Source organism: Cornus florida, unplaced genomic scaffold (assembly GCF_030987335.1).
Source record: "Cornus florida cultivar Cherokee Brave unplaced genomic scaffold, ASM3098733v1 CherokeeBrave_3.0.0_Hap2_Chr05, whole genome shotgun sequence".
NCBI lineage: Eukaryota > Viridiplantae > Streptophyta > Magnoliopsida > Cornales > Cornaceae > Cornus > Cornus florida.
In genome coordinates, this window is record NW_026775575.1 from 74199450 (window position 1) to 74271538 (window position 72089).

The 72089-nt window shown below is 34.3% G+C and overlaps 3 protein-coding genes and 1 long non-coding RNA gene across 11 annotated transcripts; 1 reads left to right on the forward strand and 3 right to left on the reverse strand.

The window, feature by feature from the left end:
- Positions 1 to 11501: 11501 nt before the first annotated feature.
- Positions 11502 to 14865, reverse strand: LOC132306865 (cinnamoyl-CoA reductase 1-like). The gene is made up of 3 exons (XM_059804440.1): positions 14310 to 14865; positions 12963 to 13125; positions 11502 to 12032 (listed from the first exon to the last, which is right to left on the reverse strand). Exons 1-3 carry the CDS (start codon positions 14787 to 14789, stop codon positions 11701 to 11703), a joined length of 975 nt encoding a protein of 324 aa, XP_059660423.1. The 5' UTR covers positions 14790 to 14865; the 3' UTR covers positions 11502 to 11700.
- An 8811-nt stretch (positions 14866 to 23676) lies between these two features.
- On the reverse strand, positions 23677 to 24350 carry LOC132309477 (F-box protein At3g07870-like). Its single transcript, XM_059807782.1, has 2 exons — positions 23955 to 24350; positions 23677 to 23841 (listed from the first exon to the last, which is right to left on the reverse strand). The coding sequence occupies exons 1-2, from the start codon at positions 24348 to 24350 to the stop codon at positions 23677 to 23679; spliced, it is 561 nt and encodes a 186-aa protein (XP_059663765.1).
- Positions 24351 to 30846: 6496 nt separating this feature from the next.
- LOC132306866 (F-box protein CPR1-like) lies at positions 30847 to 32410 on the reverse strand. Its single transcript, XM_059804441.1, has one exon. The coding sequence runs from the start codon at positions 32339 to 32341 to the stop codon at positions 30965 to 30967; it is 1377 nt and encodes a 458-aa protein (XP_059660424.1). The 5' UTR covers positions 32342 to 32410; the 3' UTR covers positions 30847 to 30964.
- Positions 32411 to 32750: 340 nt separating this feature from the next.
- LOC132306868 (uncharacterized) lies at positions 32751 to 52154 on the forward strand. Of its 8 annotated transcripts, none has more exons than XR_009482122.1 (10): positions 32751 to 33066; positions 33597 to 33730; positions 33902 to 33974; positions 34088 to 34200; positions 35478 to 35631; positions 36282 to 36396; positions 36729 to 36789; positions 38338 to 38397; positions 38578 to 38681; positions 40821 to 41070. It is a non-coding gene; the product is annotated as an uncharacterized LOC132306868 (long non-coding RNA). The 8 variants fall into 8 exon arrangements; XR_009482124.1 differs by having other exon boundaries at positions 32752 to 33066; positions 38604 to 38681; XR_009482125.1 differs by lacking the exon at positions 38578 to 38681 and adding an exon at positions 33367 to 33410 and having other exon boundaries at positions 32754 to 33066.
- Positions 52155 to 72089: the final 19935 nt, after the last annotated feature.

A 72089-nucleotide genomic window follows, 5' to 3' on the forward strand; every position in this document is an offset into this window, starting at 1 on the left:
ATCTTAATTGTAGCTTAATAAACTAAACTACCTACCTTTGATCACTCGACCTACTAACCCTAAGCATTGTTCCATTACTCCCTTCAATCCCTTGGGACGATCCCTACTCACCCTTGCTATATTTTTAGTTAATGGTAGTAGTGGCATTTATAAATGTAAAACTTGGCTACATTACACATCCACTATCTTTTGCACATCTTTAGGCTTCGGTGCTTGACAAGCACCAAGCAAGTTTTTGGCACTGTTGCCGGGGATTTAATTAGCAACGCCGTGTTTTGGAAACAATTAGGGATTAGTACTCTTTTGATCGTGTCTTTACTTTATTTTTATTTTTGGTTACTTATTGTGTTTGTTCTTATTTGGCTAGGTGAAATTGAGCAAAGATGTTAAGCAAAGGAGAATTCAAAGCAAGGAGCTAAGCTAAGCACAAAAAGGACTAAAAATTAAAAAAAAAAATGCAAAGCATAGCAAAGTTTGAAAGTTGAAAATGAATTGAAATTGCTTAAGGACCCTTTGTGAGATTTTTCTAACTCAAGCTCTAGTTAAATCGTCGACCCGCGTGGAGGCTTGTTTTTATATTCTTAGATAAATCGTGAGCCCGCGTGGAGGCTTGTTTTTCAATTCTTTGCATGTTGTTTAAGCATGGGAGAATGGGATCATTGTATGCGGAAATTTGTTGATTAATTTATTGCGGGGGCGAAGTGCTTGCTTAGATGATGTCATTGTTGTGTTTCTTTAATTTTGTGCGGGCTTAACCAACCCATCATCATAATCAATGGAAAATCTAGAGGGTCATCTTGGTTATTTAGCCTAAACTTCATGGAGCATCCTCCTTTCAACCAATTTCCCCCCGGAGTTCAAACTCCAATTCCTCCAATGAACCTTTATGATCATTATAATCTTCATGAATATCATGCACCAACTTGCATTATGCTTCCTAATTTTGAGGCCAATCAATATGAAATTAAGCCCATGACTATTCAAATATGTCCACTCTTTTATGGCTAAGAAAGTGTCCACATCATAGTATTCCAAAATGGCAAGTTGTCTAATATTTCTATGAAAGCCTATCCGGCACTCACAAGGACATAGTTGATACCTTATGTGGAGGATCATATTTTGGGAAGCCTAAAGATGATGTTTGGCACCTTTTTGAGAAAATGAGTGAAAATTCGTTGCATAAATGTCACACTTCTCGGTTGAGTTATGATTCTAATAACAAAAAGAAAAATTTGAAAGTAAGTCAAATTGAAAGTCCAATGGAGATTGTTGCCGAGGTCAAAACTCTAACTAAAAAACTTGATCAATTTTTATTGAATCAAAAACCGGCAAAACAATCATCTCCTCTTCTTAATCATCATCTTCATCATTTTTGTGAGCCATGCATGACTTGTTCAAGTGTATTGCATACTACTTCCAATTGTCCCCATGGACATGTGCTCGATGAACATTATGAACAAGTCAATGCCACATTTGCTCACCCTATTTCAAATGCTTATGTTCCGGTGTGGAGTGAGCATTCAAATCCTTTTCAAGTTAAAAATTTGCAAAACCGATATGTTCCTCCTCACCAAAGAAATAGAGGCTCAAAAAGATTCGTCTCATCTTCTTCTTTTCGTCAAAGAATGGACCATTTCTCTCATCCTCAAGCTTATAATCCTCAAAGTAATTCTAATCACCCTCATGCACTCTCTAGCAGCCTCACATTTGAAGATAAAGTCTTAGTAGCCTTGGGTAGCTTGGAAATGAACACCAATTTGTTGCATTCTCATTCTCAATCGATATCAAAACTTGAATCCGAAATCGGGATGACAGCTAATGCATTGAATGCGAGAGATATTGGTAAATTGCCTAGCCAACCCGAAAGGAACCCAAAAGCTCAACATTTTGTGGAAGCAAACTCCACATTGGGGTGTCTTTCCCAAGAGCAAGTGCAAGCAATTACTACTTTGAGAAGTGGTAGACAAGTTGACAATAGGGTTGAACAACTAAGTGAAGATAGTGAACCGGTGAAACCAAAAGTTGACACCCGTCCCGTTTCCAATCCTATTCCTACTTCCTTGGATGAGTGTGGCCCTAGAGGAAATCCTAAACCTTCTTTATCATCCCCTCGAGTTGCAAAGTCTTATGAGCCAAAAGCTCTATTTCCTTATGCTTTGAAAGAAACTTCACCTTTTGGAAGGCAAGAGGGAAAAATCCATGACATGATTGAAGTCTTCAAACAAGTTAATATAAATCTTACTCTTTTAGATGCGATTAGGCAAATTCCGCCTTATACAAAAATTTTGAAAGATCTTTGCACACAAAAGAGGAAGAGTAAGGGACAAAAAAGTGTTCCTAACAGAGCAAGTGAGCTCCATTATCCAACATAACACTCCACCTAAGTTCAAAGATCCCGGTACTCCGACCATCTCATGTGTAATTGGAACCCATGAAGTTCGTAGAGCCCTTCTTGACTTAGGGGCAAGTGTTAATTTGATTTCTTACTCCGTATATGTCCAACTAGGTTTGAATGAATTGAAGCCAACCTCGGTAGTGCTTCAATTGGCCGATAGATCCGTTAAAACACCTAGGGGCATGATTGAGGACATACTCATGAAGGTTGACAAGTTTTACTTCCCTGTTGATTTCATAGTTCTTGATACCAAACCAGTTCCAAATCCCACTAATCACATCCCCATCATCTTAGGGAGGCCATTTCTTGCTACCGCAAATGCTACCATCAATTGTAAATCCGGTGTCATAGACCTTTCTTTTGGTAATATGATGGTTAAGCTTAATGTTTTCAATGCAAGTCGACATCCTATAGATGAAGACGAGTGTTGTCTCATAGATGTCTTCGATGAAGTTGTTGAGGAATCTATTCCCACAATGGTCATGAAACAACCAACCGAGGATGATCTTTCATCTCTTCTTTCTGAGGACCCTCTTGCATGTTGTCTTCTTGAAATATATGGTAATTGTGGGTTTGATAGTGAAGGGTCAATGAATGAAGTTAATAATCTAATGGAATCCATTGCAAGTTTGGATTTTCCACCTTGGAAAGATCCAAAAGAACCTCTTCCTCCACTCTCTAGCACTCCACCGGTTCCATCTCTAGTCTCTCCACCCACTCTTGAGCTTAAAACTCTCCCTCCTAATCTTAAATATGCCTTCATAGGCCCGAAAGAGACTCTTACGGTCATCATCTCTTCAAATCTTGAAAAAGATCAAGAAAATTCTCTTTTGAATGTGCTTAAAGAAAATAAGGAAGCCATAGGATGGAGTGTGGCGGACCTAAAAGGAATTGACCCTTCCATTTGTATGCATTGCATTCTTATGGAAGAAGATGCAAAACCTTTTAAAGATGCCCAAAGAAGATTAAATCCAAACATGAAAGAAGTGGTTAAGAAAAAAGTAGTTAAGCTCTTAGATGCCGGTGTCATTTGTCCAATCTCTGATAGCAAATGGGTGAGTCCAACTCAAGTAGTTCCTAAGAAATCGGGGATTACGGTGGTTGAAAATGCAAAAGGTGAGGCAATTTCTAAGCGTACCGCCAATTCATGGCGAGTATGCATTGATTACCGAAAATTGAATGCCGCCACTAGGAAAGATCACTTCCCTTTGCCATTTATTGATCAAATCCTAGAAAGATTGGCCGGGCAACAATACTATTGCTTTCTTGATGGCTATTCGGGTTACAATCAAGTAGCCCTTGACCCCTTAGACCAAGAGAAAACCACATTTACTTATCCTTTCGACACATTTGCTTATAGACGGATACCATTTGGTTTATGCAACGCCCCTGCCACTTTTCAAAGGTGTATGATGTCAATTTTTTCAGACATGGTGGAAGAGTATCTAGAGGTTTTTATGGATGATTTTTCTGTCTTTGGGTCATCATTCGATGCATGCCTCAAAAACTTGAATTTAGTGCTTAAAAGATGTCGTGAAACAAATCTTATTCTTAGTTGGGAAAAGAGCCATTGCATGGTTCAAGAAGGTATTGTTTTGGGTCACGTCATCTCAAAAAGGGGAATTGAGGTGCATAAAGCAAAAGTTGAGCTCATTTCTGAATTACCCCCACTTCTACAGTGAGACAAGTTCGCTCATTTTTAGGTCATGCCGGCTTCTACAACCGTTTCATTAAAGATTTTAGCAAAATTGCTAGACCCTTGTGCAATCTTCTCGCCAAGGAAACTCCTTTTGTCTTTGATCAAGCATGCCTTGATGCTTTCCATAAATTGCGTAACATATTATCATCTGCTCCGATTATGCAACCTCCCAATTGGTCATTACCATTTGAAATCATATGTGATGCTTCTGATTATGCCATGGGAGCAGTTTTGGTGCAAAGGGTAGGAAAACTTCTTTGCGCTGTATACTATGCAAGCAGGACCCTCTCGGGAGCTTAATTAAATTACTCCACTTCCGAGAAGGAATTATTTGCCGTAGTATATGCTTTTGACAAATTTTGGTCCTACCTCTTGGGGTCAAAAGTCATTGTCTATTCTGATCATGTTGTTTTGAAGCACCTCTTGACTAAGAAGGAAACAAAGCCTTGTTAAATAAGATGGATTTTACTCCTTCAGGAATTTGACTTTGAAATCAAAGATAAAAAAGGTACCGAAAATGTGGTTGCCGATCATCTCTCAAGGTTGGTAGTTGAATCTTCCCCTAGCTCACCAATTCGTGATTCATTTTTGGATGAACAACTTTTTCAAGTTTCTAATAGACAAATGCCTTGGTTTGCCGACATTGTAAACTATTTGGCAATTAGCAAGCTTTCAACTACTTGGTCAAAGAACGAAAAGAACCATTTCTTTGCCAACATCCAGCATTATTATTGGGAAGATCCTATCTTATACTGATATTTTCCGGATCAAATTGTGAGAAGATGCATTCCGGAGAGTGAAATTCCAAGCGTTCTTGTGTTTTGTCATACTCTTGTATGTGGTGGGCATTTTAGTGTAAAGAAGACCGCCTTGAAGGTTCTTCAAAGTGGGCTCTTTTGGCCCACAATCCATAAAGATGCTTACAATTTTTGCAAGTCATGTGAAAGATACTTAATGTCACGAAGAGACATGATGCCTTTGACAAATATTCTTGTTGTAGAGATTTTTGATATTTGGGGCATTGATTCCATGGGTCTTTTTCCTATGTCTTATGGATATCAATACATTTTGCTTGCCGTTGATTATGTTTCTAAATGAGTAGAGACTTGTGCTACCAAAACCAATGACCACTCCGTGGTTATTCAATTCATTAAATCCAATATATTTGCTCATTTTGGTATGCCAAGGGCTATGATAAGTGACGGGGAAAAGCATTTTTGCAATCAATTCTTAAAAAAACTCTTTCTTAAGTACTTCGTTACACATAAAGTCGCCACTCCTTATCATCCTTAAACAAGTGGACAAGTAGAAATGTCAAACCAGGAAATTAAGCATATTCTTGAGAAAACGGTTAACACAACCCGAAAGGATTGGTCGCGCAAATTGAATGATGCTTTGTGGGCTTACCGAATGGCATACAAGACTCCCATTGGCATGTCTCCTTATAGACTTGTTTATGGAAAGCCTTGCCATTTTCCGGTTGAGCTAGAACACAAAGCTTTGTGGGCAGTTAAGAAGCTCAATTTTGACCTTGACAAAGCTGGAGAGAATCGCTTACTCCAATTAAATGAGTTGGAAGAATTGAGGCACAATGCTTATGACAATGCCAAACTCTATAAAGAGAGGACCAAAGCTTTTCATGACAAACACATTAGGAAGAAATCTTTTGAGCCGGGTCAAAAAGCTTGGCTTTTCAACTTTAGGTTAAAACTCTTTCCTGGGAAGTTGCGAACCAAATGGGAAGGTCCATATGAGATCATATCTGTTGCACCGCATGGGGCGGTTGAAATTCAAAGTTTAAAAAATGGCAACACTTTCAAGGTGAATGGGCAAAGGTTGAAACCCTATATTTAAGGAAAAGTTTTTCAAAGACATATAAAAGCTGCCCTTTTAGTAGATCCAGTCTATGAAGAGATATAATGATGCATTCATTGGTCTCAAGAGAAAGCTCAATTTTCTGCATATTCTTGCATGTTCGATCGATCGAACACTCATCCCTGCATCCAATTATTGCTCTGTTCCATCGATCTGAAATTTTCTGCATAAATCAGCTCTCTGTGTATCGATTGAACTTCATCCTATATCGATTTGAGTCATTCAAGATCGATCGAACTTTCTCTTCGATCGATCTCAGTTCCATACTTAGAAAATTTTTGAATCCCTACATATTTCACCTCTCTGTGCATCGTGCGAACTTCTCTGCAGGATTTCATCATTTCGATCGATCGAACATTAGATCGATCTAAGTTCGATCGATCTGAAGCTTTCTAATATATATATATATATATATATATATATATATATAGATATATATATATATTCAAATCTTTTAAAATAGTATTCCGTCTAGCTAGAGACGTTAAACTTAGCAATCATTATTCATGTTTTCTTACATATTATTTAATCTTGTTTATATATATATATAAATAAAAAATAAATAAATAAATACTATAATATTTCACCATTTTGCCCTTATGGTAGTCATGCTACTTTCATATTTTCTATTGGGCTTAATCTAATATCTTTCTTTCATCTTATGTTATATTGCTTTAGAATGCATGATTTGATTATTCTTCTCCCATTTGATATTTGATGTGAGTTTGCTAGTGTGGTTATTCAAGTAGGTTGTTGATTCCAAGTTTGGGGGAGACGTCTTTCGAATTGGATCATTGCCGGGTTTCATGTCTTTGCCACCATGGTATACTCTTTCCATCTTTTCCATTGTTCTCATTGCACATTGAGGATAATGTGCGGTTTAAGTTTGGGGGTAAGGTGTCTTTGTTGCAATCTACTTAAGTTGAACTTTAAATGCATAATTGAGATTGGAGATCCATTTTAGCGATGATTTTGATCTTTTGAGGACTATATTGTTTAAAATTTAAAAATTGCTTGACTTGAGAGTCAAATACTCCTTATATGCCGTGTGGATGTCATTTAGGAGTAAATTTTTCGAAAGATTGATATCTTGCTTACACTTGTGGTCCACATCATCCTAATTTTGTGATTATTTTGAGATTTACTCTAGGATTCTACACTAGCATAGGTGCACACTAGCAATCATTTGTGGGGAACATGCTTTGTTGATTATTGAATTGGTTATATCCCAATTGGGCTAGTAGTGCATTGAAAGCTTTCATTTTGATAAAAGTGGATAACAAATCCTTTTCATTGAGTAACTAGGATTCTAGCCTCATCAAGCACTGAACTTCTCGCGCCGAAAGGTGGAGGGCCAAAACTCTAGGTTAATAATTGAAAAAAAAAAAAAAAAGGATAGAAAGTTACAAAAGCAATAAAAAGTGAGGACTTCTCCCAAAAGGTAAGAAGTTGGAAATGATTAGATGGATGTTGTTTTGATTTTTAGCCTAGTTGATTTGAGCTTGTAAGTCCTTAGGGGTGTTTCAACGCCTAATGCCCTAAAGCCATCTAGTTTAGGAGTCATTGACCTAACGCTCGACCTCATGGATTGCTAGAAAGCTTAATAGATCACTACATTGCACTATGCTTCCATCTTTGATCCTTATGATTAAAAATAATAATAATAATAACAACAACAACAATAATAATAATAATAATAATAATAATAATAATAATAATATATGTTGAGTGAAAAGAATAAGCGTACCTAGAACAATAAAACTTTAATAAAAGGTCTACTCTTTGTCTTGATGATCGGTACTAAATTTGTGTGCTAGTTTAAGGGTAAGGATGTGATCATTTCTTTAGTTGGCTTAAACAGCAACACACTTGATGCCGGTCCACTCAAAAAGGATTCTAGAGTTGTTTTGATTTGCATGATCATTTTCTTGATGTGTGGAGGACCATATTTGCTTGTTTGATGTTGAAATTTTCAGAGATTGCTTGGAAAGGGTTGAAAAATTGCATACTTGAGGTAGTTTTCTCCCAATGCTTGTTTGCAATATTGGTACCTCTTTTGTGAGAATGAGCTTAATGTTTGTGGGTATCATTTCTGGAAACTCTCACGAGACTTCACTCGTCCACTAGGGGTAACCTAGGGGTTTAAAAGGCTTGTTACATATGCTAAATGCAATCGTGTTCCCTACGAAAGTGGCGTTATCCATTTATTGCTTTCTAGTTCATACTTGTATAGTTGTTCATTTCATTCCTTTACTTTGTAGTTCATTGCTAGGGACTAGCAATATTTAAGTTTGGGAGTGTGATGAGCGCTGAAAAGTGCGTATTTAAATCCCTTAAGCTCGAGTATTCTAGGACATTTATCTATCTTATTTTTCCGTTTTAGACTAATTTTGTGCTATTACCCTTTTTAGGTGCTTATCTCCAAAATAAGCTAATTCAGCCAAATAAAAGCTTAAAAGAAGCTAGCTCAAGCTAGATGGAAGAAAGGAGCAAAGTGGAAGCAGATTGAAGCAAAGTGTGAAAATTTAACAGGTTCGATCGATCTCAAGAATACTTCGATCGATCGAAAATTCATCGATCTAGACTCTCCAAGATGGATCCAAGCTCTTTTGTCCCTATCCAAAAATGCCACAAAGTTCGATCGATCCAACAATTCTCAGATCGATCGAAAAGATTCCATCTTATCCTGTTGTACCACCCTACCTACCACTTTTGTCTCATTCCCCAAAATATCTCAGATCTGTCCTTATCCAAAAAGGCGCCGCCATTGGAAGATCGATCCAGCCAAAGTTTGATAGAGCTCAGCCATATTCGATCAATCATAGCACAGGTTCGATCGATCGAACCCTCTCAAATCCGAAAAAATATATCTCCAGCTCTTTAAAAGTTGTCTCATTGTGCAATCATTGGAGGAGCCCTTGTGTAAGAGCCTAGACCATTGGGTGTGACATTTGAGCTACCTATATAAGGAATATGAGCCACTTTTACACATATGCTTTGGTAGATAGTTTTTGATAGTCTTAGATACAATTCTTAGAGAGGAAGAAAAGAAAAGAGGAGGCTAGAGACATTCTTGAGAGGTTTTCCATTTTCCTCAAGAAGAAGAGCACTTCTACCATGGAGATAGCCCTTGAGGGTTGGAGGACACCATTCATGAGTGGCTAGACATCTTTTTGGGGCTAGAGTTAGTCCTAAGCATGCTTTCTTTACCTTGATTTATGTATTTTTGAGGGGATTTGTGTTGTAATACATGTTTTGACATATTTATATACATAGATCTTGTTTATTCAATGATTTATGCGGTTTAATTCTTCCAATTGATCATTTCATTCTATCCATATGTCTATGTATGCTAGGATAGATGTTCATGTGTTTATCTCTATCTCTTGTGTTGTCGATGCATGTCTATGCGTGTTGATACTATAGATATAGATATTGTCAAGACATAGTGCTTAATAGAATGCTCTTGTAGTTTATTTGATGGTTCATACTCATTTCTTGATGGATTGTGCCTCTCCCTTAGTCTAATTAGTTTAATTTCCATGTCATTAGCTTAGATGTAGTGTAGCTACCTTAGTTGTTAAATGGGAGGATAATCTATGCTTATGAATGCAAGTAGTATATTTCTCTAATTTTGTGATGTGTTTGGATTGTGAACTTAAAGGAAGGATTAATGGCTTAGTTTGGTATATTGTGTCATTGTATTGTTTAGACAATATACACTTAATTGGTTATCTATACTTATTAAAACAATCACACACATTCACTATTGTTGTAACATATGCTTTCCCCTCATTAATTGTGAATTGAGTGTATAGAAAGGTGATGCTTAGTGGTGATCTCTAAGTCCCAAGACCTCTCTCTCTTGTTTTCTCCATCCTTCAATTACTCGTTTTATATTGATCTTGTTTAATCTTAATTATAGCTTAATAAACCAAACAACCTACCTTTGATCATTCGACCTACTAACCCTAAGCATTGTTCCATTACTAATAGCCCTTCAATCCCTTGGGACGATCCCTACTCACCCTTGCTATATTTTTAGTTAATGGTAGTAGTGGCATTTATAAATGTAAAACTTGGCTACATTGCACATCTACTATCTTTTGCACATCTTTAGGCTTCGGTGCTTAACAAGCACCAGCACCAGATGAAGATGCAAGAAAGGGTTGTTCTATATTAGGAAAAGATTTTCTCACACTCCAAACAATCTGCCTTTCTTTCTCTATCTCTAGCTTCTATTAGAAGCTTACACTGGCCCTAATTTCTTACATTTTGCCCCTAGGTTATAGGTTGATGGGCCTTCTTCATTTATGGGGTGGTCCGTTTACACCAAACAGGCCCTAATTTTAGGCTGTCATCATTATCTTTAACTAAACACAACTTGGGCCTGAACTATGGACTTCTCAGACGATGAGTGGCCTAGTCGGTTGAGTCTATTGAGCTGCACCTGGACCGGCCTAGGCTCGTTCGCAATTCCCAACTCTTCATCAGCCTCTTTAATTTCGCTATAATAATTAGGGCGAGATTAATGCGTAATGACGGCAACGAAGGCTGTGATGATGGCTTATAAATTGGAGGCAGCTTTTTTCATTTCTTTATCATTTTTCTTTCTTCGACCTTTCTCATATTACCATGGACATTACTGACATAGAAGCCCTTCACCTTCGTTATAACATCCCTGACGACATGACCACCCGTTTTTATTTGGACGACGAGGGTGGTAGCGTTGGGAGGGGTGATGAAATCTTGTTCACCCCATCTTAACTCAGTGTGGTTAGGTTCCCACTTCATCCTCTATTCCACTAGGTCCTTAGTCTCTTAGGGTTGGCCGTTCTTCAGGTCAACCCTAATTTCTATAAGATCATACCTTCTATGATTCTCCTAAACCTAGACCGGGGTCTTCAATTCCATCATATTGTTTTTAAATATATGGGCTTGGTCCTTTTTAAACGGTCTTGGTCCCTTCTTGGGCCAATCCATCACTCAGAACAGGCCCTGAGTGAAAACACATGGGTTGGGGAGTCGCTAGATTTCTTTCTCAGATCACGGGCCAGGCCGACTTTGGCCCAGTGAGATTTTATACCCCTTCAAATATATAATAAATATAAGCTTGGAAACAAAATATAAGTAAACATAAGTTTAAAGCTCGAGCTTTTGACACCTCATTTGGATGGTAATATTTGGGTTTTTTTTTTTTTTTTTTTCCTCGGCAAGAAAACACATGCAAACCACGAGACTTGAATCTTCTCTTCATTTGGTCATTTAATCCTCTCCGGACCAAGTTGATGTCTAAACACGACACCATCTTAAACACTTTCACACCATTGCTCCGAGAATGGTTAATGATTACCCTTTCCAACACAGGTTAATGATTACCTTTCAACCATCAGGTGCTGGCCAAAGGCATATTAACCCCCAAACAACCCGAGAGAATATGTAATAAAGTGGGAGAGAGTCAACTAGCTTACAACTTTTCCATTAGAATATCTCTAAAAGCTGCTCAACACAACCTCTACTCGAAAAGAAAAATCAACACAAAACCAATAATAAACTTAATAAAACATAACAAAATACACAATTTCGAACTCAGGTTAGTTCAGTTATAACCCCAGCCCAAAATTACAAGGGTATCTCATTGATCAATAAGTACCCAATATCTTTATTGTTATACTACAAAGTTCTTGGCCTTTACCAGTTCCAGGTGTGCAGAGGCTTGAAGGTTTTTCATTCAAGAAATATACCCTTTGCTCTTTAAACTCTCGACAGAGTCCTTGATTATTTGCTCCATGGGGATGAATTGTAGACCCAAGTCCATTAGCTTCTTAGATCCATCCTTGGTCCTCAGCAGTCCAGGTTGGGTATCCTTTGGCAACCTGGGCACTTTATATTCAGGGCAAAGTTCTGCAACCTTTGCAGCAAAGTCGCCATAATGAGATATAGCTTCCACGCACAAGTGCCTTCCAGTTGCTGACGTGTTTTCATACACTAATATGTGTGCTAGGGCCACATCTTTAACATGGACAAACCCCATAATAATATCCTGATATATCTCTGTGCAGCCTGGCCAAAATTCTAAAAATTATAAGTTTGGAATTCCAAAATGTCTGAGTAATGTTTTTGGTGGAGATTGAAAACTGTCAGCATCTAACAATGAATGTGAAGCACTGTACAAGCTTCAGGACTACTACGCTAGATGATCACGAGTTGAGAGGAAACTGGCAAGACACAGAGGCAAAAATTTATTCTAAGGCAACTACACAATTCATTAATAAGTTTGAGCCAGGAGAAAAGGAAAATAAATCCTCAAAATGCAATCTTATGCCACTAATTACAAAAAATAAGGAACACGAGAATTTATGGAAGTGACATGCACACATGCTATCATGCCAGCTGTCAACTTAAGTAACTCTTTTCAAATTTCCAGGCTTAGGACTAATAGTGTGTAAAACCTTAAGCACAACCCGGAAAGAGTTTAATGAAATAGTTCAATGGAATGGAAATACTCAATATACCACCACTCAAATGCATCCAGAATAGTATACAGGGTAACTTTAATGTCTGCTTGAAGTTCAATTACAAAGTGAACAATGACAGATTTAATATATTAGCTTGAAACAAACAAGATTTTCACTTTATTTCCCTTGTGAGGAAAAATAAAATATAAAAGCAATTTCCAGGGGGAGTGGCGAGGGGTGCAATTTGCAACAGCCTTGTTACTTTAAATGCCAAATACTCCTTTAAGATCCCCAGTTCAACATGAAGAAACATATATTGGTCTAAAGCTGAAAATTCACAAACATCCATTGAACAGATAATAATCTGTTGTAATGCACGAGTTCTGGTTAGATGGTTTCTTCCAGATGAGTTTATAATGGACTCAAGCAAAAGAATACTACAAAGATATATTTACGCACATCTTAGACGCTAACATTTTAAAGTACAGCATGCTTCAATATAAACTACAATAGCTTATTCAAATTTGTGCAATACCCTGAAGAAGGCGAAGAATCAGTAACATGCTTGCATTAAGTACTGGAGGCAGGATAGGTCCCATAACAGCTCCAGGATTCACCACTACCACATCTAAACCTTTTTCCTTGGCAAATTCCCAAGCCGCTTTCTCAGCTAGTGTTTTAGAAAGTGAATACCACAGCTAGCCCACAGAAAGCAAAAATAAATAAATAAACATTATAAAATGCAATTTAAGAACATATTTGGATACCAGTATATCATATTAACCTATAAGCATGAACAATAACTGAGAAATTTACTGAAGCCAATTTTATCTACAGACATGTATGTGCTTTTGAAGAAAGCAGACATCAAAAACACACCTAAAGTACTTCAATCTTCTTCAAGCACAACATGGAGCAACAGATAACACATTAGAAACAAATGAAAAAACATTAGACTCAGAGAATTCCTTAGAGCAAGTATATGCATGTAAAATTATATGCATTTTTTTCTGTACATAAGAAACGCCACCAAAAAATAAAAATAAACCTGAATAATGTGTGTTTAGTTGTGAAAACATAGAGTAAACCCCACGGACAACTATTTTGTTATGAGACATTATTTCCCTCAAAGCCATTCATACTTCTATAACATTTTTTTGATAAGTTATTTATGCTTCCGTAACATGACAATTCTTGATGGAAAAACTTGAGTCTTTGTTTTCTGGTGAACTTTAAAAATAAACCAAGCAGCTGCAGAAAGAGAAAGATATGTTGTTTTTACTTTCTCAGTACATTTTGCTTCCTTTACACAAAGGGTATAAGTCTAGCATCAACTCAACACAACAAAGCTATTTCCCAAAAGGTATTTTGAGCATACATGACGAGAAATCTTTACATGTTCAAGACTACATGGTCCCAGCTAATCACAACTCGACACACAAGCAAATGTGTCAGTTTTTAATCAGACTTTTGCTTAAGTGCCGAGTTGTGATTGGCCGGGACCATGTAGTCCCAGACCATGTAATAATTTCTCCTAGCTTAAAAGGAAAATTATAGACGTTATGGTAATCTATTACTCCGTACAAAATTTTATCAGTAACTATTGGAAATTATTGCTTCTCTGAATTTGGGTGATTGCCATGAGAAGCACTGTAAATGATTTTGATGGCAAACCAAAAAATATTGTTAGTGTTAAGTACAATAACTTGTGGTGAAATTTGATCATTTAATTACTTCTCATAATAGGTTGGTTATGGGTTATGAATAATCCTCCCTATGGGCGAAGATCGAAGTCATTAATACCAAATAAGCAAATACTCAGACAAATTTGGGAGAAGGAAAAGAAGAAAGGCGAACATGTAAGAAAACGCAAGAGACTCACTCCTTTTGTCTTGCAGTAATCAATATCTGTCCAGCAATTTTCATCCTTAACTACATCGGCTGGCCAGTACCAGCTCGGAGTGATCGCAGATGTGGATGAGGTCACCACCACTCGCCGGACCCCCAGCTCTTTTGCCGCAGTGAGTACATTGTTGGTCCCCTTAATCGCCGGGTCCAATAGCTCCTTCTCAGGATCATGAACTTGATCGATAATATTGGGAGACGCGAGGTGGAAGACGCCGTTGGCGCCAGCGACGGCGGCGACAATGGAGTCGTAGTGGAGGAGATCGATCTGGAAGAGATGGAGACGCGATTGTGCACCTTCTAGGGCTTCGAGATGCTTAGTTTCTTTTTCATCCTTGAGATCTTTGACGGTGGCGTGAACGGTGTAGCCGCGTTCGAGGAGGAGACGGACCAGCCACGAACCGATATACCCACTGCCTCCCGTTACGCACACCACCTCCCCTTCTGTACCCGACATTTCCTCCTCTCTCTCTAAACTCTCTCTCCCCTCAGTTTCTCACTCTAGTCTCCACCACCACTCTCCACTCGTTTTTCTTGCTAGTGATGGATAAAGCAAGATTAATTTAATAATTTTATCACAAAAATTATGATTTGTTATTATTTGCACAAATTAATAATAGTAAAAAATGTTTTGAACAATAATTTGCATATTATGAAGGTGTTTTTTTTTTTTTTTTTTTTTTTTTGTACTTAATCCGTGTAATAATGTTGATGTTAGATCTACGAATATTACAGAAAATTCAACGGGTGAAATTGTATTGAGGGTAAAAGGAAAGGTCTTACATGCTATTGGGTGCTTATTTACAAATATGTCACACTTTTGTTGTCCAGAAATTGGTGTGAATTGGGATCCCTCATCTGTCATAATGGATGATAACTGATAAGTAAGAGAATTTCCACTATAATCATTATTTTCTACCTTGGCTGTTAGATGCGGCCAGGAAGCATATGTTTACTGGGCTTGTCTAATTTAGTTCGGTATTATATATATATATATTTAGGGTATAGTGTATTAAGCCCCTCAACTAACCAACCCTGTACCACAAATAACCCCCTTCAACTGTAATTTTGGTTTAGTTGTGGGACACTGTTATTCCGTTTCCCTTTCTTCACCGAAAATTTATAAAGTCCATTTTACCCTTTAAGCGAAGGTGTGGCGTTATAAGCTGAGATATAAGTTTTAAATTAGTGAAATTATGTGGGACCCTTTATCACAACGTCCACTAAAATGTCAACTACTAGCCAACCTTATCAACATAACTAATAGCCAACCTTATCTCTCCCCTCATCGTACTGGCCAACCTTATCAACATAACTAATAGCCAACCTTATCTCTCCCCTCATCGTACCCATACATATACATATATGTATATATTGATAAGGTTGTATATATTGTAATACTGTTCATCTTCTTCACAAGAAGTGACCCACGATAAATAAATAAATAAAAACTTGCCCCAAATGAACCCTTTTTTCTTCCTCACTGGCTATTGTTGACACCCATTTTAATAAATTTTGAATTGATGACGTGGCAATAGAGAAGGGTGATATTCCTTTGAATAAGTTGTGGATAAAGATCATTGTTTTAAGACTTATCTTTTAGTTAGTTTTAGTTGCATAATTATGTTATCTATATGATTAGTTTATTTTGAATTAATAGTTGATTAAGTAATAGAGTTGTAATGCAAGTAAAATACTTGCATATAGGAGTTTGTTTTATGTAATTTTTTTATAAATAATGCTATAGGCATGCTTTGTAAGATGTCCAACACCCTCATAATCATTATATTTATTTGTTTGATTTCTCAAACACTTTCCTCAAATAGCATCATTGCTATATCTATCTCTCTCCCTCTCTATTTCAGTCTCGTTCTATTTCTCTCCCTATATCTCTTTCTCCCTATCACTTTCTATATCTATATTTTCTCCCCTTTCTATTCTCTCAATATTTACTATAAGTTATTTATTGAAAAGTTCTTTTAACTAAGGCAATTTTGAACCCAAAGAGGAGTTTTTCTGTTCCCTTTTTTCCTCGCAATCGCCTGAAAGTCAACTTGCTCAAAGGGACTAAAGTTGACAATTTACACTTGAACCATATATTTGGTTCTGGCACGCCCGGTTTACATCAAATTAGGATCGAATCTTAGGAATCGATTTTTGCGTCAACAGCTATATATATATATATATATATCACTCGTTAGCTTGTATAATTATTTGACAATTGAAGAATTTTCAGAGTTTGCATAACATGATAGATGACCGCATCAGATTCAGCAGCAGTTATGGTATTTATTATGGATTGAGATTGAGATTGAGCTTCAAGATTGGGCAACTGTATTTTTTTTTTTTTTTTTAAGAGACCCACTCTTACTCTACGTTTCTCTCTTTCTCTCTCTGAAATCATTAGGTGAGGGCTAACCTGAAACTTGCAAGAGAAGAGAATGTTGGTAAAGGTTAAGCTTCAGAATGTTGTTTCGATGAAGAGACCCATCGACGTGGCTGTTGTAGCGGCGGAGGTGTCAATTAAATTTCTGTTTTATTGGTTTGGTGATGGGTGGAGAATTTTGCGATGGGTTTGCTTGATGATCGGTGATAAAATATTCATAGGGTTTTCTAATTGAGTTGATTGTGATTGTGTTTGCTTTCGATTTGGTTTTGCAAAGAGTTTGGCGATAGGTTTAGAATTTTACGATTGTGTTTGGTGATCGGTACCCCGAAGCGACAGATTATGTTGTTCCATATAAAATGTCTCACTTGTGTGTGGGTGACATTGGGATAGGTTTCTGCCTCTACCCATTTGGTAAAATAGTCGGTTGCAAGTAGTGGACCAACCACATCCATCCTTCAATGTGCGAAAGACCAAGGATTGGCCATTACGTGCAAATCCCTCGATGGTTGGTGTATCAATGATCCGTATCTCAGGCATTTGTCACATCTTCTGGAATATTCTTCTGCATCGCGAGATATGTGTGGCCAAAAATATCCATAGGTTATTGCCTTGTGTGCCAAAGATCTTCCCGTAGTGTGGTTTCCACATACACCCTTATAAATAGTGCACAAGACTTTTCTAGCCTCTGACAGGGTGATACATTTAAGGTAGAGGCCCGAGAATGATCTATGGTAAAGCTAGTTATGGAGGATTGCATACGTCGCGCTATTCATTTAGACTATTCTTGCCTTTGCCATTAACTAAGGAAACATGCCATTCATGATGTACATGTAACGACCCAGTCATTTGCCTTCCTTTCCTTTTTCCTAAAATTTTACAAATGAATTTTTTTCGTTTAATTTTCTTTTCTGAGCTCTGTTTCGTATCGCTTAGTGTCATCTCAAATGCTCGGAATTGGTTCCTAAGACTCTTTTCCGTGGATTGACAACTTCCTTTGAGGACCGAGTCATTTTCACATTTTTCGTTTTTCAACACTATGCGCTATTTCGTCCTTTTCCCTATTCTGTCTAATCTCCGTTTGTCAGTTTTTGGCACAACCTCACTTCTCATGCTCAGAGTTGGTTTTTGACTTCACATGCCTTCATCTTGAGTGGTTTCCTCGAAATACGTATTTTTACTTTTGCAAGAAAGTACTCTGATTGCTCCTGGTGCCCACAGGGGCATGGATGCACAATTCTTTATAATCTTTTTCATTTCTTGGGGTGTTTTTTGTAAATATCTTTTAAAGATATTTTATTTCAGGGGTATCTAAGAAAATATCTTTTGGAAGATATTTTCATTGTGGGGCAGTTTCACAGTTAACCCTTTTTGTAGGGTCATTGTGCAATTAACGAAAGTTATTACAAAATGTCTCGTCTAGAGCCTGGATCCTCGTACGGGATTCATTTTCACATTTCGTCGAGTCGTGGACTCTTAGAATTCCGTTCTGGTCGTTTTTCTCCAGTTTCAGAATTTCTGGACCCGGTTGCTGCCAAACTTGTTTGGGGCATAACTTTCTGCTCGGGACTCAATTTTTGATGCCATTTCTTCCGCTATTCATATTTTATCATTTTGAATCTTTTTCGTTCACAAAGTTTTGCCATTTGAGCGCGTTTGCTCAAATTTTACTTTTTAAGATTTCTATAGAAGGGGGGTGAGATATTTCATTTTTCATCTTCTCCCCTCTTCATGCACGACCTGGAGCTCCCATGGTAGCCCAAGGGGTGCTGCCATCTTCTCTCTCCTCTTTTGGTTCACTTTTCCTTAATGGAAAGTCTTCAACCTTAACGTTTGTTGTTCCCCTCGCCGTGCTCTACCTTTCCCCCTTATTAGAATTCAGTTTTGACCATTTCTTGAGTTTGGTTTTGAGGTCAAGTTGTGATTTGGATGGGGCTTTGATGGGGGTTATGTTCACGGCGTTGTCCCCAACAAAACCTAGTAGTTTCGTTAGATTCGGAGCCGTTCCATTTTGATGGCTTTTGAGATTTTCATCTCAAATTGAGGTAGGAGATGTTCTAGGTTTAAATTCTTGTTATATAGCATGCTTGTGATGCTTATACTACTTGTTTGCATGATTAAATATAAAATCTAGAGATTTTATTATTTATTTTTCTTGTACGGGATCTAATTTTCCCGGTTGCTCATGACTTGGTTTAAATATGTAGCATGATTTTATATTGCCCCTTGATATGCTCATTGTCGTGTATTAAAATTGGAACATTTGAATAAGTATTAAAGATTTTATTTAATATTTATCTTAGGTGAAAGATTAATTCACGTGACCTTAACTAACTTGAAATTAATATGTGTTAGTATATTATATTAGGCCTTAGCATGCTCTTCAACATAGTTGAATTTGAAAGTAATTGGAGGTGTTTTGAAAATTAGTAATTATTAATTAATTTGATTAATTAATTTGCCCCGAGTGCACTATTCACTCCATTTGAATTCTGACTTGATATTCTTGATCTACATGCCATATAACTTCACATATATTTGATTTAGAATATTCGGTGAGGTTTTGAAACATTTCATTTAATTAATTTCCTTGTTTAAGATTTAATCCTCATGGTGATATACAACTTGGAATTGAATTGTGACATGCTAGAAAATTAAGCTTTGATGTGGTTGTTTACATATATTAAATTGGGATTAATTGCATGAGAATTGCAACCTTTATTTTATATTTAACTTTAGTGAAAGTTTAATTTACATAGGTGTAACTTGCATGAAATAAGCTTGTAATGTGATATTACATTAGTCCTTGGCATGTTCTCTAAAATATGTTAAATTGAGAGCATTTGGTTAAGTTTGAAAATCTAGAGATTTTAATTAAAAGAATTAATTAAAATCTATTTTGTGGTCTCATTAGCTTAATTAAGGTTTTAACTTGATGTTTGTATTGGCCATGACTTGTTTACTAGTATATATTAATTTGGGACTATTTGAAATTATTTTAGAACCTTGAGATTTAAATTAGCATGATTTAATTAAAGTTCTACTTTGTTGTTCTAACAATCTAATTGAGTTTTAGAATGGATATAGGTGATGACCTTGCCATGTCCTTTAACATGTGTTAAATTGAGGTTAATTGGAATTGAATCAGAATCTATAGAATTTAATTGTGTTTATCTATTTAAATTCTATCAATTTGCTCCATGATCTAGTTGTGTTTTAAAAGTGGTTTCTATATTCAAATCATGGACTTAGACTTGTTGTATATTCATTTGGTTATGTTTTGAACATTGAATAACATAGTTGCTATGTTTGTGTTCATGAGAATATATTTTCCTTATTGAATATATAGTTGCCTTGTGTAATGATTTGCACACTTCGTGTTTAACATCTTTAATGCATAGCGTGTAACGAATCGCACACTGAAGATTCGACATTCATCATATCATATTAGTTGTGGATTTAGAGCATGTATTGTATAGGTTTCCAAATTTGGTTGTGCTTAGTAGATAGTTGATTATCTTGCATATTCCTGTTGATATATGCATTGTTGCACAACTTGTTGATTTTGGAAATTTGGGGATGTCGTTGTTTAACTATGGCTAGGACATGGTTCTAGTACGGGGGATAGTCCCTCTATATATAGTCTAGTGCGCACATAGGGAGGTTACCCATAGGCTAGTAACCCTAAAGTAACTATGTTGTCGATCTGATTTGGCGTGACGTCCGAGTATCCACTTTGTTGATTTTGCATTTCATTTTTAAGTTGATAACTAAATGATGTTGTAACTTGTTGTTTCTTATTTGTCGTTCCATTTTAAGTTACATGATGTTAACTTTGCGAAATTGTGCTTTATGCGTTGTATTGAAAGTTCCAATGTTGGTTAAATTGCATCGATATTGAAAATCGTGTTTTGACGTTTTAATAAAGCTTAGGATTGATCCTATTGATTCATTTATAACATAGACGTTAGGTGGCATAAACCACTACTGTTATTTTGTGCTTTAGATTCTAAGTTGATGGCTTTGAGAACTTAAACCTTGTTGCATTGTATAACATGTTTTTTTGTTGTTGAATTGCATGGATAATGTGATTCTTGTTAACTTGTATTCAAATATGCTTTTGTCATGTTGTATGGATTACTCTAAACCTAGTTCAATTGTATTGAAAATGTAATTCATGTTAATCTATGCTCAAGCATTCTTCTTGTCGTGTTCTTTGGATTATCCCAACCATGATTCGTTTCATACACGTATGTATATCATGATTCTTGTTGCTTAGACTCTAAGGTAGCTTAAGATGTTCCCCGAGTCTTACTTGGACAATGACGCTAGGTGGCATGAGCCCCTTTAACATGTTTCACCTTAAGGTGATAAATTTGTAAAATACTAGGTTGATGCATGCTCTTCTCCTACGAGTAGCTTTATGTTACTCACCCTTACGATACTGGGGCATATTTCAGGTACGAAGACTTGGTTCGTGACGCCTAGCATTCCTTAGATGTCGTGTAGCTTTCAAGTTTCCATTTCATGCAAATGTTGGCATGAAATGTCATTTTGTAGACTTATATGTCAAAATATGTATATTTGATTCCATGTATGTAATGTGTACTTAAGTACACTCAGTTCAATGTATTTGATATATATGAGATGAGGCCGGAGGCCAATGACATGTATATTATATTCTATGTACTTTTTAACTTCATGAAATATTATGAAAATCTTGATCGCAAGTCATTGCTTCACCATGGTTGCATCGGGTGTGGGAATTCCGTTTTCATTCTTTCATAGGGTCTTATAAATCATGTTTGAAGTGTGGCCAAGGGCCAAACGGTCATTTGATCCCGTTTTGTATTTTTGGATTCCGAGTTTTCATTCCAAGTTCCATTTTTGCCTTTTTGCCCGTTGGGGGGTCGGATTTTGTATCGGTGGTATTTTTAAGTCGTGGACCATTGTAGCTCGTCCAAATAGGTAAGTTACGTTTGTGTGCATGGTCGTTTCTGGGCAAAACCTTATCGTTTGTGTTTTGAGCCTCTTGTGAATTCATTTCGCACTTTTTTGCATATTCTGATCTAAGAGCATTGTAGACTTTTCACTGTAGTTTTATTTTCTTATTTTAACATGGTTGAATAGAAAACATGATTTTAGGGGGGGTTTCTTTTCCGTGTTTTTTCAGAAAATGTCGTCTTGGCATCGGAAATTGCTTACAAAGTTCAGCTTTCAGTTTTCTATTTAGCAGCTTTTTCGACCCTCTGGACCAGATTTCTTGGGAGGGCATTTTGGGCATTTTACATTGAGTTTTTTTTTAATTCTCTTGTAAGTCACGTAGAAAACTCAATTTTAAGGGGGGTTTCTTCTTTGTGTTTTTGCAAAAAAAATTTATCTAGGCCTCCAAATTCAGCCTCTGTTCTGGATTTTTCTGAAAAATAACCCCACAGCAGCTTTATAGCTACTGCTGCCAGCCATGGTGCACCCAGCGCGCGCGCGGCGTGCATGGGCATGCGCATGGGGCTGTCATGGCCCTTCGTCAGGCCGCCGCGACGTCAATTATTCTTTTGGGCTTTTCTCCTTCGTCTGGACTCCGATTCAAGTGAATTATTTTTTTGAACTTGATTAATGTTTCATCGTCTATCCAACGGTGTGCTCGGTTACACCCGGATATTTCTGGATAATTACCAGTTTGCCCTTAAAGCTTTAAGTGTCTGTTTTTCGTCGTCAAGCCGTTTCTCCTTCGTCTGGACTCCGAATCATGCGATTCTTGAGTCCATCTTAATTAGGTTTTCGTTGTCCTTCCAGCGGTGTGCTCGGTGGCACCCGAATCTACAGTTTTCAAAAATGACTATTTTGCCCCTGGGGGCTTGTTTGTCATATTTTCGATCTTTTGCTTCCGCATCAGTTCTAGTTGAGTTCCACGACCTCATGGAAGGTCACTTTGACTTCTTAGAGTCTTGTTTTCTGTTTTCGCTTCCGCATATCGGATCCGTTATCGGGTCAATCTTCGGTTCATCACAGGATACGCTGGCCTAAAAACCAGGGTCGTCACAGTACAGTATGATAGGGTCGATCCAACTTGGCTCATATGGTATCCCGCAGACCTGCAAATGGTCAAAATGGGATGGAGTGATGGATGAGAGGTAGAGGATGTCAACTGGTACGACCATGGTTAGTATATCAGCCGAACCGGATGCACTGCATGCCATCCGATCTGCCTCAAAGTTCCCATTTCTAGGTATCTGTGTGAACTTGAAATCAATGTAGACTCTCCACTTTCTATTCTTTTTCTGGACAACCACCACATCGAACGCACAGTGCTTGGTTTGATCTCTTTGTTCGATCGGCTGTCTAATCGGTTGAGGTGTTTGGAACATCCCTTTGACCTCCTGATACGGCCTTGCCAAAGTGACCTTGAGTGGTGTGACTATCTCATCCTTTCGTTGCCTTTTTCTGCCTTCCAAGGCGTCACTCAGGACTGTGATACTAAGGGTCTCTGAGCAGTTATCTTTGCTCTTGATTTGTTTTCCACTATAACCATTGTGGTCCTCCTTAAATTGACTGCCTCATCCTCTTCGAGACCCACGTGGCCTTGTGCTCTTGAATTGAGTTCATCTATGGTTTTTTGTGTGTCCACCACCATGGATGTGTGGAACTGAGTCCTTCTCGTCATGGCGAGCTTAAATGCCTGTACTGTTGAGGATGGGTGGTAATCAATTACCGTGTTCATCTCCATATTGAATCTGGTGACAAAGGCTCGGAGGCATTCTCCCTCCTGCTGCCTCATAGTGAATAAACACGAAATTTCCCTCTCAAAGCGCCGATTACTAAAGTACTTCCAACCAAACCCTTTGGAACATATATTATAGTCTATTTTTCTTCCTAAATCAACAGTAAATAATTTCGTCCAAGACTCCACAAAACCATACTCCTTCATCACACATGGAACATATATTGTAATAACTTCTATCTAACAAAACACCATCGTCATAATAGAGACAGGTTCCCCAAAAGGTGAAATTGACATATTTAACTCGCGGCCATTAGAAACAATAGCTAGAAGCATCATCTCCCAGAAAACCTCAGAATCCATATCAAACGACAAAATCAAATAGCGATTTTGTTCCTTCTCATGCTGAAATGCTACCCAATGCGAAGCCCCTTTAACAAAAACATGTGAACAATGGCGGGGATTAATAATCTCATACGGAGGAACAACAGTCCTACTACTTCTCCACAATCATAAACCTTAACCTCAGGATCAACTCTGTATACATTCATGTCCGAATCCCAAAAATACACAATTCTCACAACCTTGAAGTCATTAGTACAAGAATTGAATCCAAACCTAACAACACACTTATGAATACGACCTGATAATGAACTAGGGGGAAACGGAACATGCAAGGTCTTTCTATTGGCTGGGTTCCAAATAATAACAACGCTACTATTAATAAAAAAATCGTCTGACAAACAAATCAGACCATTAATTGAACCTACAATCTTGTAATAACGGTGTGAACAGATACCAAAACAACTATCAAAACTCATGAATTCATCAAATGTTTCGTTATCGTAACGCATCGAGAAGTGCTCTTCCTCATCATGCTGAAAGTGGTACCTGAGGAGTCGCAATTGAGTCATGTTGTCTGCAATAGTTCGATTGATGTGTTCTGTGATGAATTTAGGGTTCTTGATTACTGTATTCCATGATTTGCGAATGCATCTGATGAGCACGATGGTCTTGATCGGTAATTTTGCGCAGATATAAATGAAGAGTTCTTGAGGTAAATTTAAAAAACATGATAGGTAGTTTTAAAATATCATTTTAGAGAATATTGTTATGTCACTATTACAGTATCTTTGTGGTTCGAAAACATATCAAAACATCAAATTGATGTTTCAATTTTTGACAACTATTTTCGAAACATTTCGGTACTGTACAAAATAAAACAGTTTTTATCAAATATATTTTCCCACGGTTCATTACTACAGTACCCTACAAAAACAGAAACAACAAAAACAAAATGCGTACTAGACAAATCTTAATTGTCACACACAATTTTGATGAAGTTCTTAAATATTATTCAATATTAAAAATCATTTAATCAAACTTCAAATCAAATAACACGATTTTGATGAAGTTCTTAAATGTTATTCAATATTAAAAATCATTTAATCAAACTTCAAATCAAATAGCAAATTTGTAAGTAATTTTAAAAGAAGTTTGCGGCAACAATCTGGAGAGGTTTCTTTAAAATATATATATATATATATATATATATATATATACACTTCCTCCATCCCAAAATAAGTGTCATGCTTTCCTTTTTTTGTCTGTTCCAAAATAAGTGTCAACTTTCCTTTTTCAAAACAATATATTTTATATTATTCCAAAAATATTCTTTGAGTTTAAATTTCAAACTTAAATATTCAAAACTTAAAAGGATAAATTAGTAATTTTTCAGGCAAACAATGCATGTTCACATGTTCCCTTAAAAATTACTACTCTCCGTAAGTGACACTTATATTAAACGGAGGGAGTATATATCAACATGACTCAACAATTCCATACAACCAAACATAACCAATGGACCAGTGGCTTAGCAGTATCAGTCTCTTACTTCCCAAAGGGAGGTTAGGGGGTTCAAGTCTCAGAATAGACATGTGTGTGTGAGTACCAACTAAGAAAAAAAAAATACAACCCAACATATTCTAACTCTAAATGCAATACTCTGGAGCCTTAGTCCACTCTCTAGAGTTTGTTAAATCTAAAATCATTTTTGATCTCTCCAAACAACACATGATAAAGATTTCAAAAAAAGTTCAATACCCTAATTGAGAGAATATATTGGGTGAGTGGCATGCCATGTCATTGATGTGTCTGACTAATAAAAATTCATCATACAATAAAATTGGTCCTAGTATTTAAAATATAAAAAATCAAAACTGCTAAAAATTAAATCCATCAAACTGATTTGTTAGATTTTTATTGATTAAGCATACACTAACGGCAAATGCCTCAATAGCCCAGTGGGTTAGTGCCTCTAATGGACTTTGAAGTGTCGGGCTTTGACTATCTACACCTATTAATCTAACTTTTAATCCTTCTTACCTTGTAAAAAAAAGAAAGCATACACTAACAGTTATCTAGCCAAATAGGGTGGAGTTTCAACCAGATATGAACAAAAAAGTGTGCTTCAGTGGAGTGAGTGTGTTTCTTGCAATTTGTCATAATACTTACAAATAAGCACATCTATGATGAATAATGAGGGACAAGGCCTTGCCTTCTAAAAATATCTCAAATTTTATTTTTATTTTTTTTAATAGCTAATTTTCCTCTTCAAATTCCTTTGATTCCTTCTTCAAATCCTTTTTTTTCTCTCATTTTTCTTTTCTTCTGCTTTTTCTTCCTTTTTTTATTTCCTTTTGAAAAAATAAAATAAAAAATTTGGCAAGAAAATGGCGCAACAATTTGCCCCAACGGGACTTAAACCCTCCCCTCTCACTTTGAAAAGTAGAGGAGATATCACTTCGGTTACAACACCCTTGATATTTTTTTCCCCCTCTTCCTAAGATTATTCTTTTTGCATTGTGTATAATGTATGTGTTATTACCTTCTTCTTTTTGTGTGATACCCCCAGATTTTCGAATGCAGGTTGGCCAGGCTCATGCCCGAATACCCGAAGATATCAAAAACAAATCAGTAATAAACGAATACAGAATACAAAAGGATAAATAAGAATAGGTAAAATGCTGAAAAGAAAACTAAAATGATTATCTAATATTATTAAATCCTCAGAATATATTTGTATTAAATAATAAATGTTATGATACATCTAATTCTCCAAAATACAATTCGGGAATCTATACAGTGTGGACCCCTAAAAAATCCCAAACTGATAAACAACAGTTACAACTGACTACATCTAAATACTGAAATATAAAGTAATATCCTATGTAGAAGATCCGGAAGAATGATAATAACTGATTTTTGCTCCGCATGATCTACATAAACTTGGAAAATATCCCACATACAAGTTCTTTCTACTACATCTAACAGAGACCTAAGGAACGAATACATCCTAATAAACTCATGCAATAGCTAAGTAGTCCGTATAAATATAGATACACACTAAAGGAACCTCACTGGACTATAGGGTTGCTTCAACCTGAATAGTAGGCAACATGCAAAACGCACATATAGTGGGCATGAATACCTAGACCTACTAAGGCATACAACTATCCACTATATTCAACTACACATCCTAAGCAATATACGTTCTCTAACCACCAATCTTGAGACTCAAGCTCATATTGTGACATATGTCCATACATATATAATATATCCTATCCAAAAGCATAAAAAGTAAACTATCCAACCATATTATTTTAATGGCATGCCATCCAACTATTCCATTGACCTGGCACAAATAAGTAGGACTTAACTCAATGGTTAATCCCATCCCATAATTGTGCATTAATTCGTAATATAACCAAACAAAGGTTTCCATATCCATACAATCCAATCATATTAATATATTATCATGGTGCATAGCTTATTAGCTACCTCCATGATCACATCCCATACAAACATTAATCTCATCCACAAAATATAAATTAGAGATAGATTAAATACCACAGTCATAGACCATTTTTATATATCACAAGGACATTCGTTCATATAATTAAATCATAATTAATAATATGAATTTAATTAAATACATATAATAATATCCCAAAAATGATTTACAATTTAATAATTAAATAAAATTATTTATTAATCCAATTACGTGTATTAAAATAAATACCACATTACTACCAATTTAAACATTATCTTTATTTTCTACTAAAGTGGTAAAACCAACCAATCACTAATTAGTATCTAAAAGTGGTTATATTAATTAACAACATAACACGTTACACGTTATATTAATATTCATGCTAAAGTACCAATACATCATTATCTTATTGGTTCACTAACTAGTGTCTAAAAGTGGTTATTTATTAATTAACCTCATAACACGTGTACTATTGATTATAACAGTTTTAAGATAAAATATGTATCAACAAATTAATATAATGTACGATATAATTTTACTAATACATAACAATACAACGCTATCCAAATACCCAATCACCGCTTAACCAAAAGCCGGTCGGCCGAAACACCCATGTCGGTCGACCAATACACTCCATCGGTTGACCGAAACAACTCGTCTTCTTCATCTGTTTCAAACCTGCAACTCCTCCGTTCGGGTCCTAAATTGTTGTCTCTAAGTCTAATATGATTACTATTACAAAGATACACAATCCCCAACCATTGAAATAAAGAATTTTGCACTAATTTCTTCAAAATCACATAAAATTAAAAACACATATAAACACATAATAGTTCATGTTTTGATCCGATTAAAGTATGCAAACAGATTAATTAATCTTTTATAATCACCCTAAAGCAGTCCTAAACACGCATTGAACCTCAGATCAAAGAAGAGGAGTGGAACAAAGAACTTGCTTTTATGGATTTCGGAATGAAAACCCAACTCCTTCTTTTTCGGCCAATTACTTAACGCCGATAGCCTTCGGGTTGCCGTCGTGCACCGCTAGTCCGGTCCAACCCCACGCACAATTTCCTTAATTCTTCCTTCTTGGTTCGACCTTCCCCTAGGCCAAAACCTCTCTTTTCCCTTTCTATTTCTCTCTTCCTCTAACCCTCTGTATCTCTAATTCTCACGTGAAACCACAACCCTAGCCCCCTTCTACAGACTTATTACATAATATATAGGTTAATATAATAACCGTAATACTAATCCTGACACAACACACTTTTAGACTTAGAGAAAAAGAAAGAAATAAAAGTAATTATAGTAATAATAATTCTAATTATATCAATTCTTCGATAGTAATATATATATATATATATATATATATATAACCCAAAACTTTCATGTAGTAATAATAATTAAAAATACTAATAATACATACCGTAATAATACACATATATACGTGTGTGTGTGTGCGCACACACGCGCACACACACATTAATATCTATATATATAACTCATTCTTCCATTAGTATTAATAATAATACTACTCATCATTATATCCACATATATATAAATATATATACACATCAATATATATATATATATTGAACCAATGGCCATGGGTCATAATCCTACCCAGTTAGTCTCCTATCCAAGTAGTCCACGGGACCTATTTTGTTGGTCCATTACTACTGTCTAAATCCACTCTTTTTAAAATAAAATAAAATAAAATAAACAATCAAAACATTTAACTAACACATAATTATAAACAAATACACATTTTATCACATAGACGCACAAATCTACATACATGAAGCACATAATTCACACAAAACAATCAAATCAATTAAGCACATAGACACATAAGTACATAAATACATAGTCACATAAACAAATAGCCACATAATCAATTAAAATGCAATAAAATAAATTATAAAATTCCATTTATATACTTTTAAAAATTAGGAGTATTACATTTTATCTTCTTTTTATTTAAAGTTTCACTGTAATTTTATATACTTAATGTTTATATTTTGTATTTTTTAATTTTTCTTTACTATAATTTTTGCTAGCAATGATGTACTATTTAAATCTCATGCTATTTGAATCTTGATTTATGTACCTTTATTGTACTTCTATTCTCACTCTTTGTTAATTGTCATGTTATTTTTTTTAAAAAATAAAAATTAAATAAAATCTGAAATCAAACTCCACCAGATGCAAAGCCAAGAATATATGCTCTTATTCATGCTGTGAGTGGCAACAGCAGTTTATTTCTAGTCATCTGCGGTACAAATTAAAATCCAAGAAAGAAATCAAATACAACTATAATTGAAGGTCCAATAAGCAGAGTAGATTGGAGACAAATAGCCAACTTTATTTAAGAAATATCATCAGGTGCCAACAATACAGCAATGATAACTAAATAATAAGAAAATTAATACAGTGCAAGGGGCAATAAGTTGTTAAATCAGATTTTCCATGAGATTTTCAAATATAATTAGTAACCATTATCAATGACACAGCACCTGGATACATAAATAAATAAATAAATAAATAATAAACATTGAACTAAAAAAACATTCTTACTTGATTTTCTACCAATACATAATAACAGAATACTATTGGAAGATAATGAGTCAAAAGGAGATAATGATTCTAAAGATGGTAAGGGTGGATAACTGAAGATATATACAAGCCACATGGATATCAGCTAGCTTACAGTATTCTGTTATTAATACATGCTAAGGATGTTATGTGAATCAATGCAAATACCTTAAACTGAGGAAAATTTTGAGCACTAAAATCCAAACTGAGGGGAGGAAATAGCATGGAAGAGCAACACGAGATGATTATATGTCATATTCATCAAAACACCGAGAACGAAAATAATATAAATATTTTCAGATACCGCTATACAAATCCAACCCGTCTTTGCTCAATCAATACTAAACACCCATGCTTTGTAGCCCATTTGATATTTGCGTATCCAAGAATCAACAAATTCGACCTAAAACGAAAATAATACACATTATAATTTGTAATCCATATGACATATTAAGCAAAACATCAGCTACTGATGGTCAGAGATTATGCTAAGTGCAAACATAAACAGAATTGCTGCATTTTTTCCCCAAAATAAAGCTAATTAACTCCAGCAAAGTGCAAATTTTAACTCACCGTCTTTTCCACACGAGTTATTGGATAAATATCAATTACAAGAATGCCACTAATGAGTTGGTTGGCCTGTGCATATGTGTGTGTGTGAGTGCGTGTTTGTGAATGAAATGACAAGATGGAGACACAATGCAAAGGGCACATGGCGCAGGGTTGAGTTTTGAGGTTCACAAAAAGCCTGGCCAATGACAAGCAACGTATTGAGAAGTGCTATTCCTCGTCATGCTGAGAGTGGTACCTAAAACCTTAGAGCAGAATGACAAAAAAGAAATCATTTAACTTATGCAAACATTGGGTTAATTTGAGCTAATTACATAGACTGAATAATTGGGAAAGACTTTGGTGAGTCAATTTGAGGTTTTCAAACTACTTTCGCAAACATTGGTTCAGATAAAAGAGCAACGCCCGTGAAATATATGAAAAATACCAAGAACATCTAACATTTACAACATTGGAGAATCTGAAAATGAACACCGCACAACCCTATACATTTCTGCAGATGTAGATGTTAAAATAACAAAAGACTACCCCTTACATGCTTAACAAAGGCAACAACTTTTGCTGGATGAAACATGCTGTGATGCAAAGTTGAGTTTTTAAGTCTATACATAGCAAGGTCAATCTCATCTCATCTATCCAAGGATAAAAACAACAAAAATCAAGACAAGAAGTCCAAATATTGCGAAGTACATTCACATTGTCTGCCTCCTTAACTCCATCCTCTTCTCCAAAATTTTCAGTAAAGGCATTACTGTTACATTCTCTTCCCATTAGTACTTCATTTTTTCCTCCGAGTAAAACTAGGCTTTCCATGTAAGTGTCCAAGTGAAGCGAGGATTGACAGCTACGGATTCCAGTTTCGACCTCTTCTTCGCTATTGGGATCATATGAAACCAGCTCTCCATCACTCTTTTCCACTAGAACTTCACCTGTTTTTCTAAATCCCAAAACCTTGTTTATTCCTCCTAGATCAACAGTGAACAATTTGGTCCACGAACCCTCTACACCATATTCTTTCATCACCCATATGCAACAACTCTTACTTGTACTCCAATAACCATCATCATAATGGAACACAGAGAGAGATTCCCCAAAAAGTGCAATGGACAAATTCAGCTTACGGCCATTAGCAACACTATCCGGAAGTATCATTTCTTTGAAAACCTCACTACCCATATCAAATGACAAAATCAAATTCCTATTTTGTTTGAAACCGTAAACTCCCAAGCACTCAAATGCGACCCAATGTGAAGCCCCATTCACAAAAACATGTGACCAATGACCAACATTCGCGTAATATGGAGGAGCAGCAGAACCACTGCTTCTCCACACACCCGTGCTAAGCTCATAAACATCAACCTCGGGCGGAACTACAAAATCAAACGAATTGTGAAGATGAACAATTCTCACAACCTTGTAGTCATTAGTCCGAGAATCGAACCCAAACGCAAGAACAAACCTGAGTAGACCATGTGAGTCGTCTGTAAATCGGGGCATCGGAAGTCTGACGGACTTTTGAATGGCTGGGTTCCACAGAATGATAACATTTGTAAACTCTGCTACACTCATGGCGAATAAATCATCGGACAAGCAAATTAAACCATTACATGAACCCACTATGCGGTAGCAATCTTTAGCACAATCAAGTGTCAAGCGCTCATCAAATGTTTCGTCATCGCAATGTACCGAGTAGTGCTCTTCTACTCTGCCATACCTAGAATGATACCTGAGGAGTAGTAATGGAGTGGTGGTGTTTGCAATAGTTCGATTGATGTGTGCGGTGATGAAAATAGGGCTGTTGATTAGAGCGTACCATGTTTTGCAAACGCACCTGATTTGCAGGAGAGTCTTGATGGGTAGTCTTGTGAAGATGTCGACCAGGGTTTCTTGAGGTAGATAGTCCGACATGGATGAACCTCCGATCGTAAAACCCGATAATTGTATGCTTCTTTGCTCAAATGTAGTTTGGGGATTTTTGAAACTGAACGTTTCATTGATGTAATATCGGGTTCGGGTCCTCCCATTCGGATCATTTCATCTCTCGAAGATTCATATTGTTAATACGGGCTTAGTTTGTAATTATGAAAAGAGTAAAATTGTATAAATTTTTTTTCTAGATTCAATTTTTTAAAAATTAGTTATAAGATTATAAAATAATATTTTATAATTATCTGAGAACTCATTATAATTCCATGAACTGTTCAGAGTTATATATATCAGGTAGATATCTTTCTTTCATTATGGAATAATTTTTTTTAATGAATGCAATAATTCAAATAGAGAGACTAAATTATCCAGTTTTTTCAAAATTACTCCTACTTTGAAAAAAATTTCTTGAAATTTTTTAAAATTAATAGACTGACATTTATCGAAATTTTTTAAAATTAATAGACTGACATTTATCCCTCTCTACTGTCTCTCCCGCGTATGTCCTCTCCTCTTTCACTCCCAGGACACCAATCTTCTTTCGGGGCAAACCCTACAATCTCACAATCAAATTGCTCTAGTGCTCCTTGTCCGAGTATTTAACTCCACAGAAATGTATAAAGCTTATCCTTCTCCTCCTTCCAAACCATCAAAATTCACCAAGAAAATCCGAGAGCCGAACACTACAATTTCGACTCGTAAAACAGGTAATCTCGATTTTTATGTTTGGTTTCCAAGAAATTGCAGGAAAAATAGTAAGCCCAATGAAAAACCCCTAAAATATCCACCTTAACGAGCCTAATTTAAAGTAGCTTGGTTTTGTTGGGGACCTGAATTATGTGTATATATATTTTCTGTTTAGTTTTCTTAGCAACCAAACAGAGGGTTGGACCCAATTAGCTGGAAAAGTTGTTTTGTAATGTTATGGCCATGAATTCCCTACACCTACAGTTTGATTCCAAGTTACTTATTTGTTGTTTTAATTTGCTTAAACGGTGATTTTTAAGGTCCTATCAATCCTGCACACAAAAGGCAGAAGCTGGATTTGAAGGTTTCTCCTCACAGAGCTGATAATTTATTTATTTATTTTTTTTTTTTGGGGGTTTTCCTTGTTCATTGCCTTCTCGAAGTAATAGTTCCTGTTTTCTGCTAGATTGTTGGGTAGAGTGTGGGAGTATATTGTAGTTTTCTGATTACTTGAATGCACTTTTTTTTTTGGCTGATACCGTGTCGGCAGTTAGGTTAATGCGTATGGAGCTCGGTGGTGCTTTTACTGTCTTGCTGACTTCTTGAATCGGAGCGGGAAGGGTTCGGGTGATAATGAAATGGCATATTTTTGCACCCGTGCTTTGGATGATAGATCTCAGACTGGTTTTTCTCTTTACTTCCAATATCATATATTGTGCTTCCGCTACTCCTTTCGGTGAAACTTGTATCTAGGATATGCTACATGGCTGCACCTTGCTTTATCATTGCATTTATCAGCAAATATAACATGAGATGAGATTATTAATAATGATTTTTAAAACTTAAATATGGTAGGTGAAACGGCATGTAATAGAAAAGATAAAAGAGAGAGAATTCATGTGGTTGACCCCATTCAAAAAGGATTAAGGTAATGATAATGATGATCTAGTAGATAGATCGATTTTCATTTATGGAAAGGAGACTTGTTGGTATGGCATGCCTTCAATTTTTTATTTATTTATTTATTTTTTCATCATACAGGTGAGAGACATCGTTGGAGGCACCATTCGTTGGAGAATATATCTTGATCAGTTGATTCTTTCATTATTCCTGACGAGAACACATATAGAAGCATAGAACCTCTTCTGTTACAGGTACATTTGCCTTGCAAGTAAAATAAATGGAATATTTTCATGGTTATATGGGGATGAATGTGAAAACTATTATTTTTTGAATTGCAAATTGTATGAGTAGATTGGCAGACATATGACCATATGAGTTTACTGGCTATAGAACTATAACTTGTAATAGTGTTGTTTATGCTGCTCCTGTGATTAGTTATATTTGAATGGAGCTCTACAGGATAATTCGAATCAAGCTTAGAAACATTCTGACCATCTAAAGATATATGAATTTGTATTCCAACTATGTCAGAAAATCGCCTGCTTCCATGTGTTAAAAACTTACTTCTTTATCCAATGACAGGCCTGCACAGTTGGTGAAAAAGTTTGGAAGTTGAATGTGCAGTGAACCTAAAGGTTCTATAGGTTGATTGTTGTTTAAGAGGATGAATTTTACACACTGGATGTTTCAGGCTTATTAAAATTGTAAAAAAAATATCAGTTTTGTACCTTTGTTTCTAGATTCTTCGAATTAGTTTCTACGAGATTGTCAAGCTACAAATGCCTGCATATGCCGTAGTGGATGAGGTAAATTTTTCTTGTTTGGTTTTATTCTCAGAATTTTTACTTAATGTTGTTCCTAAAAATAATCATAAAATTTGGAGCTTAAGTAGCAATTTTTGCTAAGATGGATAGTGGAAGTGGGATGTAAAATAACTCCTCAGTTTCAGGAAATTGACAGATTACAGGGTAGCCATGTATTGGTTTTAGAATCTGCCTTTCTGTCTCTTAACTAGGAATCTTCATCAATGACTGACTCAAATGATGGTTCTTAATGTTACACTTTTTTTCTTTTTTTTTTTTTTTTTTTTGAAAGTGAAAAATGAAAATGATGGTTACATATACCTGTTTGATTGTTTTATTTGGAATACTCAGAAAGTATTCAGATGAACTTCATATTTTCTAGGTAGATCAAGAGCTGGGTGTTAATACCAAAAACTGGCTTCATCGTGTCCTTAGCATTGGTCCACTAACTTCTATTTCACCTGGGTTCCATACACCTTTTACATATTATGTTTTGCTAATCTTTTCTTTATTTTGTGTTTTGGGCACTAATGTTCATTATTATGGTTGTTGCATGTATATCTTTAGAATTTAAGGCTTGCAAAAGTTTCTCTGAGACCTGGTGCTGGTAACATGGTCAATGGGGTTCTCAGAAGACTAGTTTTGCTTTAATATATACTCATGAAGCATAACTAAGTGGCAACTACAATAGTTGTAATGACTACCTTGTTCTTTTGAGTCTGCAGGAAAATAACTCCCTTCCTTTACCCTTAGTGGAAGGCAATGATCGTTCACAATCACGTGCTCTTGCCAAGCTTCATTCTCATCCAGTTTTAAGTTTGGTGTTGAATCTTTTTCTTCTATTTACAACTTCAAGGATAACTGGAGCTAATCATAGAGGTATCTATGACAAACGACCTGATTAATCCTTGGGTCTGTCCATGGAATTTATAGAAGAGAAAATTTATTCTTTTACTGTGTTCTGTCAGATTTTTATAAAGTCTCAGGATTTGGTTCTATCTCTAGAGAAAATAAAGTTTAATGCGAAGTAGAATTTAGAAACACTTAATAGCCGGCATTAGTACTTTAGTTTTAGTCTTAACTTTTGTAAACTTTGGTAGCGGTTTGTTTATTCTGCTCGTATAAATGAATGAGGTTTTAACTTGAAGTTGGAGCTTTAAACTGTGGTTGTAAACCTCCATTCACTTAGAGAGAGGACACCAACTCTGGTTAGGCACCGGCAAACGCTTTGCCAACTTTTCTTGCTGAATACAAGGGGCTAAGTGGATGTTCAAATCTTAATGTAGTCTGTGTAAACTTGATCAGTTGGTTTACTGAAGGGGTAACATAATCCCATTTGATTTTCAATATAGTTCCAAAGGATGTTTTAGATTACACAATTAATGTAGTCTGAAGTAAATGGATTTGACTTTAATTTGTAATTATCATAAATTGGAGGTACAATGATAGACAAGTAAAGCAACAATGTCAGTGTCTATGTTTACTTTCTCTCCATCTCTCATTTTACTTTCCTTTTCCATAATTTCTAGTGGATGGTGCGACGATGGAGAAAGTATCTTGGGCTCGAGGAAGCTATTATCTTGGGCTTGAGGAGGCTATTAAGTTGATGATGTGGAATAACAGTGACCCCAGTTATAGCCTCAGGTTTCTGATTACATTTTGTTAACAACCATTTACTACAAAAGCTTACGCTGTTAGAGAGGGTGTAACTTAAATATATAAATCCTTCAACACGCCCCCTCACATGTGGCCTTTTTTTGGTCCAACATGTGTTTTTCAATATTTTAATTAGGGTGATGGTAAGGTTTGAATTCGAGACCTTTGGCTCTGATACCATGTTAACAACCATTTACTCCAAAAGGTTAAGCTGTTAGAGAGGGTGTAACATAAATATATAAATCCTTCAACACATTTTACTTTATTTAGAATGCATATCAAAAAAATCTCATAGTCCTGTCATCTAATTCCAATTTCAGGGCAAACAATGGGAAAGGTTTCACAAGAGCCAACCTTGTGATGCGGCTTGAAACATTGAAGGTGCTTGATTAATGTCTGTGTTGGTTTGGTTATCAGATAATTAATTTTTTTGGTCTCTCTCCATCCCTCATAGACGCATGGCCACCCCACTCAGCACATGTTGCCATTTCATACACATACTACACATATAATCCATGCACATACTATGCTATATGTATTTATTCCTGCCAAAATCAAAAAAGTATATATATATTTATGAAGTATTACTATTCGTATATTCACGCACATCTCTCTCTCTCTCTCTCTCCCTTTCCTCTCTAAAAATAAATATGAAAATTTTATGCATATGTTTGTAGCCAACCACAAATAGTTTGGGGAAAGGCTTTGTTGAGTTGAATTGAGTATGCATGCCTGTATTTTACTATGAATTAATGCATGATTTTTATGTATATATTTATTTTTTTATTCATATGCTTGCCGTATACATGATATTTATGTATTTTTTGCTTATGTTCATAGCCTCGATTTGGGTTGATGAAATGAAGTCCGGGCTAATAGGACTGAAGATATCCAACAAGTCAATATATTGGACATAAAAAATATTACTTTGCTTGGTGAATTAACTCTCTATCAGAAGTCAAGAGTCAAGACACCTACATTTTATTTGTAAAAATATGCTGTTAATGAACTTGATTTGGCTTCCTGATTGGTGACAATGTTGGAGTGTTTGCCCAGGTAATTGTTGTTGCAATTTCTCATCCAAGAGACAGGTCATCAGTAATTAAGTATCCTGAACATATGACAAACTTTTGTGTGGGGTGGTCTGAATATATTCTGTTTGTATTGTCCTTCAACTGTAGTTAAAAGGAGTTTGTGGACGTGGAAAATTTGTGTTTCCAACCATGAGAATCCAAAAATTGCGTAGATAAATATATTGAAGTAGAATAAGTCAATAAGATGAAGTGACGCATAGGTGAAAACAGATTGGATGCAAAGGGTACTTAAAACACTTGGTGAATAATATTAGGCATTTAATCCAATAAATCCGATATACTATTATGTTCCACTTCTTGAAACTAAGAGGAGGTGAATTCATGATACAGAGATGAGATTTAGATATAAATTGCGCCAAGTGAGAACTAGATTAGGGAAAGTCATAGGGATTCTTCTGTTCACGGGCAATGGAAGGCATGATATGTTGGAAAAAGGAACATACAATTTTCCCAAAAAAATTATGTAGGAAAAAGGTAAAGTAATATGGTTCAAGTTTAAAGTGTGAGAAGAAAAAGTTTAATAACCAGATAAAGGCCAAAAGAAAATCATATGAGGTTGTCATGTGAAAGTAAATCTCATTCTAAAAAAAATGTTGAATTTTTGAACAACTTTTTTCTTTTTCACAAGATTTTTATTTCATTGGGTAAACATAATGAAATAAACTGTTGCAATCCACGCTTTTCCCTATTGAAATGTTTGCACTGTTAGTGTTAGTTCAACGTCTCTTATTTATAATAGAAATATCCCTGTTACAACTAATAACTAGTCGTGGTCATGCCTTACTGTAGTGGTATACTTGTGCTCACATATTTATTTTCTTTTCTTGAAATTCAGGTCCCATATGAACTTTCTTCCCATTTGGACGATTTTGTTTGTATCAGAACTGGGATGCAGGTATTGGTCTAACATAGCCCTTTCAAGTATTCTCAAGTTTATTTCTGCTGTTGAGCAAGAATATCTCACTGCTATATATTCAATGCTTGTCGGTCCTATCTGCTTGCTACTTGAGTTTCTATTTACCTATCATTAAGTGAAAAGGAGAAAAAAATCTTACATTTGTTGCTTCTGCATTAGACTTGAACAGCAAATATGGAACGCAGGTGAATCAAAAAATTCCTTGAATTCTCCCTGGAGATTTGAATTCTTGAATTTATGTTAAGTCCAGGATGAAAGTTCAGGTCAAATTCCTCTTGTTCTTGTTCTTCCTTTATTTATTTATTTTTTATATTTTTTTATAAATATTATTAGAATTGAGTATAGAATCATCCGTTGGGCTGTAATACTCCTAATTTTAAAAGGATAGTCTCGGTATTTATTTATTTGTTTTAATTGTATTTTTAATTATTTAATTGATTATTTGACTAATTGCTTATGTGTTTAATTGAATTAGGTATTATTTGATTATTTGATTATGTGTCTATGTATTATTTGTATTTGTCTATCTGTTAATTGTTTAATTAGATTATGTGCTTAAATGGTGTTTTGATTAATTGTAAATTAAATATTTTCTTTTCTTTTATTGTTTTATTTTATTTTTCTTTTATGGTTATGGTTAGTAGTAATGGGCCAACCAATTGGGTCTCATGGATTACTTGGATAGGAGGTTGGATGTGTATGGATTATTACCCATGAATAGTTGTGTATGTCTATATATAGATATATATTATATACATATATAAAAAGGAAAGTAATTTATTAATTACTTTTATGGTAACTTGGGTAATAATATTTAATCTGATGTATATGTTTTATATTTAAATAATAAAAATATACATAAATTTGATACGTGTTATGTTTTAAGTTACTTTATAATATTATGGTAACTTAAGTATTATTGGATAATCCATCAATAAATAATGGAATGTGTATAATTTATTTATTTAATAAACATATACATAAATTATATACGTAACATATTTTACTTACTTTTTTAATATTTTAATATTTATTTTTTTTAAGTTGACTTAGATTGGGAAAAGGGTTAGGGTTATTCTATTTAGCCTATAAATATATAGATATAGGTTGTAAAAAGGGGTTAGAAATATTCACGTGATATATTCTAGAGATAAAGAGAGAGTCAGAGAGGGAAGGAGGAAAAGGAAGGAAGGAGGAAAAAAATCATATTAATAGAAGATCAAGGAAGAAGAAGTTTAACTTTCGAAGGCAAGTTCTTCTTCTATCTCTTTCCCTTTGATTCGTGTTTCTGTACATGCCTAGAAAATTCTAAGATTTTTTAAACACATAAAATTAAATAATTGTGCATGTTTAATTGGATTAGAACATAGGTTTTATGAAATTGATTCATATCTGTTCTTGTGTCATGAATTAATAAATGCATAATATTGATTTGATTTGCAGTGTGAATTTTTATATGTTTACATTATGTATTTTTCATATCTGTGGAATGATGGAACGTAGAAACATGCCTAAGGTTCCTAGACATTAAATAGGAACTAGGTTTGGGTTTAAATAAATTTAAATAGACTCAATCATAATGATGCTCGCTATTTGAATGTTTTAAACAAACGAATGAATTTAATCTTTTAAAATGTTTTAACAATTAAAATTAAATGCATAATATCAATTGGATATGGAGAATGCTTATTTGATGGTATGATAAAATATCATTATGTATAAGATTCAGTTTGTGTATGACATATGATATAGGAAACTTAAATAAATAATAAGTTATTCCTATTTTGTGATAACTTGATATCATATTATCATAGTTATTTCTGGATTGTTTGATGTATCTCCTTAATCGTTACATCAATTGTTGGATTGTGTGGTTTAATGCACCGGTATGGGACGGTGGCATTCTAGGGACGGATTAACTTATCAGTTAAGTTCTACCTATTTTATATAAGGGAATGGATTAACTAAAATGTTAAATCCTACTTATATTCAAGTCAGGTCAGCTGAACAAGTTGAATGACTTATAGAGGATTAATTTATACTGGATAAGATGGTTATTAGATTTTATATATATCAGTATGGTGCCATGATATGAGTTTGAGTCTCAGGATCAGTGGTTAGGGCGCGTATATCGCCAAGGATGTGTAGCTAGATATAGTGTAGTTATGTACCCTGGTAGGTCTAGGTACTCATGCCCATTATATGTGCGTTTTGCATGTTGCCTACTATTCAGGTTGAGACAACCCTATAGTCTAGTGAGGTTCTTTTAGTGTGTATATATATATATATACGGACTACTAGTTACTGTTGGATTGACTAGGATGTATACGTGTATCGGATCTCTGTTTGGACTGTAATAGAGTAGAACTTATTTGTGGACCTGACCCACCATTATTTTTCAGGTGTTCGTCAGGAGTAGAGGTTGTTCATGCTGAGCGGGGATCAGTCTACTTCATTCTTCCGATGCTACATAGGAGTTCCTTTATGATTTAGTTTCTTGATTTAGACAGTTATTGCTGTCATTTGTTTAGTTTGGATTTTCTAGGGGTCCACACAGTATGGATTCCCGAGTTGTATTTTGGAAGATCAGTTGTATCAGAAGAGTTTATTAATTAATGGAAATATAGTCTGAGGTTTATTATTAGATTATCATTTTAGTTTCTTGTCAGCATTTCATTTATTCTTCTTTATTCTTTTGTATTCTGTGTTCGTTTATTATCAATTTGTTTTGATATTCTCGGGTATTCGGGCTTGGGCCTGGCCAACCCGCATTCGAAAATCTGGGGGTATCACAGTTGGTATCAGAGCACTCCAGGTTCAAGTGTCCTTTGGAGTATCTTTCGTTATGTAACTTTCGCGTTGCGTCTCTTAAAACTTAGAGCCCGTATTAGGATTCGTTGTACTTTATTTACGGTTTGTTAGGAGGAGCTGATGTCAATTGTATTTTGTAGTAATAGAATGGTTGGCACTAAGAAAAGGATGGGTTCAAGGCGAAAGCGATAAAGACCCAAAGGAGTAAAGAAGTACGTTATCGATTTCGTAGCCAGAAGGCAGTGTTAGGGATTGATGGTTTAGGTTCGTTTGGCGTTACTTTAAAAGTATAAGCCAAGGAAGGATTTAGGTGTACGTGATAGGTCACCGCATATCGGGGCCAACATAACTTCAGTTGATCTTAAAAAGGAGACAAGCGAGGAGTAGGAGCCAAAGAGGATCCTAATGGAGGAGATTTATGTGTATCCAATAGAGAGGGTACTAAATCTTGAAGATGGATGATCGCGCGAAGTGATCTGAATTGCTAATAGTATAGCGAATGTTATTAGTAGAATTGGGGTAGATCAATCAACAAATAATTAAGCTTTCTTATCATCTCTAAAAGAGGTATATAAGAAGTATTGTTCAGGAGTTTGGGGATCGGATGTGTTCTTATCAGAATGAAATACATAATTTTTAAATCACATACAAGAGGGCATTGGTATTATGTTGTGACGTTCTAATTTGCTTTAAAAAACCAAGTTAGACAGTTTACATTCCGCATATAAGAAGGATGAGGGTTAAGCCCTTAGTAGTTGCTTAGGCAAATATTTGTGTTTTTAAGTTATGTTTTAAAGGATATGTTTCGAGGTTAGATGATTATTTACGAAACTATAAAAAGAAATTTTGAAATAATCTAGTAAGGTTGATTTCAAAGGAAACTTTCTTTTTTGAAAAGAACGATATCCTAAGTAGGAGTATATTTTGTTTTATTGTGTTTATCATACGTGTTTTTATTTTTATTTTTGTTAATTACTCGGGATTTGGTATGTGGTTTAGTTGGGGACATAAGTGTGTGATCAGCTAATTATTGTTTTAATAACATGGTGTAATAGCGCTATTTATACTAGATTTGTGAGTATACGGTCGTATGATTTGGTAGATACATATAAATTTAGCCAATCTATTGGACCTGGACATGGGTCATTATGGTGTGTTTTGGGATGGGATAATTAAACCATCACTACGAGTCAAACAATCTAGAACGATTAGTTTGATATACTTTACGTTAGCTATGGATTCGTATCATATTACAACACCATGATATTGGTGGTTGTTAATATTTCGGTATGCGTGAGGTAGTGGTAAATAAAGATCACTGTAACGCCATGATGATTATCAGAGGTGCTAGATTTGCTGAACATCTTCTTGAAAATTTCAGAAGTTGTTATCAAGTTGGAAAGAGGATTTAGTACTAGATTAAGTATTTATTGGAATGACACCGAGTGAGGATAGGAGACTGAATAAATATTCATTAGTAAATTCTTAATCAAGAATTTATTCAAGAGGGTGTGTCATTAGGAGGAATTTGCCGGTGTTGCACATGGAGGAGGAAATTAAGTATCTTCATTTCCATAAATAATATGGAATTATTTTTTTTAGTCACAATTTGCAACAATTAGCTGTTGCAAGGAAATTGATGACTTATGTAGAGGATAGAAATATTTCATATTCTTTTGAAGTTAGACAAAGAAGTCAGATTGTCATTAACTTGCCTTAAAGAAGCATGGTGTGTTAAAGACAAGATGGTGAGACTAAATACTTATATAAAGATGAGGTGCATGGTATGTATGGAAATGTCGTAGTTTGTTGACTTTTGTTGAGTTAAAGTCATAGTTGACTATTGATAAATGGAATTACTGATTGATTTTCAATATCGGCAAGTTTATCACGGATCAGTACTGAATTGATTTAGTTACAGAATTCTCTTTTGAAGATACTCCAATTTAAACGTTGAGTACAGACGAAAGCTGGTGATACCGGACTAACGGTACTTTCTATATACAAATTGGATGGAGTATGCACGGACTGAGTTTCACAACTTTTAGTTCTTCATCCTGGTGGAAACATGATGCTTCACGATAGGCAGGAGAAGGGACATAGTGATTTCTCTCCAAGTCTAATATTTATTAGATAGTAGAGATGGACCATCAAAGATCACTAGATCCTTTGCAGCCATTTTCTTATACTAAAGTGGAAATGAGAGAGCATTTTACAGATTTAGTTGCGGGATTTCTGATTTTACACAAGGGTCAGGATTCTGGATGGGATATTGGTTGACTGATCCATTAGGTCAGCTTGATTCTTGTCTATTTCGAACTGGTAGGATTTCAGTTCATACGAATATAATGTATCACGAGACGGTTTAGATAAATTATAGTGGTGATTCACACTTTATATCAAGTTCCGTCTGGTGGAAGCAATGATGTAAATGGATGCTTTCAACAAACGATATAATATTTAAATTTTTCGGTTAGTTGTTGAGTTATCAGATGCATTTATAACAAGTGCAATAATAACACTTGTTATTACTACGGTATTTGAGAATGTCAACTTTGAATATTGGAGCTGACCTTGGAGACGGTATTACCTTACTCAGATGGAGTTTAAGGTACTCGAGGAGGATTTAGTAGTTTATGTGAATAGTGATATGACGATCGGGCGACTGAGCTGGAAAGTTTATAATTTTTCTCGGTGTGCTCAGACGGTTAGAAGGTACATCATGACATCAAATGTTGATTTTGGTGAACAGATACGAATAAGGATGCATATATAATTACCCTAAGTGTAAAACCTGTTACAAAGGTGGAAAGTTGATCATCGGATATCGTAGGAATCTTTAGCCACTTCCTATAACAAATATGGAAGTTAAACTAAACAGGTTTGACGGTCGGTGGGAAGGATAGACATTCATTTGGAATTTCAATTTTCCATATGGAATCCGAGTGGTGGATTGCGAAAGATCGCTTGAGGACATAAATTTGAGTGATGCTTATTTTAGAATTTCATAGTAATTCTATAGTTCAGTGATAGTGGTGTTATAGCATGTGGATGTCCATATTAGTGGATGCAAAGTGCTATTTCGAAAGAGCTTTATGAAGATTTTGGAGCAGCAGCTCTACTTCATATCTATAGACAGAGGAATTAATTGAGAGATTAAATTAGACCATAAAGGCTATGTTTGAGGCGTATATCCTAGATTTTCATGGACAGTTGGAAGTGTTTACTTCACTTGTTGGCACAAGGAGGTTAGTGTGACAACTTTGGAGGTTTTGTATCTTTTATAATGCATACCTCTCATTTGTTGGTTGGAAATGGAAGTAAGGTTTGTACAATCAGACCTCGACTTCATTTAAAAATATGTCGAAAATAGATACTTCCTTTTGTATTGAATTGCGCGCGGTTGGGAGGCAACAGTGGGATGTTGTAAATAGTTGAACTCATATACTAGAGTTTTTCTATCAGGGAGTAGTTTGCTCGTTCTGTTTTTCATGTAGGAAGAAAGGCGATTTTTGGAGAAAGGTCAATTTTACTTATTACATTGACTTTTAGAGGATTGTGTTTCGCAATTGAGGTAGTCGCCTCTGAATTAGCGTTACCAAATTATTAGCGCTGGGTGCATAGGAGTTTGTGCGTATATTCTATGGCACTTGGAGGTATGTAAATCATTCTGTTGTCGACATGGAAGGATTACGTTGTTATTTGATACAACCTACGTATCGTATGATTATTGTGTTTCTTAAAATATAAGAACCCTGTATACCACTTGGTATATTGGAGTTAAGTGGAGCCCTTATAGTGAGGTTGCGTCTACTTAGGAATAGGAGGATGTTTTTCGCTCACATTTTCCAAGCATAATGGAAGAAAGTAATGGTGAATTCCGAGGACAGAATTCATTTTGTTAGGGGGAAGAATGTAATACCCCTAATTTTAAAAGGATAGTCTCGGTATTTATTTATTTGTTTTAATTGTATTTTTAATTATTTAATTGATTATTTGACTAATTGCTTATGTGTTTAATTGAATTAGGTATTACTTGATTATTTGATTATGTGTCTATGTATTATTTGTATTTGTCTATGTGTTAATTGTTTAATTAGATTATGTGCTTAAATGGTGTTTTGATTAATTGTAAATTAAATATTTTCTTTTTTTTTTTTATTATTTTATTTTATTTTTCTTTTATGGTTATGGTTAGTAGTAATGGGCCAACCAATTGGGTCCCATGAACTACTTGGATAGGAGGTTGGATGTGTATGGATTATTACCCATGGATAGTTGTGTATATCTATATATAGATATATATTATATACATATATAAAAAGGAAAATAATTTATTAATTACTTTTATGGTAACTTGGGTAATAATATTTAATTTGATGTATATGTTTTATATTTAAATAATAAAAATATACATAGATTTGATACGTGTTATGTCTTAAGTTACTTTATAATATTATGGTAACTTAAGTATTATTGGATAATCCATCAATAAATAATGGAATGTGTATAATTTATTTATTTAATAAACATATACATAAATTATATACGTAACTTATTTTACTTACTTTTTTAATATTTATTTTTTTTAAGTTGACTTAGATTGGGAAAAGGGTTAGGGTTATTTTATTTAGCCTATAAATATATAGATATCGGTTGTAAAAGGGGGTTAGAAATATTCACGTGATATATTTTAGAGATAAAGAGAGAGTTAGAGAGGGAAGGAGGAAAAGGAAGGAAGGAGGAAAAAAACCATGTAGAGAGAAGATCAAGGAAGAAGAAGTTTAACTTTCGGAGGCAAGTTCTTCTTCTATCTCTTTCCTTTTGATTCGTGTTTCTGTACATGCCTAGGAAATTCTAAGATTTATTAAACACATAAAATTAAATAATTGTGCATGTTTAATTGGATTAGAACATAGGTTTTATGAAATTGATTCATATCTGTTCTTGTGTCATGAATTAATAAATGCATGATATTGATTTGATTTCCAGTGTGAATTTTTATATGTTTACATTATGTATTTTTCATATCTGTGGAATGATGGAACGTAGAAACATGTCTAAGGTTCCTAAACATTAAATAGGAACTAGGTTTGGGTTTAAATAAATTTAAATAGACTCAATCATAATGATGCTCGCTATTTGAATGTTTTAAACAAACGAATGGATTTAATCTTTTAAAATGTTTTAGCAATTAAGATTAAATGTATAGGATGAATTGGATATGGAGAATGCTTATTTGATGATATGATAAAATATCATTATGTATAAGATTCAGTTTGTGTAGGACATATGATATAGGAAGCTTAAATAAATAATAAGTCATTCCTATTTTGTGATAACTTGATATCATATTATCATAGTTATTTCTGGATTGTTTGATGTATTTCCTTAATCGTTACATCAATTGTTGGATTGTGTGGTTTAATGCACCGGTATGGGACGGTGGCATTCTAGGGACGGATTAACTTATCAGTTAAGTCCTACCTATTTTATATAAGGGAGTGGATTAACTAAAATGTTAAATCCTACTTATATTCAAGTCAGGTCAGCTGAACAAGTTGAATGACTTATGGAGGATTAATTTATACTGGATAAGATGGTTACTAGATTATATATATATAAGTATGGTGCCATGATATGAGCTTGAGTCTCAGAATCAGTGGTTAGGATGCGTATATCGCCAGGGATGTGTAGCTAGATATAGTGTAGTTGTGTACCTTGGTAGGTCTAGGTACTCATGCCTACTATATGTGCGTTTTGCATGTTGCCTACTATTCAGGTTGAGACAACCCTATAATCTAGTGAGGTTCTTTTAGTGTGTATATATATATATACGGACTACTAGTTACTGTTTGATGGACTAGGATGTATGCGTGTATCGGATATCCGTTTGGACTGTAATAGAGTAGAACTTGTTTGTGGGCCTGACCCACCATTATTTTTCAGGTGTTCGTCAGGAGTAGAGGTTGTTCATGCTGAACGGGGATCAGTCTACTTCATTCTTCCGATGCTACATAGGAGTTCCTTTATGATTTAGTTTCTTGATTTAGACAGTTATTGCTGTCATTTGTTTAGTTTGGATTTTCTAAGGGTCCACACAGTATGGATTCCCGAGTTGTATTTTGGAAGATCAGTTGTATCAGAAAAATTTATTAATTAATGGAAATATAGTCTGAGGTTTATTATTAGATTATCATTTTAGTTTCTTGTCAACATTTCATTTATTCTTCTTTATTCTTTTGTATTCTGTGTTCGTTTATTATCAATTTGTTTTGATATCCTCGGGTATTCGGGCTTGGGCCTGGCCAACCCGCATTCGAAAATCTGGGGGTATCACATGGGCCAAACACTATAGAATAATATTTTGCTTCTCCATGCTCGAGTACTGGAATTTGTTTTTTGGTCAGCCACGTAGGTGAGTACATCATGCACAGGTGGTATGAACATTTCTGTAAAACTCATACTCCCCCGCCCCCTCACCCCCGCCCCCGGCCCTTGCCCCACTTGTTGGCAACTCCTTTGTGAGTCTTTTATCATGTTAACCTCTGCTTGACCAACTAAGAGATTTGGATAGAGCAACAATGATCTGTTTTAAATGGATATGAGCTGTAATCTTGTGTTGTCTCCATATATGGTGTCTGAGAGAGGTAAAAAATAACTAAAATTAAAGGTTTTGCAATGCAGAAGGGGTTGTGAAAATGTCTCAGTTAGTAAGACCTAGAGGGTGTGAAAAGGTCTAGTTTTCTCTTTTTGCTTGCTTTTAACTTAATTTGATTTTTAGTGAATTATATTGCAATTCAACAGACCAACGCACAATAACAACTAAAAATGAAGAGCAAGGGGGAGAGAGAAGAGGGGACATCGGGACTTTTAAGTGGAAACCTCAGCAAGGAAAAACACAAAGAGTAGCTATCTCAGGTGAACGATCCACTATATTTTGAAAGATACGAGCTACAGTGCCTTTGGAATTACTAACAATTTACTATGGGCCGTTTCTCAGAGTGATCACTTGCTTTCTCCTTCCACTGCTGTGTGCAAAGAAACTAGATAAACTGCTGCTCTGATTGTCTTTGATGAACTTGGTATGAGGGCTTGGATTCTAACGGGCATTATAGAACACACGTAGACTAACTTTCTTCTTCTCTGGTATTTTTCCTTTTTCACAGACCCTAATTTCTTTTTTCTTCTTCTTCTCTGTTGTCTTTATTCATGCTTTAATTTCAGCTGGTGTGAGTCTGTGACTTATTGACCTATAAATGAATAGGATTTCATCTTTGATTTAAATTCAGCTGTTGCATATGACTTGTGAATCTGTGATTAAATAGGAATTTATTCATTCTTTGCTGACTGCTATAAGTATGGATTTTTTTTCTTTTCTTTTTATGTCTAGGGAATAAGACATGTCATTGTCTACATTAGTTGCTAGTAATACTCCTCAATTCGAACAAGATGAGAACAAACCACTTTGGAACTATGTCACACAATTAGAAAAAATTTGTGGTGGAGGAGTAAATTTTTTATTCAAATGCCACTTTTGTAATAACGAATTTAGGGGGTCTTATACAAGAGTTAAAGCCCACTTGTTGCAGAACACTGGTATGGGTATTCGTATATGCCCAAAAGTCACATATCAGAATATTGCAGAAATGCAAAAAGTAATTGAAGAAGCCGAATTGAGAATTAAAAATTCTAAACCAAAAAAAGTTCCTTTGCCGCCATCTAGTGCATCATTGGGTGGTACTACTAGTCTCACTCAAGAGGCTTATGTACCAAAGAAAAGAAAGGCAAATGGGGGTGCCATTGGGAAGGCATTTAATAATGAGACTTGAGGACAATTGCAATCAGAGATTGCCAGGATGTTTTATTCGGCAGGATTGCCGTTTCATCTAGCAAGAAACCTGTATTATTTGAGTTTATACAACTATGCTGCAAATAATCCTCTGTCGGGTTATTTGCCTCCGGGTTATAATCTATTGAGAACCACTCTACTTCAAAAAGAAAAGGCAAATATTGATAGATTATTGCAACCAATTAGGGGTATATGGAAGGCAAAGGGTGTTAGCATTGCAAGTGATGGTTGGAGTGATCCACAAAGAAGGCCTTTAATTAATTTTATGGTTGTCACAGAAGGAGGTCCCATGTTTTTGAAAGCTGTTGATTGTTCCGGTGGCATTAAAGACAAGTTTTTCATTTCCAATTTGTTGAAGGAAGTCATAAATGAGGTTGGCCCCCAAAATGTGATCCAAGTAATTACAGACAATGCCCCAAATTGCAAGGCTGTTGGACAACTAATTGAAGGGCAATTCCCTCACGTTGTTTGGACACCTTGTGTGGTCCATACTCATAATCTTGCCCTCAAAAATATTTGTGCTGCAAAAAACGTGGAAAAGAATGAAACTGCATATGCAGAGTGTGGTTGGATTCTTGATTATGCTGATGAGGTTACAATAATAAAGAATTTCATCATGAACCATTCAATGAGATTAGCTATTTTCAATGAGTTTGTTAGCTTGAAGTTGCGGAGACACGCTTTGCTTCTGTTATTGTGATGATGAAAAGATTTGAACTTATAAAAGGTGGTCTCCAAGCAATGGTCATAAGTGACAAGTGGACTTGCTATAGGGAGGATGATGTAGGAAAGGCCGATTATGTGAGAGAGAAGCTGTTGGATGAACAATGGTGGGGAAAGATTGATTATATCCTTTCCTTTACTTCACCTATTTATGACATGCTAAGGGCTTGTGATACCGATAAGCCTTCTCTTCACTTAGTTTATGATATGTGGGATACAATGATTGAAAAAGTGAAGATGGCAATATATAGGTATGAAAGAAAGCGACAAAGTGAAATTTCTTCCTTTTATGAAGTAGTGCATGGGATACTTGTAGCTCGTTGGTACAAGAACAATACTCCGCTTCATTGCTTGGCACATTCACTAAATCCAAGGTAAATAATTAGATATTAATTTGTAAGCTAAAGAAGTTTTAATCTTAGTTTAGAATTAAGGAAATTAAATTATGAATTAAATGCATTCTCTTATTTATTGTAGGTACTATAGTGATGTGTGGCTTAGTGAAGACCAAAGTCGAGTTTCACCACACAAGGATTTAGAGGTCTCACGAGAGAGAACAAGGTGCCTTAAAAAATACTTTAGTGACCCACAAAAGCGTTCAAAAGTCCAATTGGAGTATGCTAATTTTTCATTAAACTCGGGAATTTGGGGAGAGTGATTCTATATGTGATAGATATACCATGGATCTTAAAAGTTGGTGGGTTGTACATGGTTCATATGCTCCCTTGCTTCAAGAGTTAGCTTTGAAGTTGCTTGTGCAGCCTTTTTCCTCCTCATGTTGTGAGAGGAACTGGAGTATTCTTTTATTCACTCATTGAGAAGGAACAAGAGTGCGCCACAACGGGCTGAAGATTTGGTTTTCATTCATAGTAATCTCTGTCTTCTGTCAAGGAGAACCCCACAATACAATGAAGGACGAACTAAGATGTGGGATATTGCAAGAGATGCATTTGATTCATTTGGTGATGTTGGGGTGCTTGAGGTTGCAAACCTCTTACTTGATTATCCGAAATTAGAGGCGGTATTATTTACCGATGATGGAAGTGTTAATGATGATGAGATTCATGAGACAATTGATGATGAACAACAATAGATGAATGCTGATACGTTCTTTTTTTCTTTTTTCTTTTTCTTTTTTTTTTTGTTTTGGACTACCCTTTTGGTATTGTAAATGGTAAAGTCCTAGGTCAAATGATGAATGGGAATAGATGATAGTACACTGACTTGTTTTTGTATCTTTTTTGGGGACTAGCCTTTAGGTTTTTGTGAATGTTAAGTGCTAACAGTACAGTCCTGAATGTTAAACAGTCATGAATGTTAATAGTCCTTTTTGTCTATGCTTTTGTATTTGGAGTAAAGTTGCAATGATGATTAAATGATAATAGTTATTATTCTTATGTCTTGTTTTTTATTTGGTTTTATAACTCTACAATCTTTTATAGTTTATTAGTTATGAGTTATGATTTGTGTATATTTTTCATTGTGAGGTTGATGAAAAATAGTAACACTCTTTAATTTTTAACGTACTACATCATATATATATATATATATATATATATATATATATATATATATACTATTCGCCGTATCCCTGCCGTATTCATTTCCTAATTTTTTTAGATTTGCCGTGTTGTCGTGTCCGTGTCGTGTCGTATCCGTGTCTGTGCTTCTTAGAAGAGATCAAAAAAATAAAATAAACCGGATCCTACCCGAATGAGATCGAGTAAAGTGGGATGTTCAACCGTCGTTCTTTGGTTCTCTCTCTTTCCGGCACCGCCTTTAGCCTTATCTCTTCATTGGCAAGAATTTTGTAAGGAGGTATGACCTTTTTTACTTCTTCATACATTTAGGGTTCTTTTTCTAGAAAGGGGTTTTGTCATGAAAGATTATGTATTAGATTTAAGGATTCATACATATTAACACAAAACTCAAAAACCTGATTTCCCGTGAGATTATGTCCCTTAGTTTTTTTTTTTTTTTTTTCCTTCAAAAAATTTGATCCGTTTCTTTCTCTCCTTTTTTTCCCTTTTATTATTATTATTATTATTATTATTATTATTATTATTGGTTATTTAAATGCAGATTTTTATTCAGGGAAAAAAATCAATGGAATTTGATCCGTACAATTGTTAATCTCTCTCTTCTTCTTTTTTCCCTTTTGTTTTGGTTACTTATATGTTGATTTTTTATTCAAGGAAAAAATGAATGATGATCGATGTGTGAAACAAGAACTAGAAGCTTGAGAGGAAGAAGATGGCGGAGAGAAAGGGCTGATGGCGGTGCAGGAAAGATAGAGAACCAGAGAGGAAGTTGACCCTTGAAAAAAAAAAAAAAGGCTGTCCCCACTTTACCCGAACTCATTCGGGTAGGATCTTATTTATTTTATTTTATTGATCTCTTTAGCGGTGAGGATATTGTAAATCCTCACTAGTGAGGATTTAAATATTGTCCTTTATTTAATAGGGTAGTCTTAGATGAGAAGAAGATAGTTGGAGATTGAAATAGGTTATAGTAGATATTGTACAAGGTTAATTAAGATAATATCGTATTTTTCTTTCAAATCCCGTCAAATCTTGCCGTTTTAGATATGATTTGAAACACATCAAAAACAGTTTTTGAAACCATTTTAGACAGGATTTGAAACACATCAAAAATCGTATTTGAAATCCCATAACTTTAAAATCCCATTCACAATCCGATGACTCCAAACACTGTCAATCCTATTTCCAAATCCCATCAAATCTAACAAAAAAAAATAAACATACAACTTTGACATGGTAAGTTTGAAAATTGCCATATAAAAACTAAAATTTTATGATCATCTTCATACAAAATAATTTATAGAATTTTATTCCATCTTCATATAAAAATTTTATTTTCTTTTAAAAATTAAAATTTTATTGTCATCTTTATACCAAATAATGTATATAGATATAGTTTAGTTATTATAATGGTTTAGGTTTTGTAAAGGTTGTATGAGATGATTCACTCCAACTAATTTTCTCATGGTTAAATGTTTCAATTGTTAATTATTGCAGTCTTGTGAGAAAATTATTATTACTAAAAGTGTATAAAAATTAAATACTAGATGTATCATTTAGCAAAATATCAATGTAAACGAAAAATCTATAAATAAAAATAAATAAATTTGAAAATGCAAAAATATAAAAAATAAAAAGTAAATGTGAATCACTAGTGGTTTGGAAAAAAAAAAATTAACAAGAGGCAAATAAAATCAAGATCTATATTGAAATAAACATTTGAAGTGAACGAAAATTGAAAATCTACTGAACTAAGAAAATAAAAAAGAATGGAGAATATATAACAATGTCACAATAAAATATAAAACTAAGTCATTTCTATTTTAGAGAAACTTAATTCTTGTTAGACAATTCATAACTTGCATCCTATTTTCTTTGTTTTTTGTTCTTTAAGCATTTTAGGTCCAGATTTTATTTTTGAACACGGGCTGGCCGTTGGAAGGTTGAAACAATATAACAATAAACTGGATATATATATATTGAGAAACACAAGTTTCTTCTCACTAAAAATGTTTCTAATTAGTAATTACTATAGTATCACAATTTAAAAATATCTTTAATTTAAAATTTAATGATATCTCATATTATTATAATTTCATGTAACGGATTTATTAGGGTGTTAATTTGAGTGTTTTTGGCTTAAATTGCACCACCACCACCACCACATATCTAAATTGAAACTCTTAAAGCAAATAGTTAACAATTAGAATAATATTTAAAAAAAATATTGAAAAGAAATAAACAACTATTAAATCATTCTAATTTCCTAACAATGACTCTTTTCTAATTGGATCGAACATTATAACCATTAAACTTGTATATAAAAAAATAAAGAATCATCCTAGCTTGTACAATCAACAGAGATTAGTTTATCTTGTCTATTTTTCTATTGGCACGGTATTAAGGACTCAAGCATCCTTTTGAAGGTTCAAAACAAGCCAAATCTAACACAAGTAACGAAAATTGAAAAGAAAAATAAATACCGGGCCAATAGAAAAATAGACAAGATAAACTGATCTATGTTGATTGTACATGTACAAGTAGGATGATTCTTTATAGATGTATGTAATGAAAAGGTGTCTTAGAAAAGAAGTGTGAATTTATAAAGTGTAATCATTTAATTTTAATTGTATGTGTGCTTCCACTTGCAAACACCTTTCTCACACAACTCAATCTTCATAAATTTATTTAAAATACAAACAATAATAATAATTGAATAGGTATTTTGGACACAACTCTTGGAAAAAAAAAATAGAAAAGTACTAATAATATATAATAAATAATGTCTCAAAAGATTTAACAAATTAAAAAAAGAAAAAGTGAAGAGATATCTTAAAAATTCTTACAATAAATTGAATATTGATACAACAATAATTAGACATGCACTTAACAAACTTTGTGGTATGTCTTTAACGAAAATTGCTGTAACTTGTGTCTAGAATCTTCTTCTTCTTCTTCTTCTTCTTTTTTTATTTTTTATTTTAAACAAAGGTGTTAGTAGTTAAATAGACAACTTTTCAAGAATTTAAAGAGGATATCATCACAGAAAATAATACACAAAAAATCAAATGACTCATATATGTCATGTTTATGAAAGTCTTAATTGCTTCATCTTTATTGAACACCCGAAACAATGACTTGGATGAAAATGTATATACATAGAAAGATAGAGATAGTTTTAATAGAAACTCTCTCATGTAATAATTACAATAAATTGAATAAAAGTTATATGTAAAAGGAACTCTAAAATATTCCAATAATAATGTGATATAATAGAAGTAAATATAAAAAATACAGGGAGACATAAAAAGTTTTTAGAGGAGAGAAGAATTGTAACCTAAAATTATATATATATATATATATATATATATATATATATATATATATATATAAGAAGTATAATGCATTTACGATGTTGGCTTTTTGCAGAGAAGAAGATAATATGGAAGAGATTTTTATTTTATTTTTTGAGATCATATGACTCGTAGGTATATATAAGATGCAGGCAACTCTTCACAATAGACATTGCTTTTGAATATAAGAGTATAAAGGCATGTTAAGAAATTACGTTATAGGACGTTATCATTTTTTTCAAGGTTTGGTATATTATTAAAGTTGATTTTTTAATAAAAAAAATTCAGAATCTAGAGTGTAAGATTGATTTAAATTAAAATTTAAAAATTGTTTAAAACAAGAACCCTTTGGAAAAAAAGAAGAAAGAAAGAAAAAAATAAACAGTGTGTAAAAAGGAAATGTATATAAGATATAGATATATATTTGATGAAGCAAATTTGTTATTTTTCTCTTATGTTCAAACAGATAAAATGATTAGAGATACTTGGCAAGGACACACAAGGTTTATAGCTATCTTTTGCTCGAATGATGGAGACTTCACAAAGAATCAATAAGTTGTGTGTTTCATAGGGCATTTATTTCTATGCTTTTCTTGAATGACGCAGACGTGAGGACTTTGCAAAGAAATGATAAGTTTAAGTGTCATAGGTTTATTTGTATATTTTGCAGTAATGACATTGTGAAATGCACTACAAGTGTGTGAATTCTTTGTTTTGTTTTTTTAATGGTTTTAAGTTATCTGAGCATACTGAGGTAATTCTCATTTAGCCAGGAATGGTCTGTTCTCTTGCTTGCTATTGCCTCGTCTTTGTAATGGTTTAAAGTTATTTATGCTTATTGATATTTTGACATTGATAATTCCCAAGTAAGGTTACTCCAATTTAGCAAGAAAAAAAAATAAAAAAAGACAAAAAAAAGAAATGGTCTGTTTTCTTGTTAACTATTTTCTCATCTCCCATACTGCATAAGAAACATGTTTTAGATTTGATTACTTTCAAACGTATTTATTTAGTTCTTTCTTAATCGCAATAGATCATTCTATTTGTAAAAATTTGCAAAAAAGTTGAAAGCTATATATAATTTATGGAATAATATTTTGCTTCTCCATGCTCGAGTACTGGGATTTTTTTTTTAGGTCTGCCACGTAGCCTTGTGACGTTATTACCCCTGTTTAATTCAATCTCTTCACTGCAACAAAGGTCAAATTTGGTACTTAAAAAAGGTTAATTTTGGAATTTACAACGATATATATATATTGGATATATTATTATTATTATTATTTAGCTTAAATATTTACGGTTCTTCATTAGTCCCATATGAGAGTGGCAATTGGGTGGGTTTGGACGAGTATTGAATGGGTTAGTAACTCATTACAGATCATAAATGGGTAAGATCTTAAATGGGCGGGTCAAAACGGGCAACCTTCTTTTTCTCTCCCTTTATTTTTTTATTTTTTTTTTAAACTTTTGCAAACGGGATCTTTTGTGATGGCAAACTTCTGATATTAACTTTCATCAAATTTAGAAGGGTTAAATGCAAAAAACCACCTTGAACTATTAGCAAATCAGTAATTAACTCCCTGAGCTACAAAAGTTGCAACTACCCCTCTGGACTATTAAATGTTGTTGCAGATGACTCCATCCGGCAGGCAGAATTCCGGCTGACAAATGGCATGTGCCATCAAGTGATAATAATGTTTAAAATTAAAGACCTGAATGCCCCTATTCACATAAAAGGACAAAAATACCCTTGCTACCATTATAACCAAACAATCCTATTTGAGCCAATAAATGGGTTATAAACAGGATGGCCAAACACACCCTTCGTCTCCATCAAACCCGTCCCCTGCAGCAACAATGATCAAACCCATCAATGACGATAGCCGAGCTCTCTGCTCACCGGAACTAACCATCATTATCAGTTCAGTTCACCATTCCAAGCACCGCCGCAAGCACTGCCGATTCAGTTCCAAGCTCGCCGGCTATTTCTCTCACCGCCGAGCTCGGTACTGAAATTCTCACCAAAACTATCAGCTGTCCCCCTGCATATACCTCAAAACCTGTGAACCATAGGATGAATTCTGATAAAAAATTTGAGTTTCCTTCAAAACCATCCAATAATTTGATCATATAAACAAAACCCATTAATCAAATACCATAATTGAAAGGAGTTAATTTTTTTTTTTTTACAAAAAAAAAGGTTCTGTAGCCAACCCAGTATTGCAACCCAATCACAGAACCCAATCACTGCCATTTTAGCGCCACCACTGAAGTTCCGCCCTCGCACCGATCAGAATCACTTCTCGCCGCCGCTGCACTACTTCATCACTATGTTCATTCGACCCCGGTGGGTTCCTTTCTTACCACTTCCGGAATCGTGATCGCGAGCCGCCGCTGTCCTTGCACTGCCTGTTCGTCGAATATGTAACAGTACCACCACCGTCGCTGCCGCCATAACAACACCAATAGAAACTCAGAGAATTGATGTTGAACCAAATTGTTAAACCTAATTGAACCACAAACCCACTCCGCCGCCACCATCACCACCAAATCAAACCATCACCATCATCGCGGACACCTTGCAAAGCCTTAATCGAATGCAACGCCACCACCATCACCGATTTGGCTTATCTGCAGAACCTAATTGAAACCCAACAACACCACCATCGGTTGCGCAACTAAACTCAGCAACGAAAAATGCTAACCCAATGTAATGGAGATGCACAAACAATTGTGAAACCAAATTGAACCATAAACCCACTCTGCCACCACTATCACCACCAAATCAAACCATCACTATCATCACATACGCCTTGCAAAGCCCTAATCGAACCCAACACCACCACCATCACCAATACATATATATTTATACATACACATACAGACACATATATATCTACATACACACATACAGACACATATATATCGAAAATTTTGGACTTCGAATCGATCTCACAACCCTTACTTTCTCTCTCTAAAATGAACAACAACGAACCGTTGTCTCTTCCGATGTATGGCTTTGCGGTTACCGATTCAGTTCCAGTGAGAACAGATTCGACGGCGGCGGATCTGGCGAAGACAAGAAGAAGGCAGTGGGAGGCGACGAGCGGAGCTTGATGACAGAGGATAGTAGTGATGTGTGGACTCGGCGAGAGGAGCTTGTATTCCACCTCCCTCCTCCGTTCCGGCTTCTTTCGGTGGTAATGGTGGGGCTTCGTCGGCGATGCCCAAGATCGACGTCGTCGATATCAGGGATGACCAGGCTCATCGTCGTCATCATCAAGCGACGATGATTGCAGGTTATATGACGTCGTCTGATTCGGCTTCTCCCAACATTCCATCTGAAGCCGTTGAAGAAGAAAAGGATTATAAGAAACTGCGTCGTTTTATAAGAAGGGCAGTTTCGTCATTCTTCATTCCGGTGGCCTGAGTGGGCAAATTGCAATAAATTCATAGTAAAGGGGGGTTTCTTGTAGTTCAGGGGGGTTAGTTGCAAAACCCCTATAGTTCAGGGGTTTTTTTTTTGCATTTAACCCAATTTAAAATGAAAAAGTTTCATTTTTTTTTTTTTTTTTTTAATCCTCAAACAAGGTTTCTTTGACTATCATATGAAATTGAAAAAGATAAAGATTAACTTAACTTGATAAATAGTTATAAAAAGTGACTTACCGAAGAAAAAAAAAAAAAAAAAAAACGTTGTAGAATTAAAAAAATGATTCTTTACTTAATTCTGTATCATTTTTTTTTTTTCCGGCGAGGAAGTAGTTATTTTGCTTGTTGAATACTAAAAAATAAAAATTGTTCTTTCTAATTTTTTTTTTTTTTTTTTTTTTTTGGGGGGGAAACTCACTATACAACTTAATCAACAATATTAATTATATATATATTTAGAAAAAAGAGTTTATGTATGTTCTTTATCCTCTTGTTCTATGGCAAAAAAGGGTAGTTATTCTCTTTACATCATCTCAAATTGACGATAATAACTGGCTTGTCATGGAGCAGTTGGTGTACATTATTTCCATTTTCTTTTACTTTTCTATCAAGAAATTTGATTTTTCTAACAATTTTTTCACTCTAATTTTTTGCTTTTGTCAAAATTCTTAATGATTCAGTTTCACTTTAACCAAAAAAACAAAACATGAGTAGTCCTTTCCTCCAAGACCAAAAAGAAAAAGTGAATGTACAAAAATGTGGATTTTCTGCAACATGAACAGCTTTTATGTGGGCGGACACAGTGCTAGATGGCCTAAGAAATGATCCTTTATGGCCACAATAGGCTGGGCTGGACTTGAGGTGGAGTTTGGGCAGATCTGTACAAGCCCGTATCATTGTCGTGTCATATTTTTTTTTATAATTTATATATAGGAAGTTGAAGAGTGAGGCAGAGAGAGAGAGAGAGAGAGAGAGAGAGGGAGAGAGAGAGTTACTTGAATTATATGGGGACACACTTCTTGTTTTTTTTTCGCCATTACTGATGATGCCCAAATGAGGCGGGCTTGGGCTGTTTAATGGATTTGGATATAAATTACCACCCAATCCCATACTAGCTTTATTATAAAATTTTAAAGGAATGTGCAATTAATGCATGGATTTATTTTTTGTTTTTTTTGAAAATTATTAAATTGTTCTTCAAATTTGAAGAGAGATTTTAAAATTTTAAAGGATAATTATTAAGATATATTATCTGTTTGAGACATCTCTAGAACGAGAGAGGTAGAGTAAATTCCAGAAATTGTTTCATATTTTTGTGATGATTTGACCACAATACCTTCTGAATAAATCAGAGGGCCTTTGGTCCAATAGTATAACTTCCCCATCTTCAAAGAAGCGGGATGGACAAAAAAGTGTATGTGTGTTTGTTTTACCATCCAAAAAAAAAAAAAAAAAAAATACATTCTGAATAATTGTAACGCTATTAAAATGAATAGCTATTATTATGGGAGCTAATACTGCCCACGCAGTATTTGATTGTTACAATTTTCACTCCCATAATTACCTTTTACTATTTGCATAATCTCTTCCACATATTCTTTGCATAATTAATTATGAAAATAATAATTTATAAGTTGATCAAATAATATAATATTAATCTCATATTTATTTATCTAGAGACTAAATAAATAAATAAATAATTTTACAATCACTTATTACAACCAAAAATTTAGTTGAGCAAACTTGTAGCGTTATGGCACCGACAAAGACTAGACAAAAGCAGCAAGAAAATTAGGTCCCGCCAGTAAAGTGGTCCAAAATATGTGGGTCACACAATTAATAAATAATCTTGCAATCAATTATTAAAATCAAAAATTTAGTTGAGCAAACTTGTAGCGTGATGGCACCAGCAAAGACTAGGCAAGAGCAGTAAGGAAATTAGGTCCAGTGGGTGAAGTGGTCCAAAACATTGTTTGTACTATATGTAAAGAAAAGTTCTATTTTTAAGATGACTATGAGTGGTCTCACAAGTTGATGAACAATATTTAGGAGAATGTTCTGTCAGTAAGACTTTTTAATAAATCTTCTACTTCTAGGATCCAATACAAGTATTATATGTATATGCGCGCGCGCGCTTGTGTATATATGTATATAGGGAATCCAAATATTATATAATCAAGAAATTTGGTGTTCTTAATCTTAAATATAATGAAAAAGTAATACAATTACAAATAGGAGATCAAATCTCCAGCAGAAACTAAATGAAAAAAGAGATGGAACTTAATCCAAATACATAGCATAGCTAAGAGTGCCTAAACAGACTAAAAAATTCAGCCCATTATGGAGACCTGAAGACCAATTTATGCTCTTGAAAGAACTTGACATAAACCAAAAACTTGTGGCAAAACCTTTCAGTCCAACTGAACTATGTCAGCAACTTGAGTGCCACTCTGATTCCAAAACAAACTACCACTAGATGTTACCCCACATCAAATATAACGAGCATATCAGCAAGCCCAAGAGAAAAAAAACTTAAAACTTCCCAAATAATATCCTTTGCAGCAGCAGCAGATGAAACCTTATAACCACTATATAAAGCTGAATTCCTTTCCATCCAAATCTTCCAAACAAAAACAACAAACAACCCTTTTAACAACTTGGATTTGAAACCCTTAACCTGTGTAAGCTGTAACATCCATTCCACAAACACACTTAAATCTTGAAACCGTTTATCAATAATATTTAACCAAATAACAACCTGCTGCCACACTTCCATCGCATACTCACAAGAACAGAATAGATGGTTATTCGTATCCTCTGCCTGAAAACAATTATGGCAAATTGATGGTCCATGAAACCCCCTTCTTTGTAATTTAACCAATGATAGATTCTTATTATGCATGATAATAACAAAAATCACAGCAACTCTTGGTCTGCAAAATTTCCAGCACAAACTACTCCACCTGACCACTTGTCCCCTAGTTCTACAAACAGTCCAAGCATTCTTCAAGCTGAATTCACCATGAATCCAACTGATCTCATCATTTCTAGCCTTCAAAGGTACATTAGCAACAAACACAGCAGCAATTTCTGGAAAGAAAGGAGGTAAAACCCACCCACCATCAACTATAAGTGTATCTAGTTTAGCTCGTTTATTAAAATTTCTGAACATAGTGGCACCAAATCTTTGAGTCAGGGACAAACCTGCACACCAAGGATCAAATAGAAAATTAAAAGACCCACCATTGCCAATCTTGAACACCACATTTTCTTGAACAAAATCTCTTGTATCCAAAATTTATTTCCAAATACTTGAATCATGAGCTTTTGGAGTGACCATCCAAAAATTATATTGTTGCAAGTATCTAGCATGCATCCATTGCACCCAAAGAGTCTCCTTATTTCGCAAAAAATCCCAACAAATAGATACCTTAGCTGCAAAATCAATATCAGAAATTCTACGTAAATTAAAACCACCTTCTGCATAAGGAAGTGTAACTTGACTCCATTTGAGTTGAGACATTTTCCTTGAATCCAATTTCCCACTCCACAAAAAGCATTCGAACTTCTTCTCCAAAGCAATAATACAACCCCATGGAATTTTAAATCCAAAAACCCAATGATACAAGAACGAATATAAGACTGATCTGATAAGCTCAATTCTTCCTGCAAGAGATAAATTTATTGTATTCCAATGGTCCAACCTGGTATTAACTTTATCAAATAACCCCTTACAGTCAACACTTTTCAGAACTCTGTTTACTAGGGTAATACCAAGGTACTTTAAAGGAAAAACTTCATTCTTCATTTGCAAAAGCTGTAAAATCCTTCTTTTCCCTCTGACAGCCTTAGAGAATATAACTGAACTCTCGTCTTTGTTAACTTCAAGCCCAGAAACCCTATGAAACCGATTAAGCACCTCATCAATTGTCTTAGCAGTGGAAAGGTCTGCCTTCACAATAATAAACAGGTCATCTGCATAAAAAGCATGAGATACCAACAAACCAGTCTTTCGAACCACATTGCACAGCTTAATCTACCCTCCTACTATTTTTTCATGCATAAGGGTTGAGAAATGATCAGTAATTAATGTAAAAAGCAAAGGAGAAAGAGGGCAACCCTGTCTAATCCCTCTCCCGGCGGAGAAAAAACCAGTAGGCACTCCATTACAAAGAACAGAAAACTTAGAAGAAGTAACACACTGCATAATCCATTTTATCCATTGAGCACTGAAACCATAAACCTGGAGAGTCTTATGAATAAATGCCCAGCTAACTGAATCATAAGCTTTCCTAAGATCAACCTTTAAAGCCATAGCTGGCCCTGTAGATTTCAGCCCAAATGTCTTGATCACATCAGTTACCAACAGAATATTATCATGAATTCTTCTTCCCTTTATAAAAGCCGACCACTCTAGCCCAACAATCTTAGGAAGAATAGCACTTAGTCTATTTGCCAAGATTTTAGAGATGATTTTATAACTAAGATTGCATAAAGCAATGGGTCTATAATTCTCTAACTTATCACCATGGTTTGGCTTTGGAATCAAAGTAAGAAAAGTAGAATTTATCCCCATAGGCATCACAGCAGTAGTAAAGTAATGTATAACAGCACTAGTCAAATCATTACCTACAATATGCCAATATTTCTGAAAAAATCGAGCTAGAAAACCATCTGGGCCGGGGACTTTGTCTGGACTAAAAGCCAACACAACCCTTTTAATTTCCTCGACAGTAACCTCCCTATCAAGCTCCTGCCAATCTTCAGCTGCTATCTGTTTTCTAGGGGTAGAAACGTCTGTCACAACAGATTCCTTAGCAGCATACAGCTCTTCATAATATTGCATAAGCCATTCCTTAATCACTTGAATATCAGAGGACATTACCCCCCCAGAATGCTTCAAACAAGCTATTGCATTGTAACACCTCCTTTGTTTGACCATATTGTGAAAATAAGCTGAACATTTGTCCCCTTCTTTAAGCCACTTAGCTCTTGATTTCTGACACCATAAAATTTCTTCTAAATCCAGAGTTGATTGCAACTTCAAAGTAGCCTCCCTCTCCTTAGAAATCAAACCATGGTTCATAGGATCTTGCAGCAATTCCATTTGAACCTTATGTAATCTTCAGTCATTACTTGAATCTGCTCAGAAAGCTTACCCTTCTTCTTATTCCAATCTCGAATAGTAGCCTTCACAGCCCGAAGCTTCTTCTGTAAAATGTGTAAAGGATTCCCTCCAACTGGATCATTCCACACTTGGAACACCAGCTCCTCTACCTCTTGTTGGAAACACCAAATTTTTAAAAACTTAAAAGGTTTTGGCCCAACTGCACAGTTTAAATACCAAGTTACTGCCATCCCATAATGGTCTGACAGAGATGCAGCTGTCAAATACACTCTAGTGTCAGTAAATTTGTGAAGCCATGACTCATTTGCAAGAACTCTGTCTAACTTGATGGTGATCCTTCTACCTCTCTCTTGTTTATTACTCCAAGACCATCCACCATTATTAATAGGCAGCTCCTCCATTTGGATATCTTTAATCACTTGATTAAATTCATCAAGAAGGTACTGAGGCACTCTCAAACCCCCCATTTTTTCAGAATGGAATCTAGAAATATTCCAGTCTCCTAAAGCAATCCAAGGACAATCAGTAACAGCAGCCTAATCTTTAAGATTTCTCCATAAATTCCTTCTTTCTTGCACTGTATTAGTCGCATAAATAGCAGAAATAAACACAACCATTCTAGTAGCAATGTGTCTAACCCTCAAAAACATCACTTGAGTGTCTTCTTTAATAAGTTGTACATCGAACACCATAGGGTCCCAAGCAATCCAAATTTTCCCCAAAAGATGAGAGGCATAATTATCCAACCAATCCCATCGAGGATTAATCTTCTTTTGAATTTTCTTAGCTTTACCTTGTCTAACTCTAGTTTCTACTAGAGCCACCAAAGAAAATTTATTTTCCCCCAGCCAGGCCTTGACAACAGCTTGCATACTAGGTCTATTAAGACCTCTTACATTCCAAGCTCTAAGCATTTAACAAAGTGTCGTTGATGGTACTACACCACCAGCTTGTTTACCTCTAGTAACCCTGTCAGAGGGTGGAGCTTGATACCTTTTTTTAGGCTTCAACTTGTGTTCTTCAGTTTGCTCATGTAAATCTGAACCAGTACTAGTAATTTCAGCCTTATCACTGCCCTCAGTATCTTGTTGAGCCCCTTCAGAATAAGAAATTCGATGCTCAACTGCTGAGACTTCCTTACTGCCTATGGCCGGTTGTGGCTTTTCCAAATTGGCCTGTTCCACTACCTCAACAGAACCAGAATCTAGTTCCGAATTAACACCTTGAGTCAAGTCCTCCTCAACGTGAGCTTCAATTTCAGGGATCTTATCCACAACCTTAACTACATCAACACCCTGTGACTTAGTTTCTGAAATCTCTTCCACCACATTCTCAAGTAATGCAAAGGAATTATGAGTAACTACTTGTGTGCTTTGAACCGGCTTCACAGACATTTCAGCAGAGACCTGGTGCACTACCTCAGCCTCCACTATTTTACCTTTTTTCTTCACAATCCATTTATCAACCAACTGTTTTTTTGGCTTATGCCAAACCTTTTGAGGGCATCTGTCAACAACATGATCCACCCATTTGCACAGAGAGCAAACAATTGGCTTCTATTCATACTCAACATGAACTTTACAGTCTTCACCATGGAAATCAACCACCATATCTTCTGGTAAATCCTTATGCACATCAACCTCTACCATAACACGTACATATTGACCTTTATCTCGATGTAAAGCTGGATCATCCATGGAAATTGGCTTTGAGAAAAGAGAGCAGACCTTTGAAAGGGAAGTTGAATTACGGCAGTGAACCGGAAGGTCATGGACGCGAATCCATATTGGCAAAGTATCAAAATTTTCCCTCTGTAAGGTAACATTTTTACTCCATTTTTTTATGATGATCACTCGTCCTTCAAAGGTATGAATACGGGATAAAACCTTTTGAACATCATCTGAGTGTTGAAAGCGTACTATAAAAAATCCATTTTTCAGATAAACCAGTGTAACATCCTTGGACCAATGCTTCTCGATGAAAGCTTTAAAATGGGGATAGTAGGGTCGTTTACCCATCACATAACCCACAACTGAATCTTTCCAGTAGAGAATTTGATCTGCAACATCTTCTTCGGTGATAGAAACCTTCGAACCTTCACCAGGAGGAATATACTGCAGATTAATAAAGGAGGTAGCGTCACTTCCTTGAAAACAACTTCGCCATGAATGACGAGGGGGTAAAGGAATTTGTCGATCAACAGAAACTATCGGCGGAGGGGAGGAGGTGGAGGCCCCCTCCATCATGATCAAGCCTACCCACACCAAACGCATGCAAACCCTAAACCTAGATCGTGCAGATTAGAGAGGAAAAGGGTAGTTTGGTGAATTTTAGTGGTTTTGTATGCGTTTTACAATTTCTTTCTAACAGTAAGTTCACACTCATAATATCAAGAGATGCCTAGATAATCTTGTAAACTATAATTTATTCGTGTTAAGCCATTCAATTACAAATAAACATGAACCCTAAGATCTTTGAACTTCATTATTTTCACATTGCTATAATGTATAAATAAAGTAGTTAGATATAAATACCTCGATCTGTAATTGAAAATATCTTATTGAGATCAAATCCAACTTCTAGATCCTTTAACCACGAACTAATCTGCAACTCTGATCAACAGGCAAAAGTGAAAACTGGTTTCTCTCTCTTGGCCTTTTGCACACATAAAACTTTTACGTGTTGTATCATTAATCGTACATAATTGATGGAGTATATGCACTTTTATAAAGACAGAGAGAGGACCAGTTTTCCTTTTGGTAACATAATTCTACTTTCCATCAAAGTAAGAAATAAGAAAGGAAAACATTTCTCCAATAAGTAATTACCAAAAAGGTAATTATAAGTTGACCATAAAATATAATATTAATCTGATACCTATTTACTTAACCATTAATTAATGAAATGTATCACATGTCTAAAACATGTGAGCCACAATTAAATAAATAATCTTACATTCTCCTACTTAGCACATATGATAACTTTGTAGTGGTTTAGTAAAATAGTAATTAGTGTGCACCATAAATCAAATTAAGGTATTAAGTTGGTCATCATAAATATTATGATAAACAAACTACTAATGTGAGTCATGACGGTTGTATGTCCTTAAATGACACAGTCCCTTCCATGTACCACAACACTAGTAATCTATTCAACATAGTCTATAAATGAGAAGTTTCAATAATGATCTAACAATAATGCCTTTTCCAAGACTATTGCTATTACCATTTATTAAAGTAATATGTACATGTACATTAATTAATAGGAAATATCAGAAACACATTTAATCAGCACAAAATGTCAAATATATATAAACACTGTTAAACAATCCACAATTACAAATAATTATCATTGACTACATTCAAGACTCATTCTTTCAACATGTTCCATAAATGTCTTGGGTGGTAGTCCATTCGTTAATGGATTGTAATCATAAGTTGTGTACTTGTATATTTAATAGACATTTGTTGTTTCTAAATATCTTCTTTAATGATAAAGTATTTCAATTTTAGAATACCTATCATTTTTCATACAAGAAGATCAACAATTGCAGCATAAACTTTCAGCAATCTGAAAATAGTACTAATAACTCCAAGTACTGAAATAAATTGTGCAACAATAAATTGTAGTCTCAAAACATGCTACAAATTAAAAAATTCATAATAGACAAAGTAATAATAAATTACTTTGCACTTTTCATAATATTGTTCCTCCAGTCAAATCTTTTAGAACTCTTTTAATATATGCTTTATGAGACAATTCTAAAAAAATCCACGTGATCTATTATGAAATATTTCTATTCCTATCACGTATGATGCCTCATCCATATATTTTATTTCAAAGTTCTTGGAGATAACTTTTAGTCTCATATAATAAACTAAGATCACTACTAGCAAATAAAATATCATCAATATATAGAATCAGAAATATAAACTTACTCCCACTAACCTTCTAGTATATACATTGATTAACAGTATTTTCCTTAAAACTAAAAGAAATAATGGTATCATTAAACTTAATATACCATTGTTAGAAAGCTTGTTTAAATTCATATATTGGCATCTTAAGTTTACAGACCATGAATTCTTTACCCTCTAATGTGAAGCCTTCAAGTTGTTCTATATGGACTCCCTCTTATAAACTCCTACTCATAAAAGTTGTATTCACATCCATTTGATGTAACTCTAAAAATAAGTTACTAATGCCATGATATTTTAAAAGATTCCTTCTTAAATACTAGAGAGAAGGTTTCTTTATAATCTCTTTATTCATGACACTAATCCATTTAGTAAAATCATTACTGTTAATAGCTTGTGAATATGTAACAGGATCCGTATATATCTCACTATATATCAAAATAAGATTCTTGCAGTTATATCACATAGTCATCCGGAATAGCAGATCTCCTTTCTTTTTTAGATCTTCTTAATGTTACTCCTCTGTGATTCTTCTACAATCTTTTCATTGGTGACAATCTCATTATGGAGTTGTTGATCATTCAATTATTTTTTGTTGTTATACGGTTCAACAACTGAAGGAACAATTATTTCCTTATAAGTTATGGGTAAAGAGATTTGTATCCTAACTTCTGGAATGATTAAATTCTTATTTTTATCGCTCCCACTGATTTCACCATTCTCAATGAATCTGACATTACCGGTTTCAATAATTATCGTACTATGTTTATGATAGTAAAACTTATACCCTTTAGATTACTTAACATCCACAACATTATGGGTAATGAGGAATTACTTAACATACTCCTAACCAATTTCATAAGAGTACAATTACGCCTTACAGCTACACGCTTTTGCTGTGGCATGTATAGCAAAGTGTATTGAGCATAAATGCCATATATTTCAAGGAGTTTAACAAACGGTTAGAGTATTAACCCGTTTCATCATACTTTTCATAATATTCACTACCTCTATATGACCTTATGATTTTCACTTTTCTATCTAATTGTTTTTCAACCTCACTTATGTATACTTCAAGAGTACCCACTACTTGAGATTTTTCATACAACAAATAGATATATCCATAATGTGAAAAATCAACTATAAAGACGATAAAATACTTTTCTCCTCCAAAAGATGGAACATCAGAAGGTTTACAAATGTCTGTATGAATAATTTTAAGAAGCTATGTACTTATTGTAGCTCATTTCTTTGTGTATTTAGTTTATTTACCCTTAATACAATCCACACACACACTAAAATCAATAAAGTTTAGATTCAGAAGAATCACATCCTTTACTAATTTTCCTAACATTTCACTAAATATTGACCTAGTCTTTTATGCCACAAGAAAGATAAATTTTCTATTAATTGAGTTATGCTTAATTCTAACATTATGATGCAAGATCAAAAAGTTTTTTTTAATAAATAAATCATCAAGTTTGAATTTATAGAAATCATCAACAATAATACCATAACTCACAAATTATAATTTCTTGAATAAATATTATTACCAAATTTAAATGAAAAACCATTAACATAAAGTTTTCAAATAAAATCAAACTATGGGAAATTGAATAAACATAAAAAATTTAAAATAATTTAAATAAAATTCACTGTCTAACATTAAACATAGTGTCACAATGGTTTCAACAAAACTTTTTCCCAATTATCATAAATAAGAAATTCTTATTTGAATTTGTGGTTTAGGCCATAAAAAATTCTTGCATCCGTTAGAAACATAAACATTACTACTTAAATCAACTTATCATATATTAGAAAGAATTTCAATAAATAATTCGAAATATATGAGTCAAAAACTTACCATTCTTTTTCGAATCATTCTTCATATTTCATATAATCTTTCTAAAAGTGTTCAATACATTAATAACACTTTTTCATTATTACATTAATTTCTTTTAGTAGATTGACTTAAATCTTTTAATTTTGGGTGTTGCTCACTTAATGCCTTTTTCAGGTTTATTCCCAAAACTTATTTATAACTTCTTGAGTCATCAGATGAACATAATGATTACCTTGCTACTTAAGTTTTGTCTCCTCCTAAATTAATATAATGGTCAATTAAATCACTTTTCACTTGTCTTAATAATGTTAATTCTCTAAATGACCCATACTGAATAGACAAGAAATTGAGAATAAATTGAATAAGAAAATTCTCATTCACAATCATCCATAAGGTTCTCAATTTTGCAACAACATTAGTCATCTAAAAATACATTCATATATGGTACGAGTATTAACAAAAATGCATAGTAGTTATATCAACTAATAATTTTCATTTTAGATATTTATCTACAATACGAAAACATTCTTATAATCAAATATTCCTTAGCACTATTACTATGAGGAACAATTATTCGCATAACTATAATGCTTAATCTGTTCGATCTCTCCCAAGCTTTATGAAAAATCTTTTGTTCCTCACTGTTTTTCTCAGTAATAACAGTAGGTTTCTCAATTTAAAATGCTAAATTTCAATTTAACATACCTAAATTTTGAACTCAACTTACTCATTTCATTATGAGAAGTTAGTCCTATTGAGAATCAGAACAGATGTAGCATGCACATTAAGAGATATAATAAAACAAAGATAAAATGCTCACAACAATAATGCTTTGAGTTAACAACACGTTTACATATAACTTAAAAATATAAATACAATGTATAACTATAGTGCCCCTTTGAGTGGTAACTATAAAATACTAATTATGATGCTTACATGTATTTATATGTATACCTTTATTGGTGATGCATTATTTAATTAAACAAATAAGTTACCTTTGGATATCCTATATTTACCTAATTAAAAAAATACATACAACCCTTTAATTTTTTATTTAATCACTTGAAAATCAATTCCCCTTGAGGAATTATTTCTCATAATTAAATAAAGTCAATATTCATGAATATCACACAAAATTATAAGCATCATAATTCATGAAATATTGCAATTATGTTTACTACTAAAATTAATATTCATCAACCATTATGGTTAGGCCACTTTGGTAGCTACCAACCTTTACATAATATGAATATTAAATTAGATAGTAACTAATTTATGATTAATTAGGTCTAATACAAAAATTAATATTCATCAATCATTATAATTGGGCCACTTTGGTAGCTACCAATCTTCACATAATATGAATATTAAATTAAAAAGAGATTAATTCATCATTAAGTTATATTTACTACTAAAATTAATATTCATCTACCATTATGGTTAGGCCACTTTGGTAGATACTAACCCTCACATAATATGAATATTAAATTAGCTAGTAACTAATTAATTATTAATTTACCCATTTAACATTATACACACATACTCATAATTGTCGATTGAAGTTTAAGCAACTTCGATCTCAAAAACTTAATAGTCCGAAATTTCATAGAAAATATCTCTTTATTTTATATACATAATAAAACATATTATTTTATTTTCGGACTTAAAAGATCATAATTGAATCAATCTAAAATTAATTCTCCATCATATATGTATGTTTGAGTATAAAACAATAATTCATTATGTCTAACAAAAATTAAATTAAATTAAATGTCTAAACTCACACATTATTCTAGAAAAAATAAATACACATACTTGATGTATTTAATAATTTATTAATTTTTTAAATAATACTAAGAATAATAATGAGTCTTTGTAATCTGTTGACAGCTAAGTGTTTCTTTAAAACAATAATAGGACAAATGCTATTGTTTTTTAATTCCATATTCTTTGTTAGTCATGCATGAAAATCAGTAACACATATAAGTTGTTTGCCACACATTATACATATATTTGTATTATTACACATATGTAAACTATATGTATTAGTAATCAAATCTCATAATTCAATTTTGGCACGAAAAACAAGGTACCCAAACCCACAAACCACACGGATTGATCTAAACATACGATTTGAAAAGAACACATTATACAATCATTTAATTTTAAATTTATACATATTATTTATGCAACTTTAATGAAAAATAATGAGTTCCTAAACCATAAGCTCTGATACCATATGTAAACTATAATTTATTCATGTGAAGCCATTCAATCACAAATAAACATGAACCCTAAAATCTTTGAACTTCATTATTTTCACATTACTATAATGCATAAATAAAGTAGTTAGATATAAATACCTCGATCTGTAATTGTAAACATCTTGTTAAGATCAAATCCAACTTCTAGATCCTTTAACCATGAACTAATCTGCAACTCTGATCAACAGGCAAAGGTGGAAACTGGTTTATCTCTTTTGGCCTTTTGCACATATAAAACTTTTACGTGTTGTATCATTAATCGTACATAATTGATAGAGTATATGCACTTTTATAAAGGCAGAGAGAGGACCAGTTTTCCTTTTAGTAACATAATTCTACTTTCCATCAAAATAAGAAATAAGAAAGGAAAACACTTCTACAATAAGTAATTACCAAAAAGGTAATTATAAGTTGACCATAAAATATAATATTAATCTGATACCTATTTACTTAACCATTAATTAATGAAATATATCACATTTCCAAAATATGTGAACCACAATTAAATAAATAATCTTACAAATCTACCCTGCGCTATAGTAACCAATGCAATCACAATAATATCACTTGTCTTCTATGGGATGAATGTAAGCCTAGCTTGTTTTGCTCTAGTTTTAATGAACTAGCTAGCTCTAAAACAATAAAATAGTTCTAAGATAACTAAGTTTACATAGGCATAAGATTTTATTTATTTTTCCAAACAAATAATTATACACGCATACAAATGTTTTTATGAAAACTTAAATCCTTAACTTTGCATTTTGAAAATTAGAGAAAATAGCATAGCCATTGATTGAGCGACATGTT

What these genes read in the sequence shown, in the direction of transcription:
- LOC132306865 (XM_059804440.1), bottom strand. Translation starts at nt 14,789, where the DNA reads ATGTCGGGTACAGAAGGGGAGGTGGTGTGCGTAACGGGAGGCAGTGGG. An exon ending in ATTACTGCAAGACAAAAGGA is followed by an intron (nt 13,126 to 14,309) that starts GTGAGTCTCTTG and finishes TCTGTGGGCTAG; the next exon opens with CTGTGGTATTCACTTTCTAA. An exon ending in GATTCTTCGCCTTCTTCAGG is followed by an intron (nt 12,033 to 12,962) that starts GTATTGCACAAA and finishes AATTTTGGCCAG; the next exon opens with GCTGCACAGAGATATATCAG.
- LOC132309477 (XM_059807782.1), bottom strand. Translation starts at nt 24,350, where the DNA reads ATGACTCAATTGCGACTCCTCAGGTACCACTTTCAGCATGATGAGGAA. An exon ending in GAGTTGATCCTGAGGTTAAG is followed by an intron (nt 23,842 to 23,954) that starts GTTTATGATTGT and finishes GTAGCATTTCAG; the next exon opens with CATGAGAAGGAACAAAATCG.
- LOC132306866 (XM_059804441.1), bottom strand. Translation starts at nt 32,341, where the DNA reads ATGTCGGACTATCTACCTCAAGAAACCCTGGTCGACATCTTCACAAGA.